General features: G+C 41.4%; 4 protein-coding genes and 1 long non-coding RNA gene across 6 annotated transcripts in view; 3 read left to right on the top strand and 2 right to left on the bottom strand.

Moving 5' to 3' along the window:
- Positions 1–5,291, top strand: part of LOC139369646 (F-box only protein 48-like) — a 5,485-nt gene extending 194 nt beyond the window's left edge. The window contains exons 2-3 of the mRNA XM_071108913.1: positions 3,292–3,630; positions 3,846–5,291. Of these exons, the coding sequence (XP_070965014.1) occupies positions 3,334–3,630; positions 3,846–4,007 (459 nt within the window). The 5' untranslated portion in view covers positions 3,292–3,333 and the 3' untranslated portion in view covers positions 4,008–5,291. The remainder of the gene's footprint in view (positions 1–3,291; positions 3,631–3,845) is intronic.
- A 1,572-nt stretch (positions 5,292–6,863) lies between these two features.
- Positions 6,864–9,466, top strand: LOC139369645 (CB1 cannabinoid receptor-interacting protein 1-like). Its single transcript, XM_071108912.1, has 3 exons — positions 6,864–7,456; positions 8,064–8,208; positions 8,531–9,466. Exons 1-3 carry the CDS (start codon positions 7,080–7,082, stop codon positions 8,693–8,695), a joined length of 687 nt encoding a protein of 228 aa, XP_070965013.1. The 5' UTR covers positions 6,864–7,079; the 3' UTR covers positions 8,696–9,466.
- A 556-nt stretch (positions 9,467–10,022) lies between these two features.
- Positions 10,023–30,403, top strand: LOC139370520 (calcineurin subunit B type 1). Of its 2 annotated transcripts, XM_071110052.1 has the most exons (6): positions 10,023–10,260; positions 16,774–16,813; positions 26,857–27,033; positions 27,399–27,458; positions 27,709–27,893; positions 28,185–30,403. In XM_071110052.1, the coding sequence occupies exons 1-6, from the start codon at positions 10,258–10,260 to the stop codon at positions 28,230–28,232; spliced, it is 513 nt and encodes a 170-aa protein (XP_070966153.1). In that variant the 5' UTR covers positions 10,023–10,257; the 3' UTR covers positions 28,233–30,403. The 2 variants fall into 2 exon arrangements, with proteins under 2 accessions (XP_070966153.1, XP_070966151.1); XM_071110050.1 differs by lacking the exons at positions 10,023–10,260; positions 16,774–16,813 and adding an exon at positions 26,538–26,677.
- Positions 30,404–35,398: 4,995 nt separating this feature from the next.
- On the bottom strand, positions 35,399–39,703 carry LOC139369644 (ETAA1 activator of ATR kinase a). The gene is made up of 6 exons (XM_071108911.1): positions 39,431–39,703; positions 38,965–39,099; positions 38,772–38,851; positions 38,418–38,527; positions 36,619–38,333; positions 35,399–36,148 (listed from the first exon to the last, which is right to left on the bottom strand). Exons 1-6 carry the CDS (start codon positions 39,570–39,572, stop codon positions 36,024–36,026), a joined length of 2,307 nt encoding a protein of 768 aa, XP_070965012.1. The 5' UTR covers positions 39,573–39,703; the 3' UTR covers positions 35,399–36,023.
- A 4,128-nt stretch (positions 39,704–43,831) lies between these two features.
- On the bottom strand, positions 43,832–55,416 carry LOC139370213 (uncharacterized). Its single transcript, XR_011627122.1, has 3 exons — positions 55,358–55,416; positions 54,128–54,208; positions 43,832–43,982 (listed from the first exon to the last, which is right to left on the bottom strand). It is a non-coding gene; the product is annotated as an uncharacterized lncRNA (long non-coding RNA).
- Between the last annotated feature and the right edge of the window lie 5,799 nt (positions 55,417–61,215).

Below are 61,215 nucleotides of genomic sequence, written 5' to 3'. Positions count from 1 at the left end.
ACTAGTCAATGAGAACAATTACTCGTACATTTCCTCGAACTGTTAATTAAAGGAAAGTCACTACCTAGATTTGAGCCAATGTTTTATGTAGTTAAACATGTTAGTATTTCAACCTCGTGAAAGCGACAAACACGTTTTAATTTTCGTCAGTGACGTCTGAAAACCCGTCCACAAGGACTACATTTATTCAATAAACCGTTTTCTCATAACGTTATCGAGCGAATTAGGGAATGTCGACGTAATTTTTAACAACATAGACTAAGAAGCTACATTTGTGTTTCCATCAAAATAATTATTATTGCGAGTTTAAAAATGTCACAAGAGAAAATATAAATTAAACTCCAGATCATTTTCCATCAATGGGTTTCAATTTAACTTGTTTTGACTGCTATGATTAATCAATAAGGGCAGACCTAAGGGCTGTTCTTTGTGGTATATGCCCAATATACCACGGCTGAGGGCTATTCCTATGAACAGCCCTTAGCCGTGGTATATTGGCCATATACCACAAACCCCTGAGGTACCTTATTGCTATTATAAACTTGTTATCAACGTAATTAGAACATTTCAAATTAAGTTTGTGTCATTCCCGTGGTATAAGTCTAATATACCATGGCTTTAAACCAATCAGCATTCAAGGCTCAAACCACCTAGTTTATAATTGTAAATAATTCCCGTTTGCGCATGTGCATGACTATTGATACATCCGACAGGAGAGTTTGAGTGATGAAAGTTGGACAAAGGATCTCGCAATCTCTATATGAGAAACATTTGGACTAACTTTAAAAAACGAATGTTGGGCTATTTTCTGGCAATTGTTCCGTCATATGCCAGATGTGATAACTTCAAACCGTTATAAATGGCCTAATTGTGAGATTTACTTATTTCAATAGGCATAGGCTACTGACTAAAATCTGGGTTAATAATTGCAATTCAACTTCTCCATGGTTTTCTGAGCTAGATACAGGTAGCCTATAGGCCCTGATAGGCCAACATCTCATTCCAGGGAAAAGTTCACAATGAAACTGACACTAAATGTGGAGGATGATACATTTGCTATAAAGCTGTGACCATGATCACAATTGATAACTTCCAATTTAATTAACTAAACATGGGCATTAATAATTGCATAATAACACATGGTTACAACAACAGAGTTATAGGCTATTTATTAAATCTGTTTGCCAGCTCCAAGTGGCACAATTTGACTCCAGTGATATTGCCATTTCAATATATTGTATTATATCAATTGGTAGGCTACAGTAGCCTGCAAAGGCATCGAAATGAATAGCCTACTTGATGGCCAACAGATGCACATTTGAATGTAATTTTCATTGTGGACTTTTTCCCCATAGAACTGAGCATGAGTAAAACCCTTCGCTTGATACTGCTATACAAAAGAAAAGACTATTAGAATGCAGTTTACTTTAAACCATCTCTAAGCAAATTTATCTAAAGAGCTCTAGTGCGCCTAAAGTCATTTTCCATTGCTTTATTGCCGTTATATCAGTTCTAGCACGTTAAAATGTTTTATGAAAAAAGGGTGGATCCATTATGACCAATCTAAATAGCCTACCTGCAACTGGTAAGAAGTTGTCACGGCGTGTGTGTGTTTCTCTGTCTCCAGGACATGTTGACTACACCACTTGCGTTACGTGTGTGAGCCTTGCAAAATAAAATGCATGTTATTCAATAATTTAATCTAAACTGCTCGCGTGCATCAACGAGCATATACACGCGTGGCTGATTGAAAGATGAACCGAGGTCCCCAGTCCAGTTGGTGGTGGTAATGCAACTTAAAGTTGGTTGCCAGCCGCCATATAAAGTCTGAAGAGGAAAATAAGAAGACTGAAGGAGGAGAGATTACTAGAAAGTAGCTAGGTTTACCCTTTTATCTGTGGATTAATTGTCAGAGTAGAGGACCTTGTGCATTTCAGGTAAAATAACAACTCAATGTTTATATCTCAGGACAAATTAGCTAGCAACAGCAAGCTAGCTAGCTAAATTGTAATGAATGTTTCATGTGTTTCAACCTGTCCCCAAATGAATATAGTTGGTTCAGAGTTTGTTTTGATATTTCAACCTGTGTCCTGATCACGTCCGGTATGGATGGACAAAATCAACATGTGTGCGATGGCGCACGCGCGTGCCCGGTCTCGACAGCATGTGACTCAGCTGCCTCTGATGCAGCACTCTCTCAACTAGTGCTCTCAATGCACACAACCCCCAGCAGCAGTAGCAGGTCACAGTGAATTATATATACTTTTTCAGAGAAATACTATGGCCGTCATGGTGCAATTTAGAAGGAGCCCAAAAATCCGCGACGAATACATTTTCGCCCGCGACATCGTTTTCAAAGTAGCCCAATTTGGTGGAAAACCTGTGAACATGGCAGCACTGCTTTGAGTTGACAGCCTGCACGTGCGCATTTCTGCGCGAGACGACCGTTAGCCCCGATTACATATTTCTGTACATTCCCTTAGCTAGCCAACGTCGCCATGACATCGCCTACAATTGTGAACAAGATTTCTATAGAAGCAGTTTCTGCCTCCAATCTTCATTCTGTACGGTCTTTGACTGAGCTATAATAAGATCTAAACCAATCAGGTGGTTGTTCGACGAAACAAACGTCATTGATCACGTACTTCTGATAAAGCGATTGAGGCATCCGCAAATTGCTTTGAAGTACACTGCTTGGCGATTTTGTTGCATGCCTCGGAGCTCCGGGATCAAACGTAACATATGGGAATACAAGGTTCATATCTTGTCTAACCAAGCTTTACAATGTATTTGACACAACGAAATTAACAAAATAGCATGCAAACGTTACACCACGCCGAGTTCAATCGAATCGGGCCTGGCTAGCTATCTCAAATATAAGTAGCTAGCTGTGCTCGTTTCACCCACCCGATGTGGTATTAGCTGGCAGCATGCATAATGCAAATGTTGGTGTTAATTTAATTTACACAAATTGTTAATGTTGCTAGATAGCTTACTTGCTACATTGCATTCTAACCAAGAATAAGAGTGGCAAGTACTTCTAGTTGTAAGCCATGAAGTCGACGTGTCCTAGCTAGATAATGTTAAATGGCTAACAAAACCATGGCTAGCAAGCCCCAGAGCTAGTCCATTGCACTGACCCAGACCCATATATGGCCCTGTACAGTGACAACCCCGAGCACTAAGCACTTAGACTTGAATTAATTGTACAGGTAGCTAGGTATAGGTATTAAGCCTTTATAATCATTGTTTTTGCACCTTGCCCTTGCTCATTATCAAACTTTTTCACAGGGCCACTGTTAAATCAAAGTGTGGGACACTGAACTATGCAGCATGTATGTCTCCAAAAGGATCTCCAATGCCTGTTTTGTCTGTGAAAGAAGGCCCACTTTGACCTCTGCCACAGAGACATGCCCACACAACTTTGCCGAAATGCTGCCCACGGAAATGAGCTTGAAGATTTTTAGTGAACTGGACATTGACAGCTTATGTAGTGCATTGTTGACCTGCAAACTGTGGCACCACATCATTGAAGACAGCGACCACCTCTGGAGGAATCATTGCCTGACTGTGCGAGCTTTCTGTCAACAGGAGATTGATGGGGACAGACAGTATGGACTGTCATGGAAGGTGGGTCTGTTGGTTTTTAAACAGCTTCACCTCAGTTATGCTAGACTACTGGAATACCCGCCTATAACATCATTGCCAGATCGCAAATACCATAGACGTATCATAGACATCACACTCCCCCCCTTACAAAACGTTAATACAATAAATGGCACTCATCCAAAGAGCATTATCTCAATAACAAATGCCTTTGTCATTCTTTAATTATTTCTTATTAGGTCACCCTGGTGCGGAACTACAGGAGAGGTTTTCTGAAGAGCGAATGGTTAAGGGGACGATACAGCAACATTCATTCTGCCGATGAACTACTGGACAGGAACATGTGCTCATTGGATGTCGAGACTTGGGGCGAGATTCTGGAAGCAGAGCTGGAGAGATAGATGCAAATCCCATAAAGAGCTATGAATGAACCTTTTAGATTTTCTTTTATAATTATGTCTTAAGCACTTATTGATTTGTTTTATACCTTTTATACAGTTTTTATGTGATTATGGTTAATAATCACAAACTTGTATATCTTTTTTTGTTATACATTAATATATGGTAGGCTATATTCCAGGAAAATAACGATACCCTTTAATGAATTCCTAAATCAGTGATACAATTGGGCCTTCACCACACTGAATAAAGTGGGCTATTAAGATGTTAATTTGCATTTACAGTATAGCACTAAAGTGTAGCACTTTTACTACTTGGCAGTATTTATTAGCTATTTAAACTCCTTTGGTTGACAGTGTGTATATGAATTATACTGTATACAATAATACTCATAATGCACTGTATCAGATATATGGGGCTGGAGCACTATATTTTCTATTTTAATTAATTTTGACATGACTGTTCATGTGTTCACTTCATGTACAGCCATGCATATTCATGTGTTACTCACTGTAGGCTATATCACCATGGATCACCATACATTCATTGAAAGACATCATGTCAGCATTTTGATGCACAAACACATTTGGTGTGGTGCATAATATCTTCAATAGTCTAATTCAATTATTGCAGATAGTTTAAATATGGCAATTTACTTTGTCTTTATATTTATGGTACTATCTGCCACTGTATCAAAAGCCACACCCACAAATTAAACGGCAATGAAACTTTGGGTTCTTTAACAAAGGTCCACTCTTTCAGCAGCATGGACAGGGCCAATTCAAATCAATTGACGGACTTTCTACGGTTTCTAACAAGATCCAATGTCAGCACTTCAGACAGGGATAGCTAACAATATTCAAATGAATGGATTCAGACATTGAACATTAGGATAGTTCACCCTAGAGTGTTAATTGTTGATTTATAGTTTAATACAGTGTGTGGGCCTACATCCTGCCAGTATGTCCGTGCAAGCATATAGCAACCTAAAAACAAAATATACTGAGTGTACAAAGCTTTCCATGACATAAGTCTATCCAGATCTTTTGATGTCACCTGTTAAAAACACTTCAGTCAGTGTGGATGAAGGTGAGGAGACAGGTTGGATAATTATTTTTAAGCCTTGAGACAATTGAGACATGGATTGTGTATATATGCCATTTAGTAGGTACTTGGGCAAGACAAAGATTTACAGTGCTGTCAGAAATTATTCATACCCCTTGACTTGATCCACATTTTGTTGTGTTACAGCCTGAATAAAAAATGGATTCAAATTTTTTTTCTTACCCATCTACACACAATATCCCAAAATAAAAAATGTTTTTATAAATGTATTAGTATTTTTTTTATATGTTTTATTTGCATACAGAAATATCTAATTTACATAAATATTCACACCCCAATAAATATTATAATCACCTTTGGCAGCGATTACAGCTGTGAGTTTTACTGGGTAAGTCATAAGAGCTTTGCACACATGGATTGTACAATATTTGCATCTAATATTTTTTATTTATTCATCAAGCTCTGTCAAGTTGGTGGTTGATCATTTCTAGATAGCCAATTTCAAGTCTTGCCATAGACATAGATTTTAAAGGAGATTTAAGTCAAGACTGTAACTAGACCACTCAGGAACATTCAATGTCATCTTTGTAACACCAGGGTATATTTGTCTCCGAGTGTTTGTTGGAAAGCAGACTAAAGCAGGTTTTCCTTTATGATTTTGCCTGTGCTGGCTCTATTCAGTTTATTTTCATCCTAAAAAACTCCTTACTCTTTGCCGATGACAAGCCTACCCATAACATGATGCAGCCACCACCATTCTTGGAAATATGAAGAGTGGTACTCAGTGATGTGTTGTATTGGATTTGCCCCAAACATAACTCTTTGTATTCAGGACATAAAGTTAATTTCTCTGCCACATGTTTTGCAGTTTTACTTTAGTGCCTTATTGCAAACACAATGCATGTTTTGGAATATGTTTATTGTGTACAGGTTCCCTTTTCACTCTTTCATTTGCAGTGCATTTGAAAAGTATTCAGACCCCTTGACTTTTTCCACATTTTGTTACATTAGATTTGTACCTTGTCAGCTCAGGGGTTTGAACTTGCAACCTTCCGGTTACTAGTCCAACACTCTAACCACTAGGCTACCCTGCCATCCCCTGGTTGAATCTGTGTTTGAAATTCACTGCTTGACTGATGGACCTTACAGATAATAGAATGTATGGAGTACAGAGATGAGGTAGTTATAAAAAAAATCATGGTAAACAATATTATTGCACACAGTGAGTCCATGCAATGTATTTATTTTTACTCCTGAACTTATTTAGGCTTGCCATAACGGGGTTGAATACTTATTGGCTCAAAGACATTTCAGCTTTTCATTTCGAATGAATTTGTAAAAATGTGTGAAAACATCATTCCACTTTGACATTATGGGGTATTGTGTGTAGCCCAATGACGAAGCGTTGGACTAGTAACCGCAAGGTTGCAAGATCGAATCCCCGAGTTGACGAGGTAAAACATCTCTCGTTCTGCCCCTGAACAAGGCAGAGTTATTAACCCACTGTTCCTAGGCCGTTATTGAAAATAAGAATGTGTTAACTGACTTGCCTAGTTAAATAAAGGTTAAATAAAAATTACGGCTGTAACAAAACACTTTTTTTTTATTCAAGGGGTGTGAATACTTTTTGAAGGCATGGTAAGTGCCTTTGAGCGGAGTATGGGCGTAGGCGCCATGCGCACGGGTTTGAGTGAGTCAATAACTATAACGCTCAACATTATTAGTATATCAATAATGGTCCACCACCCAAATGACATCCAGCCAATTTGACACAACTGTGGGACGCATTGGAGTCACAACTGGCCAGCATCGCTGTAGAACGCTGTCGACGCCTTGTAGTCCATGACCAGACGAATTGAGGCTGTTCTGAGGGCAAAAGAGGGTGCAACTCAATATTAGGAAGGTGTTCCTAATGGTTTGTACACTCCGTGTATAATTACGTGCATTCAGATCAGATCTTTATTTGTAGGACTATATATGGCAGAAGGCTATGGATAATTGTAATCCGTATGGTGATTATCCTCAGTGAGGAACTGTGTGGGAGGGATGCAGCCATCATTGTTAGTGATTTTACCCTTTTCGCCAGCTGTACACGTCACAGCATCCTCTCTGGTGCGTTTGGAAATGCACCATCGCTGCATCATTCCGCTTTCTCTATAATTATTATAGGGGGCCCCGAGACCATAAAAGGCTACGTTTCAATCATGGTCGACGATGTTCCACCGATTATAAATATTGCCATCGCTCTAAAAATTCAACCGAATGATGGACCGGTGTTTTTCAAGGTGGATGGGACCAGATTCGGCCAGAGCAGGACAATAAAATTGCTTACAGGATCGAAGTATAAGGTTGAGGTGGTTATGAAGCCGGCCAATGCTGATGCCACGTAAGTACAAAACACTCTATATCAAGAAAACCACTGGAAATGTGCGTTAGTAATATTTAATTCGTTTACAATACACACATTAAATTCACCAGTCAGCCTTATTATAGCTTATTACATTGCGTCTGTGGATGCAGCATGATGCATGCGCTATATCCTGCCTTCCCTGAGTGTTTGATCAAATGTTGTTTTTCTGACATACAGGCCAATGTGTCTGCATGGTACTGTACCACCAAATGGGTTGACTGCAAAAGCATGTCTGCATACCCCCTATATCTTACAGGCTATTTTACAATGCATAGGCTACAGCCTGGATGCAATAGCACTGGCTACAGTAGCCACCTGGGGGCCTACGGATATTCTGCGTTAATAAATAATGTGTTGTCACAGTGTGTGAATGCATTTTTAATCAAACCAAGGAGGGTGATGACAGAAAGTGTCCTTTGCTTGTTGATTCACATCTCAACAATTCACTGCCGATAGGAAATAAAACTAGAATAACGTTAAAAATGGGTCTACCATTAGCCTATAATCAGGTAAACTACAGGCCCATTGGGTGGGGTTGGGAATGATGCCCACTAACTAAAGGGTCTGTTTCATATATTCCCAGCACCATGAACATCGGAGGTATCACCATCCCTCTAGAGCAGCAGTCCAAAGATGAGGAGTCAGTGGTGTACCATGGACAGTATGACACAGAGGGAGTGCCTCACACCAAGAGTGGGGACAGGCAACCTGTCCAAGTCAGCATAGAGGTAATCCAGTAGAATACGTCATCCTAATTGTTTAACTAAGCTGTAACTAACTGAATTATTGATAATTAACTGGTGTCTTCTGGCAATATAAATGTACATTTTCTCATATTTAGACCTAACTCAAAATAGTGATATTATCAGGACTAATAACTCATCAATTCTCTTATCAAAACTCTTTTCAGACATTTCAAAATGCATTTGTTGTAAGAAATGTGCTATAGACAGTAAATACAGTTTGATTGATTTAAAGTCATCTGCAACATCATCTGATTGAGGCCCCTTCAATGAATGTCTTTCTTTTCTCTGTGTGTTTTTGTGTCAGTTTGGAAAGGCGGGCCAATTCGAGACAATATGGCAGGTAAAGTACTATAACTACTACAAGCGAGACCAATGCCAGTTTGGGAACAAATTCACCAACATCGAGTATGAATGCAAGCCCAATGAGACGCGCAGCCTGATGTGGATTAACAAAGAGGTGTTCAATTGAGGAGCACCAATCAACTCCTCCTTCAAACAAGCAGAGGAGATGAGTTTCACACAATAACTATTTTACCATCAACTTAAGAGGAAAAGGCCTTACTGTAGGCATGCGTTTCAAGTCACTGAGCACCACAATTGTCTGTTTTAGAGAGAGGGAGGCAGTTATCTACCAGGCTGATCTCGGGGGTTGTTCGTAATTGGTTGTAATCAATAAACATAGTCAGGTTATTATCAGCAATATCATTGGGAATCACAGCTATACAACATCCGCTGTGTTGACTCTCAGCTCTGGCCACACGAGCTGAAGCTGTGGCCCTCCTGGACCAGGATTGAAGACAGTTGCGGGTGGAAATGTATCTAACCTGACTTATTACCTGTGAGGTGTGTGTGATGTGAGTTGTATGAATAAATTGACATTATATTTGTGTTATCCTATGTGTTAGTTCTAGTGTTTAAGCCTTTGAACATCTGTTTACTTCTGAACAGCACAATTGTGATTAGCCTATAAAGGGGTGAGACAGTTTTTTTGTTAAAACTTCTCTATTATTTTATGGAGATATTCGTATTCTATAGTCTATTAAGTACTCTTGTTATGTTGTGGGTCACTATCATTGTTTTGTCTCAGTTTTGTCTGTAAATGCATGGCTGAATAATCCTATGCCTAAAGGTTTTGTTCTTCAGATGCAGACTGATATCAGATTGCCTAAACGGTTCAGTTCTGTTATAAATGTAATTGAAAAGTGTGAAAGTAAATAAACACATACCAGTTACTAGCGTACTTGATTAACATAATTGTGCATTAATTGGAATAAGTAGTTTGTTGTTGCTGTTGTTTAAATTGATCCAAGTGTTTACGATCCATTTCTCATTTCAGAAGCCTGCTTATAGACTACAGTTGTGCCATTGCTTCCTTGTCCTCATTAGCAGTGTAAGCTCCCTTATTCACATGCCCACTTGCACATCCTATTCCAATCAGTTAGAATAATTAGGCCTCATCTTTTAAATCTAGTACAGTATGGCTATTCATGCCTGTGAAAGAGAGAGCTGCAATAGTCAATCTTACAACCGAACATCTTTATGGGCAAGTCCGTAGGTGAGGCATTCATATTCATTGGTCGATTTTTCCACATATTTAAACATTACTGTATAGGTCTACGTTTAGAAACTGGAGGAGGACATAGGCCTACGTCGAAAATCATTAAACTCATCGCTTAAAAGTTGTATTGATGGATAGGCTACAATTGTATATGAATGTCACAATACATGGTTGGCATACATACATTAAAAGAAAAAGACAGAGTACCCGGATGTGCTGTATAGTCGCACCTCCCCCTATTCGCCTTTCAACCTCGCTCGCTCTCTACACCAACACAACCTCCTCTGCGGTTCCACCGTAGCTACTGCAGTGAATCCGTCATCCGTAAAGAGAAAAGGCGAGAGCAAGTCAAGCTGGTCTATATTTATTACAACTAGAAATATTTCCCTGAAACATAGTCTTAATTGATTGTGCAACGTCGTCCTTTCAAATTGTTTCCCTTGCTCACCAGGTGAAGACACCCAACCGACAGAATGGTAAGGAAAACTATAGCTTGCTATTCTCGTGTTGAACCAAATGTGTACAAAATCTTACACCATACGCATGCATAGCTCTCAAGCCTATCCTACATCTCGCATGCACTACGTACTATTCTTCCGACCAAATGAGCTTGAAAGCGTTTTGTCGCGTTACATTTTTGCACGCACAATTTCATGTTTACAGATTTGACAATGTGGTCAACGTTGTGTTTTGGTGATTTATCGCATTCTGGTGTGTTCTGAAAAGCTATATTGAGACTTCTCAAATGTGTGACAAGTAGCTCAACCAACCACCTAGCCAGTTAGCTAAGCTATAGGCACATGAATAATGGCGCGAGCTCGAGGGGGAAACGTGAAACATCGTATCGTTTCTTCCGAACCCGCGAGCAGGCAACACTAACAATATCGATAGGCTGTCACGCCTTCCATTTGCGCATACATTAGATGCGCTTGTCACTTTGTATCGGCAATATTCCGCTTTATAACGCAGGTCCAACTAGGCTGGACGAGCACTAGTTACAACATAGACACAGCAAATGGGCACTTTTCCAGGTTGTCACTTAAGAGAGCTGCAACCGTATGTCAAGGTGGTCCCCAATCAATACAGCTAACTAACTCTAAATGTGTTAAAGAACAGGACCGTTATAGTTAGTAAGTCACTTTATAAATGTTAAACTACGTTTCCAGGAAGAAGCAATTGTTTCCCAAAGATCCACATTATCTTACATTTTCTATATATTACCTCTCGTTACAATATTTTAATTTTATTTTTACCAGTCCTGGTACAGGGATCTGAAGAAATGGCTTTAAAATTACATGCATGGCAGAAGACCAGATACAGTTTCAGTACTACCTCAGTCATATCAATTTGCATCGAGTTCCAATAAAAAATATTGAGATCTTGTAGTTCACTGACCTATTACCATTTCCTGTTCCTCCCAATTTCCAACAGTCATAGGCCTACATTAATTTGCACTTGCATAGCCCATGTATGGGGGGTTTGTAGGCCACTGATTGTTAAGCATGCATACCGGCCTTTTTGAAGCACCTGTGTTTAGCTCAGACCAAGTATGCATAGCGGTTTCAGGAGAAACACAAATGCATCAACCACAAATACCCTATAGGATCTGAATAATTGCTTCTAACAAATGTAAAGCAACATGTAAAGTGTTGGTCCCGTGTTTCATGAGCTGAAATAAAATACCCCCCAAATTGACCAAAAATCTTATTTCTCTCAAATGTTGTGCGCAAAATGTGTTTACATCCCTGTTAGTGAGCATTTCTACTTTGGGAAGATAATTCATCCACCTGACAGGTGTGGCATATCATGAAGCTGATTAAACAGCATAATCTTTACACAGGTGCACCTTGTGTTGGGGACAATAAAAGGCCACTCTAAAATGTTCAGTTTTGTCACACAGCACGATGCGGCAGATGTCTTAAGTTTTGTGGGAGCGTGCAATTGGCATGCTGACTGCGGGAATGGCCACCATAGCTGTTGCCAGATAATTTAATGTTCATTTCTCTACTATAAGCCACCTCCAACGTCGTTTTAGAGAAATTGACAGTACGTCCAACTGACCTCACAACCATCTGTAACCACGCCAGCCTAGGACCTCCATGTCCAGATTCTTCACCTGCGGGATCGTCTGAGACTGGCCACCGGACAGTTGATAAAACTGTGGGTTTGCACAACCGAAGAATCTCTGCACAAACTGTCAGAAACCGTCTCAGGGAAACTCATCTGCTTGCTCGTTGTCCTCACCAGGGTCTTGACCTGACTGCAGTTCGGTGTCGTAACCAACGTCAGTGGGCAAATGCTCAACTTCAAATGGCACTGGCACGCTGGAGAAGTGTGCTCTTCACGGATGAATCCCGGTTTCAACTGTACCGGGCAAATGGCAGACAGCGTGTATAGTGTTGTGTGGGTGAGCGGTTTGCTGATGTCAACGTTGTGAACAGAGTGCCCTATGTCAGCGGTGGGGGTTTGGACAGGCATAAGCTACGGACTACAAACACAATTGCATTTTATCGATTGCAATTTGAATGCACAGAGATATCGTGACGAGATCCTGAGGCCCATTGTCGTGCCATTCATCCGCCGCCATCACCTCATGTTTCATCATGATAATGCACAGCCCCATGTCGCAAGGATCTGTACACAAATCCTGGAAGCTGAAAAAATGTCCCAGTTTTTCCATGGCCTGCATACTCACCAGATATGTCACCCATTCAACATGTTTGGAATGCTCTGGATTGACACGTACGACAGTGTTCTAGTTCTCGCCAATATCCAGCAACTTGGCACAGCCATTAAAGAGGAGTGGGACGACATTCCACAGGCCACAATCAACATCCTGATCAACTCTATGTGAAGTAGATGTGTCACGCTCCATGAGGCAAATGACGGTCAAATCAGATACTGACTGGTTTTCAGTATCTGGAAACCACACCCCTACTTTTTTTATTTTTTATGGTATCTGTGACCAACAGATGCATATCTGTATTCCCAGTTATGTGAAATCCATAGATTAGTAACTAATGCATTTATTTCAATTGACTGATTTTGTTACTATGAACTGTCACTCAGTAAAATCGTTGAAATTGTTGCATATTTTTGTTCAGTGTACTGTATACTCATAGGCTGTCGCTGTAGGCAGCCAGGACTCGGGATGACGCTGATTTGGTTTTAATGGATTCTATTGGTAGATGGATTGTACACTCAAGCTATCTCTTTGAAACCACATTCCTATTGTAAGCAGGATCTCGGTGAAAAGTGCTGAAGTCAAGTGTATTAGGCTATCGCTGCAATATATTTTCATAAAATGAATGAAGTTCTTTGCGCTTGACAGATAATGCTGTCATGTTGCTCACAAGCAAAATGTGTAGCCTACTACCAGCCTTGGCATATACTCTAACAGTTTTTCAATACAATGCATATCAGGAGACTGGCTTGCCTTTTCTTAACCCTTAATACAGATGTTTTAGATAAAACAAAGGGGATGGTTTTGGAAGAAAATACTCCTCACTTTCCAAACCCAGTTGTAGTAATGTGAGTAGTAATGTGAGTACAAACTGGTAACAATGTTGAATAGGCCTAGACAATTTTTATTTAGAATGATTGTTGACATATGAGTTGCCCGAAGGGAAGGATGTTGAAAAGAAAGTAACAAGATCATTGTTCTTTTTATGTTTGTGGTACAAATTACACAGTTGAGTTAGGCCTAAATCCCACCCATCTGCCCTCCCACCATTTTGCAATGTTATAACTACAAAACTAGCTTTACTTCTACAACTCCCACCACACAGACATGACCTTACACCAAGTAAATGGTGTAATCCAAAACCCCTCAATCCAGTTTAATTTAATGCTCTGTGTGACCTGAAGTCAGAGGCACAGTACTATTGCAGCATCAACACTACTGTGCCAGTGATTTGAAAACACTGAGTATGGGCTTCTTGGAGTTGAGGTTAGACGATATAAAATTAAGAAAATGTGAAATTCCATGTTGCTATTCGCCAAACCAAAAGTAACGTACACCAGTCGTAGTGACCAGTCGTAGTGACCAGTCGTAGTGACTAGTCGTAGTGACCAGTCGTAGTGACTAGTCGTAGTGACTAGTCACGTGCACTGGACGTTCGAGCCTAATAAGAAAATCCTGGTCTTGAAACAAATTGAACGATGCTTTTCTTGATATTTCCTTTTATGACTTAAAAATGATGGGATATGGAGCCTATATGCATGCCATATTTTTGTTTGTATTGTATCCCAAGCTTAGCTAGATGGAAAGACTCATGGCCACGTCTTTCTGGTTGTCAATGATCAGTCTTGTTATGTCGGGCTTTGTGGTCGGCAGCAAGTCGAAACAGGTATCCTACTTTTTGCTGTTTTTGTATTCATCACAGAGAATACATTTCAGCTTGAAATCCTGATTCACATTTGCCAAAGAGTCATCATCAGAACATTCTGGTTGATGTGTGGATTTAGACAATGTAGCCTCGCTAGCCAGTATAACATTTGGCAGACACTTCTATCCAAAGCAACTTACTGTACATAGATTTTTTAGTATACAGTGCATTCGGACATTTTTCAGACTCCTTGGCTTTTTTCACATTTTGTTACATTAGAGCCTTGTTCTAAAATTGATTCAATTGTTTGTTTTTTCCTCATCAATCTACACACAACACCCCATAATGACAAAGCAAAAACAGGTTTGTAGAAATGTTTGCAAATGTATTAAATAAACTGATATCACATTTACATAAGTGTTCAGACCCTTTACTCAGTACTTTGTTGAAGCATCTTTGGCAGCGATTACAGCCTCGTCTTCTTAGGTATGATGCTACTAGCTTGGCACACCTGTATTTGGAGTTTCTCCCATTTCTTCTCTGCAGATCCTCTCAAGCTCTGTCAGGTTGGATGGGTAGCGTCGCTGCACAGCTATTTTCAGGTCTCTCCAGAGATGTTCGATCGGGTTCAAGTCCGGGATCTAGCCGGGTCACTCATTGACATTCAGAGACTTGTCCCGAAGCCACTTCTGCATTGTCTTGGCTGTGTGCTTAGGGTCGTTGTCCTATTGGAAGGTGAACCTTCGACCCAAGTCTGAGAACCTGCTCCAGAGCGCTCAGGACTTCAAGGATCTCTCTCTACATTACACCATTTATCTTTCCCTTGGTCCTGACTAGTCTCCCAGTCCCTGCTGCTGAAAAACATCCCTACAGCATGATGCTGCCATCACCACAGGGATCGTGGCAGGTTTCCTCCAGACGTGACGCTTGGCATTCAGGCCAAATAGTTCAATCATCAGACCAGGGAATCATGTTTCTCATGGTCCGCAAGTTCTTTAGGTGCTTTTGGCAAACTCCAAGCGGGCTGTCATGTGCCTTTTACTGAGGAGTCTGTCCACTCTACCATAAATGCCTGATTGGTGGAGTGCTGCAGAGATGGTTGTCCTTCTTTTTAAACTATGCCACTTTGTTTACATACCCTACATTACTCATCTCATATGTATACACTGTACTCTATACCATCTTGCCTATGCCGTTCTGTACCATCCCTCATTCATATATCTTTATGTACATATTTTTTATCCCTTTAGACTTGTGTGTATAAGGTAGTAGTTTTGGAATTGTTAGGTTAGATTACTCGTTGGTTATTACTGCATTGTCGGAAATAGAAGCACAAGCATTTCGCTACACACGCATTAACATCTGCTAACCATGTTTATGTGACAAATAAGTTTGATTTGATTTCTGGAAGGTTCTCCAATCTCCACAGAGGAACTCTAGAGCTCTGTCAGATTGACCATCAGGTTCTTGGTCGCCTCCCTGACCAAGTCCCTTTTCTCCCGATTGCTCAGTTTGACCGAGCAGCCAGCTCTGGGAAGGCTCTTGGTTGTTTCAAACTTCTTCCATTTAAGAATGATGGAGGCCAGAGTGTTTTTTTTTTACCTTCAATGCTGCGGACATGTTTTGGTACCCTTCCCCAGATCAGTGCCTCAACACAATCCTGTCTCTGAGCACTACGGACAATTCCTTCAACCTCATGGCTTGGTTTTCGCTCTGACATGCACTGTCAGTTGTGGGACCTTATATACGTAGACAGGTGTGAGTGGACATGATTTGGATAGAAACAATCAATTGAATTTACCATAAGTGGACTCCAAGTTGTAGAAACATCTAAAGGATGATCAATGGAAAGAGGATGCACCTGAGCTCAATTTCGAGTCTCATAGCAAAGGGTCTGAATACTTATGTAAATAAGGTACATTTGCAAATATGTCTAAACCTGTTTTTGCTTTGTCATTATGGGGTATTGTGTGTAGATTGAATTTCAGAATATTTTCCACAAAATGTGGAAAGGGTCAAGGGTTCTGAATACTTCCCCAATGCACTGTATATGTGACCCGAGCAGGAACTGAACCCATGACCCTTGCGTTGCTAATGCTTCTTACCAACTGAGCCACAGCAGTGCGCTAAGATATTCAGGAGATGATGCGCTAAAATGTTTTAACTTGGATTTAAATGGATAGTTATTTCGAGGCATTTAGTATAGTCCATGCCCCCTTTTGGCTAGATGTTCAGTCAAGGCCCAAGTCTTTATCTAATGAGGAAGTCAAAGCCTTCCTCTCAGCCTTTTTCAATTCCTTTCTGTCCTACAGAGATGCGGTAAGGCAAAGGCAATAGATTGCCCTAATTTTCAGCTCTGGCGGAATCCAGTTCATTCTGTTGTTCTCATGCATAATGGAGAATGCCACTTCTTAGGGATAAACCAAATGCCTAGAGTGGGCTGGACCGAGAACGGGTTTCAAATCTACCTGCCGTTTTAGGGGCCAGTCTGTTCATTTGTACCAGTCTGTTCATTTTGTTTCCCTATTAACGTACCAAGCTCACATCAACATATTAGCACGTCATCACTTTCATGTGTCAATGTTGAGATGGTAATATACAATCGTGTCTTTACATGAGATTGTCACCACTCAACAACAATTTTTCCTCTTTTCTTTCTAGGGAAACGAAGCAAGTTATCCTTTGGAGATGTGTACACACTGTAAGTTTTTGAGATTATCGCTGGCAACGATATCAGCTGTGGTCTGCCCTGTTTGTAATGTTCATAAATGACTGGAGTTTAATCTTCATTTCTGCATGTAAATACATAAAAATGAATGTAAATACATTGACCGTTAACAATTTTGATGTCAAAAAGTTTAGGCTATGGGATTGCATTGTCTCTGGGTTTGAAGAGTGACCGCCCAGTCAACTCAAAGGCCAGAATCTACCATAGGCGTTGCAGTTCACATAAGTCTGGGACACTGGTCCGGCTGGGGGAATCAATATGACAGCCAACATTGAGCAGACCAATATATACATCACCACCCGCTATACTGCATTCTTCAGGCCTCAGCCCTTCACCGTGTGACCCAGTCTCAGACGCTGCTGGGAGGCGTGAACACTTTGCTGCCACGGCTAAAAATGCCCCCCCCTCCCTCCCCTCATAAAGGTCAGTTTCAGGGCTGGTGGGAGAGCCTTATTTATTTTTAGTCTGAGTAATATTCCATTTTTAATTGGTTTGTCGCTCTGCTGCGCCATCCCTCCACCCTCATCAATCCACCCCCACCCCTCAAGAGAAAAGGGGGCTAATTAGAGTTTCAGGACTGAACTTTCAGGGTCTTTTTCAGGAACTCCCTCCTGTGGAGGATTGTGGCGTGCAGAGCCGGAGCTCGGACGTCAATGTTGGCCGGTGTCGAGTGTGTTCTGGGGGGGGGGACCGGCGCAGGGGGGCCACCTCTGCACCTTCCTAACGAGCTGTTACGCTAGGTGATTTACGACGGCACTTTTTACTTTACTTGCCTTGAAACCCAAAACAATATCCCTCTCTCTGTTTCTCCCTGCCCAGTCTTTTACAGAATGTCTTTGACTGGAAAAGCAAATGCCAAATGCTCGGTTTTCAGTCATTTTGAGAGACCTGACTGTAACGTAGAGTGCAAGTAGACAAACTTTCTGGAGTTGATTTAGGGGTCCCACTTCATAAAGACTTGCCACTTTAATGCTGGCCTCAGTTGGACATTTTCTCAAACAGCTTGGGCTTATGGACCAGCTGACACAACCTCCATCATCAAAACGCACCTGTGTTTACAGAGTCACGTCTGGGTTGCGCACCTGCAGGACAATCAAAAGCAAGAGACTTCGACAGGTGTCTCAAACCTCAGCCAGCCGATGGACTTCCCCACAGTGGGGTATTTTGGGGAGTCTCTTCCTCCCTCCTGGGAGCAGGGCGTGGGGCAGCTGTTCACCGTGTCAAGAAGGCGCACAGCCTTAAATCAGCTGTGCGCTCCGAACTGGCAGGGTCTGAACACTGGTAGCTCACCCAGATCCCTAGTCAGGGCGTTCATTAGTGGACCCCTAGAATGCTGGTCAGTTCAGTCTTTTATCCCGAATGGTGAAGGTTGGATATGGGGAAGCTTCTACTCTGAGGGTTAGGTGACTCCCTGTGCAAGGCTGAAGCTGTGGCTTAGCAGACAAAACTCCACTGGCCCTGCATAGTCGTTTTTTTTTGCTTCAAGAAAACAACACAGTGACTCCCTGCTTAACACCTTCAATTGAGATGCAGACTTCTGTTTTTCTGTAGTAGTACCCACTGTTCAACAACTGACCTGCTCAGGTCATTCAGCACCTCAATCAGACCTTTGAGGTAAATTGTATTGTATCAAAACGATTTGAGATGCATCGAGAGTAAAAAAGACTCGTCAGTGTTTATTCACCTCCCCTCCCGGAGAGCTTTGGTCATAAGGAGCACCAGTCAAGCATGGTGGTGCAGCATGGGTGTACACACACACACACACACACACACACACACACACACACACACAAATATGCATGCATATACACAGACGGCCACCCTTTTCTTTGGAGCAATTCATGATCTGTTCTTCATCAAACTGAGTGTCTGCATCTATATAGTAGACAGGTTGTATTTACTTGTTTTTTGTACACATATTCACACGGGCACATTCCAATCACAAAAACATGATGTATATAAAACTAGATAATAAACCATCTAAATTGAGGTTACAAATCAGCACATCAAGACTAACTTCTCATATATTGTAGAGCAGTGGTTCTCAAACTTTTTATAGTCCCGTACCCGTGCTTCAAACATTCAACCTCCAGCTGCACACCCCCACTAGCACCAGGGTCAGCTGTACCCCCACTAGCACCAGGGTCAGCTGTACCCCCTCTAGCACCAGGGTCAGCTGTACCCCCTCTAGCACCAGGGTCAGCTGTACCCCCTCTAGCACCAGGGTCAGCTGTACCCCCTCTAGCACCAGGGTCAGCTGTACCCCCTCTAGCACCAGGGTCAGCTGTACCCCCTCTAGCACCAGGGTCAGCTGTACCCCCTCTAGCACCAGGGTCAGCTGTACCCCTTCTAGCACCAGGGTCAGCTGTACCCCTTCTAGCACCAGGGTCAGCTGTACCCCTTCTAGCACCAGGGTCAGCTGTACCCCTTCTAGCACCAGGGTCAGCTGTACCCCCTCTAGCACCAGGGTCAGCTGTACCCCCACTAGCACCAGGGTCAGCTGTACCCCCTCTAGCACCAGGGTCAGCTGTACCCCCTCTAGCACCAGGGTCAGCTGTACCCCCTCTAGCACCAGGGTCAGCTGTACCCCCTCTAGCACCAGGGTCAGCTGTACCCCCACTAGCACCAGGGTCAGTACACTCTCAAAATAAAATTGCCATCATTGTAAGCCTGCCACACACACACTACATTTATATGTACACTACATTTATATGATACATTTATTAAACATAAGAATGAGTGTGAGTTTTTGTCACAACCCGTCTCGTGGGAAGTGACAAAGAGCTCTTATATGACCAGGGCACAAATAATAATAATACATTTGGCTCTTTATTTAGCCATCTTACATATAAAACCTTATTTGTTTTAATCAAAAATTGTGAATGAGAAGGGTGTGCTTGAAACGATGCACATAACTCTGGAATGTTGGGTTGTATTGGAGAGTCTGTCTTAAATAATTTTCCACACAGTCTGTGGCCTGTATTTAGTTTTCATGCTAGTGAGGGCTGAGAATCCACTCTCATAGAGGTACGTGGTTGCAAATGGCATCAGTGTCTTAACAGCTCGATTTGCCAATGCAGGATACTCTGAGCGCAACCCTATCCAGAAATCTGGCAGTGGCTTCTGATTTAAATGACATTTTCACAGAACCGCTTGTTGCAATTTTGATGAGGCTCTCTTGTTCAGATATCGGTAAGTGGACTGGAGGCAGGGCATGAAAGGGATAACAAATCCAGTTGTTTGTGTCGTCCGTTTCGGGAAAGTACCTGCGTAATTGCGCACCCAGCTCACTCATGTGCTTCACTGTATCACATTTGACATTGTCTGTAAGCTTGAGTTAATTTGCACACAAAAAAATCATACAATGATGGAAAGACCTCACAGCCTCAATTTTGTCCCGCACATTGAATATAGTTGCGGAGAGTCCCTGTAATCCTAGATTCAGATCATTCAGGTGAGAAAAAACATCCCTCAGGCCAGTCGTGTGAGAAACTCGTCATCATGCAAGCGGTCAGACAAGTGAAAATGATGGTCAGTAAAAACTAAGCTCATCTCTCAATTTAAAAAACGTGTCAATACTTTGCCCTTGATAACCAGTGCACTTCTGTATGCTGTAAAAACATTACTTGGTCGCTGCCCATATCATTGCATAGTGCAGAAAATACTAGAGTTCAGGGGCCTTGCTTTAACAAAGTTAACCATTTTCACTAGACTGTAGTGTACAAAACGTCTTGCTGCAGTGTACCCAGGTGGCGTCGGGAGCAACTGCTTGCACGCTCCACTCCACTAGGTCTCCATGTCATGGCTTTTGCGCCATCAGTACAGATACCAACACATCTTGGTCACAAAAGTCCATTTGATGTCACAAAGCTGTCCAGTGCTTTAAAAATATCCTCTCATGCTGTTCTGGTTCCCAGTGGTTTGCAGAAGAGGATGTCTTCCTTAATTGACCCCCCCATAAACGTAAGGGAGATATACCAGGAGCTGTGCCACGCCTGTTGTCTCATCCAGCTGTAACGCATAGAATTCACTGACTTGTATGCGAAGCAGTAATTGTTACAAAGCATCTTCTGCCGTGTCACTGGTGTGTCGTGAAACAGTGTTGTTTGATGAAGGCATTGTCTAGTTTTTTTTGGCCTTTTCCCCCAACATTGTCCCAGCCATATCTGCGGGAGCAGGAAGAATTAAGTCCTCCACAATAGTATGGGGCTTGCCTGTCCTAGCCACTCAGTTGCTCACCATATAACACGCTTCTAGCTCCTTCTTAATGGTATCTTTTATACATGTCTTACTACTCGAAAGTCGTCTTAATTCTCGCTCCAAAAAACTCCCGTGGCTTATTTTTCAAACTGGCATGTTTCGTTTCTAAATATCTACCCAAAAGTGACGGTTTCATCGAGTTGTGAGATAGTACTTTTGCACATATAACACACCGTGGCTGAGGAAAGGCACTACTCCCAATATAAATGAACCCCAAATCAATGTAGTTCTCATCATATTTGCCCCTCTTCGATGGTCCAACGTCCCTGTCTGTTGTTGGGTGTTTTCCTGGGTAAGGGGTCTGTAGCTCTTCGGCTGCATCAGATTCACAACTGTCAGTGTCCATGCTAGCTGGGCTAGCAACAAATGTAGAATTACTGATGCTAACATTGGATGTGCTCGTGGAAGCAGAACAACTTGTCGTCGACAGGTGCAGGTGTAGTACTGCTGGTAGTAGCAGTACTACCAGTAGAGCTGGTATGTGTCTCTATGGACGCGGGCCTTACTTATTTAACCATCAATAAACATCCATTTTCGAGCAAACGGAATGAGCTGCAGCTATGTTTGGCTACATAATGACCGTTAGTGGAATTCCCGTGAGAGAGTAACGGTTAATGTGATTGGATGTTAATTATTTGACTAGGCTACCTGTATTTGACACTGTGTTGTTATTTCGCTGAACACTAGATGTTTCACTGCCAAAAATACATTTTAACCGAGGCTACTCTGGCAAGAAAAAAAATCTCACCCAAATGTTTAGCCCCGTTGGAAAATCTAAATGGACTGTTTGTTTGAAAATGTGAATCACATTTTTATTTGGCGTACCCCCAACGGCATTGCACGTACCTCCGTTTGGGAATAGCCATTGTAGAGAGAGGGCTGAGAGTATTTATTTGGCTGTTTGGGAGAGCTGCAGTGCTTTGATGCGCCCCAGTGGGTGCTGCTTTTTCAGTAAGATCAGCGGCGTGACTGGCCCACATGTAGGAGGGGTTGTGTTTCTGCGGCAGCGAATTAAGAGAGATGGCAGCCCATTGAAATGGCACTCATCGTAGCCCCTTCACATAAATGGCAACGTAGTCACCACTACTGGCTCATTATCTGCCTCTTTTCAGACGCGTGTTTGGTTCATAGGTGTGACGTTGACTAGCTCGTTGGCTAGCTTGCATAGCCGTTATATCTCTCTAAGGGGGGACATTATTTGTTTACAGGTCTCTAGAGCAAGCCGGTTTCTAGAATTACTATTTAGACTCTTATGGGGCCAAATCTTGACACCTGCCTGAATGCTAGTAACACTAACATAACAAATTATTGATAAACCCATTTGTAGAGGTAACCCTGTTCCTAAAATATCATAACCTGGCCTTGATTCATGAGGACTCGAAGACGCACACTCAAGCGCACACTTGACTGCACTGGCTTCCGCATTCGCTTCCTTGCTGTTGTGTAGGTGTGGTCATTGGTTGTGAGGGAGATGAGGCCCAGTGAGCCGAATTATGAAACCTATGTGAATGTAGCACATCGTCTCCTTCTGCAGCTCAGTTTGTGTTGAAAGCCTCTCCAGCTGTCTGTCTGACTGCAGCCCTCAAAGTACCCTCCCCCTTCTGTATGTTGGCTAGCTGGGTTTCCTTGTTGCTAGGGGTTTCCCGAGGGGAGGGCAGCACCAGCCGTTTAGCTGTGTGTGTGGAGTGAGGGGTGTTTCTTCTCTCTGCTATAAATACTTTTTTCCCTCTTATCTATTTGAGCTACACTCGTGGATTGTATACACGGACAGAATGGTACCCGGCGCTGTCTGGTATATGCTGTTGTGCCCGTGTAATTGAATTCATGCAGTGCTGTTGGGGCCTGTACCTCTGCAGCTGCATTTTTTGTGTACCCGCTAAAGAGGTTATGTCAGGGGAGGGGCTATTGAGGTATTTAAAATCTTTTCTCAGTTCGTCTAGCAACTTGAATACAAGAGTTAGTCCATCATTAACACTGAAATGATTTAAGTTATAAGTCAAATCAGTTTAACTAAAAATGGGCTGGCTATATCCAAATTATTTTCAATGGCATCCTTCTTTGTCTCCATGTTGGACTACTACAGAAGGGATTTTGGGGGCTGGAAAAGAGTGCATAAGGATCACTTTCTGGCTTATATTGATTTGTCTTCAATTAATTTTCCATATAGTGAATAAGGTTCTTGGTGTAGAGATATGAAATTACCAATGCTTAAGCACCTGTTGCCTGGTAGTCTCACATAGCCATCCAAAACGCCTAGAATGGGCTGCTTAATTAAGCGGCTACATTTTGATTGGATGTTAGATTTCAAGAACCCTCCCCCATATGCCTGTAGAAAGGCGCTGCGTGTTTTATGTTTTCCAATTTGGTAGGACACATTTTGCAGAGAGTTGTTCCGTATGCAAGTTTGCAACATTGCATAAAATGGAAGAAACCCTAGAGAAAAAAACGGAATTATGTTTTGCCAGAAGTGTGCTCTATACACACAATCGAGCCGATGAAGCCATTACAACTTCTCTGCATGAACAATCTACAAAAAAAAGGAGAATTTATAAGTGGGCATCTTTTTTTGAGCTCCGCCCAAGCAAGGCATTTGATTGGTTTGACAAGTGAGACGTCACTGTTTCCAACAATTTGTTTGCTGCTTTCTACCATTTGACTTCACCAGGCTTTCCGTCTAGGGAAGCCTAGTACTCCACGAAGCTATTTGCCCGAAAACAAGTGTGGTATAAATTGGACAGGTTCTAGCGTTTGTAAAAGAAAAATGCTTATGTATCCATCTAGCTGGAAGCAAGCATGAATATTAACCAAGAACCAAGCAAAATTGACAATAGTTTTAAAATAGATGTTCTACTTCTCTTTAGCCGGAGTTGAATTGAAGCATTTTGTTTGAATCTGTGTCATTTTAGAATTAATGCTGACCTTGAAATCAGCATTTGAAACTGAAGCACCCCCTGGCACTGAGGAATCTCCTATGTCTTTATTGAGCAATGCCCTGCCCACGTCGTAAGGTGCTGCTAACATTGTTGTCTCACCCTACAACAGGAATTCGGGGTGACTGGGAAATATCTAATGGCCGCAAACTAAGCTGTCTATGTCATAAAAGCCAGTTCATTCATAAAGGCCGGCCACTTAGCCATGCTATGCTCAAGGGAAATCTCATATATAAATGTAGAAGGGCATCAGTTTTCAGTGTAGTGCTGTATTGGCAGCGCACACACAGCCACCATAGTATTACTGGAGTTCTTGTGACACCCCACTCACTTGTTGTGGTACATCTAGTGGTGGGTCTCGGTTATGGCAGCAGTTTGTTCCTACTTGTTAAGGCTGTCATCATGGTACAACGCTGCTGACTAAGACACAACTGGCATGTTGAGGTGCCCAGAGGAGCGGCTCAGCAAACCCAACCCGTATCGGATCAGAGAGAAACTTGAGATTGTCTAACTGTCAAATAAAGCTGACCTAAAAGACTGTGTCTGTAGATATGAATTGTGCCACTAAGACTGATAGAAATAGCTTGCTATTTACAATGAGACTCAGCAGGTGATTTAATACTAGTGCGAGGCTGATCATGTTTACAAACTACTGGAACATTTATCATATACACTACCGTTCAAAAGTTTGGGGTCACTTAGAAATGTCCTTGTTTTCCATGAAAACATACATTAAATGAGTTGCAAAATGAATAGGAAATATAGTCAGGATGTTGACAAGGTTATAAATAATGATTTTTTTAATTGAAATAATAAGTGTCCTTCAAACTTTGCTTTCTTCAAAGAATCTTCCATTTGCAGCAATTATGGTCTTGCAGACCTTTGGCACTCTAGTTGTCAATTTGTTGAGGATATCTGAAGAGATTTCACCCCATGCTTCCTGAAGCACCTCCCACAAGTTGGATTGGCTTGATGGGCACTTCCTATGTACCATACGGTCAAGCTGCTCCCACAAGAGCTCAATAGGGTTGAGATCCGGTGACTGGCCACTCCATTATAGACAGCATACCAGCAGACTGCTTCTTCCCTAAATAGTTTGTGCATAGTTTGGAGCTGTGCTTTGGGTCATTGTCCTGTTGTAGGAGGAAATTGGCTCCAATTAAGCGCCGTCCACAGTGTATAGCATTGCAAAATGGAGTGATAGTCTTCCTACTTCAAGATCCCTTCTACCCTGTACAAATCTCCCACTTTACCATCACCAAAGCACCCCCAGACCATCACATTGCTTCCACCATGCTTGACAGATGGCGCCAAGCCTCTTTTCATTTTTTAGGATCAGAATACCTCAAAATTAGATCTGTCTGTCCATAACACTTTTTCCCCAATATTCCTTTGTCCAGTGTCTGTTCTTTTGCCCATCTTAATATTTTATTTGTATTGGCCAGTCTGAGATATGCCTTTTTCTTTGCAACTCTGCCTGGAAGTCCAGCATCCCGGAGTCGCCTCTTCACTGTTGACATTGAGACAGGTGTTTTGCTGGTACTATTTAATGAAGCTGCCAGTTAAGGACTTGTGAGTTGTGTGTTTCTCAGACTAGACACTCTAATGTACTTGTCCTCTTGCTCAGTTGTGCACCGGGGCCTCCCACTCCTCTTTCTATTCTGGTTAGAGCCAGTTTGCGCTGTTCTGTGAGTAGTACACCGTAGGGAGTAGTACACCGCGTTGTACGAGATCTTCAGTTTCTTGGCAATTTCTCGCATGGAATAGCCTTCATTTCACAGAAAAATAATAGACTGACGTTTTTGAAGAAAGTGCTTTGTTCCTGGCCATTTGAGCCTTTAATCGAACCCACAAATGCTGATACTTAACTAGTTTAAAGAAGGCCAGTTGTATTGCTTCTTTAATCAGTACAACAGTTTTCAGCTGTGCTAACATAATTGCAAAAGGGTTTTCTAATGATCAATTAGCCTTTTAAAATGATCAACTTGGATTAGCTAACACAACGTGCCATTGGGACATAGGAGTGAGGATTGCTGATAATGGGCCTCTGTACGCCTGTGTAGATATTTCATTAAAAATCATCCATTTCCAGCTACAATAATCATTTACAACATTAACAATGTCTACACTGTTTTTCTGATAAATGTTATGTTTATAGACAAAAAATGTGCTTTTCTTTCAAAAACAAGGACATTTCTAAGTGACCCCGAACTATTGAAACGGTAGTGTATATAGAATTAAACATGAAAAAATGATATGGTGTTTAAACGCTAAACAGAGAACAGGATCAAGCATTGTGCACAGAGCAGCACCGGGGGAAAGGTTAATTCTGTGAAGTCCCGCCCTCATTACAGCTCACACTTAAGTCCACCTCATGCTGTTGTGTCCACGTTACGATTAATGGATATCAGTCCAGTGATTAGTGTGTTAACGAGGTGTCACATGACACAATGAAAGAGCTTAGAGTGGGGATCCGAGAGGTATGCTGCTACTGTAGCTCAAGGTTGGCCACCAGTATCAAACTACACTAGGTGGGCGGTAGCTTGGGACGGCTATGCTATGGCCAGCACTCGAAAGAAATCGGGTAAGAATCAACCGGGGACAGGTGAATCGATTCTAAAGGCAGCAAAGGACCATAACAGCAGCTGTAAGTGGCCGAGTCAGCCCGTTGAGTTCTTTTCCCCATGTGCTGAAAGTGTTCTTCCGAAACCCAGTGGTGGTAGCTACCCTAGAAAATTGAGTCTGCTGTGGAAGTTTTGTTCCCTTATATGTGAATAGGACTGTTTTTTAATTCTGCCCTTCTTGCTCTCTCCTTTTCTATTTCAGTTGATGCTGATGAGATTAAGAGGCTAGGAAAGAGATTTAAGAAACTCGACCTAGATAACTCTGGCTCCTTGAGCGTGGAAGAGTTTATGTCCTTACCGGAACTCCAACAGAATCCCCTTGTACAGCGAGTAATCGATATATTTGACACAGATGGCAATGGGGAAGTCGACTTCAAAGGTAAGACTGATATGGGGTTATTCACCTTTTTAAATTACAACTTCAAAAGAGCTTTTGTTGTCTGGTGTCTTTGTGTAGGCTATCCTTGTGGATAACGGTAGGTGCTGTTTCACCTTGAAATTAAATCATCAACCAAATGCTTAAATGTATGTTTTTTTCTAGTAAGTGTTAGCCTGCAATATGATTTTATGCTGACCTACTTAAATCAGAAGTTGTGAAAGAGTTTGTCGTGCATTTTCCTCAAACACCCTCTAGCTCTTATACAACTGAGTGAATGGAATAATGACCCGCTGTGTATTCATGTCCTTGTTACGGTCCTTTTTAATTGTTGGTTGACTCAAAATGGCTTCACATGGTTTTGACAGAATTCATTGAGGGCGTCTCCCAGTTCAGTGTCAAAGGTGATAAAGAGATGAAATTGCGCTGTAAGTATAATGCCAACAAATCTCAACTGCTTTCATTGTGAAGTTTCCTCCATTTAAAAAAAATGATTACCCACCTTTGATACACCAATGCAGAGCTCATAAAGCAAATGTTTGTGATTTGATTGCCTGTATGAACATGTATCCACCTTTTCTCAGAAGTTCTTCCTTCAAAAACCTTTGAAATGTGCATATTTTGAAAACCTTTTCAAATAGGTCTGACCCAATCTTCCATCTTTCCCTTGTCGTATAGTTGCCTTCAGGATCTACGACATGGACAAGGACGGCTACATATCCAACGGCGAACTCTTCCAGGTCCTCAAGATGATGGTGGGGAACAACTTAAAGGACACCCAGCTCCAGCAGATTGTTGACAAAACCATCATCAACGCAGACAAAGACGGCGACGGGAGAATATCTTTCGAGGAGTTTTGTGCGGTGAGTCGAAGAAACAAAGTTTTACTCCTGTGGTAGGGTTGCGAATTTCCTGAAACTTTCCATAAAAATGTTCACAAGTTTTTGAGAAATCCCATTTGGAGGATTTCTGGAACCAGTAGGGGGATTAATCAGGGAGGGAATCCTCCAACAAGTATTTCTGCAACAACAACAAAAAACTTTTTCTTCTGAAATGTTGCAATCATATTCCCATGATCGCAGTATATCACTTCTGTTCAAATTCAAAGGTGTCTGTGGCGTCTGACAGTTTCTTGCCCCTCTGTCTTCCATTAGGTGGTGGGAGGATTAGACATACACAAAAAGATGGTTGTGGACGTGTGACTGACCTCACGGGCCCCCTCAAAACACCTTTTCGCTTTCTTCTCCATTTCTGAGGATCTGCTCAAGGTGTCATTCAGCAACGCTCTCTGTGTATTTTCCTCTGTGAAGCCACCTTTTTTTTCCCCAACCCGAGCCTTCTGAAGCCAACCATTTGTAAGTGTTATTGAACATGAGTTCTCTCAATAACCCGGTGTAGCACTTTAAAAGCCTGAAGGACAGATTTTTATCGTTGAGTGAGTGTTTCAGTTTGGTGGAGGAAGGTTAGTGTGTTTCTTTTTCTTTCATTTTGAGGCAGTTGGGATTTTGTCATATTTATTTTGGTCTTGGCTTTTTGGGGGGGATGCGTGTAGTTAACTGTGATGTACTTGATTTCAACACAACACAAAAATAGAGCATGAAGTGCCAATCAGAACATATTATAAACCGGTTGAATATAATGGTATATATCGTCTATCGAAATTCGGTAGAATTGCTTATTTCAATGTGCCCAATGCACGATTCAAACAATCCGATTTACATTTTCAAGGCTAATGCTTTTCCTTCTACTTTCACTCAATATTTTGAACAGCTAGATTTAAGACAGCTTTTTTAATAAGGGGGGGGGATTGTGCACTATACATGTTTATATTGTCAGGGACATCGATCATCTTGCTTTTGAAGATGCAGTGGGTTAGAGGAAATAATATTTACATTTATGCACATACAAGCTTACGGTCTACTTCAAGGACAAGTCTTTTTTGAGTCACTGGTTGGTTATGCGAATAATAATCACCTTAGTCTCTTATTCCAACAAAAAGCACGTCTTCATTCTGGATGGTATGACATCACAGGCCGTTAGAATAATGTGTTTTGTATTTATTGCTTTAACGTTGGCCATGTTAAGTTACAGATGTGGATTGGTTACAGACTGTCATATAGAAGTAGAGATGAGTGCTTTTGGTTTAAATGTTTGTGATATGGTAAATGTTTCATTTAACTACAGGCAGAGCTGAGGTAACTTACAGTAAGTAGGCTATAGTTGGGACATTGAGGGATGTTAAGTTGGTTAGGCTTATGAGAGGCGTTGATTTCAACGTACACATTTTGCCTTCTCGACAATGTCATTTGCTTATTTCATGAACATCTTTAATTCGGTTTCTCAAACATTGTATGGACTCTTGCTGTGAGTTTTCGTAATAGTGCAAGGTCACAGGTGTGCTGTCCCTCTTCCTCCCTACCTCTGACCATTCTTTTGTTTTGTTTTCTTGAGTTTTGTTGAAGATGCAACCAACAAGGGCATTTTATTACAAAGCTACCAATGTTTTTTTTTTACACAGAGATAAGGGACACGACAGAACAGGTTTTTATTTGTATCTATACATTTTATGAAATTAAACGTATTTCAGTTTGAGGCTCTGCTTTTTTTGCTCAACTGAATGCACCAACGGGCGGGTGATCAAGTGCGTGATCCTGTGCCGCACGCGCCCGCCAACCTCGTGCCGCTGTTTTCTTCGACGGCGTGCCGCACGACGATGGTTCTTATCAGATCCTAAAAGGCCCCGAAGTCTTGTGATGTGCTCGCATGACACGGAGGGCTCTCTCTCTTGTTCATGTAGATCCATTTTTTTGAAAAGCTCTGTTTACATATGAATCTTAATGTTAATATATTATAACATGAATGAAAATGACATATATATGGATGTTGCCAAAAAAAAAAGATTGGTAAATGTTGAATTAATATGGAAATGACTAAAAGTAACTCCACTACATGTACCTGTTATTCTAAACAACTGTAATCTTTTGGATATTTCTGTCACTTCTATTCCAGCAAAGCTTCACTTATGCCCCAGAGTAGACTACCAGCTCCGTTTCAGGTGGAAACCATTCAAGATGTTAGGTTTTTTTTTTCCTGTAATTTGTAGTTTTTTTTTTTTACAGATATTTGTTATACAAACGGTAGTATTAGTGCTCCCTCCTTTGTTTATTTTTAGGTTTGTGCTAAATATGTCCACTATTGGATGAAAGGGATCTCTGTGTGTGTGTGTTTTATTATGGGATGGTATAGGGTGGAGGCAAAAACAGTTTCAGTCTTAGGTTTTACTTTTCTTCTTATCCATCTCTGCATGCTGCATCTGCTGTGGGAACCATTGAAACTTCATATATGAAGAAGAGAAATAAAAGATTTGAAAGTTGTTAGAGGCTGTGAATTGTGTGACAATACATGTACTGTGTGCATTATGACCGTTGCAAGATGGGGCTTCGGTTAGAACGTATGCAGTTGCAGTCCTATGAAAGTAGGAGGGGAAATGTGTTTTATTGATGATTAGTATCCCCAAATGTACAGCACTGTTTTTCATAATAGGACAACCTAATTCTATTGTACTGAAAAATGCACTCAACCAAGCAGGAGCAGAATCCACAGATGGTCATGGGTGTTATTGTTATACTCTAAAATGACCACTAGATGGCAGCATAAGACCTAAAACGTTGCTATTGAGTGTGGGTGAATCTCAAAAATAGTTTCCTTGTGTCCTCTCTCCTCGTCTCCTCACAATGGTTCCTTCTCTCGTGCCTTGTTTTTAGGTGGCGAAAAGACGTGTCTTCAGTGTAGTGTTTATTATTAGTTACTGAACGGCTATCACGAGCTTGCCCCGCACTTAATATCTTGACACAAGATCCGAAATTCCTTAATTAGACTTACTAATGAAAGATTAAAGCGGCATCATCTTGAGTGCTGCATCTTCCATTCACATTGTCTTATGTTGCATGCAAGTACTGCACCCTACTGTTTGGTATATAAAAAAAAAATGAGAAAAATGTCTCGGAAGCTGGGTTTGATTTCAGGCCACTGGAAAACCATCAATTTGTAATAAGATACCCTTTATTTTACACAACAAAAAATTCCCATGGATGTGTGCATTCACACACATTTCACCAGTGAAATAGATTCCCCTTCCCTCATACGTCACTGTTTTCTGGACAGTCCAAATTGAGCTCATGCAGAATGTGGCCGGTTGTGCCCGTCGCTGCCAATTAAAAGTCCCATTTGTATTCCTCAGCCGAGCCACACATGGACCTCCGAAAGACCGCCATTCTCATGGAACCTGCTCATCTGTTTGTGATTTTGAACTTTCAGCGAGTCTCCAGATTTATTTATACACAGCCCAACATGAAAGACGCAATTTTGGCCCCTCCAAATAATCTTGCCAAATGGCTGAACCCTACACAAATACAATTACGACCAATGTGTAATTTCATACACTTTTTTGTGTGGGGGGTAAATTCCCCTTGATTTCAACGGGTCTCGAGTGTTTTTTTGGGACAAATGTGAAGTCGATTCCATTGCATGGTTCTTTTAGATGAAGGATACAAGGAAAATGTACCTGAGACTATGAATAATGCATAGAAAAGGTACCATAAATGCAGTTCAATTTGTTGGAACATTTTGCATCTAAAAGCTTTCATTGAACATTTGACAAAGACCGTAGTTGTTAGTAAATCCCAGCAGTACTGATATGGCCATGGATAGAACCTGTGGAAGAAGCGCCAACTGTTGCACCTTTATTCTCATGAAAGGAACCCGTACTCGATTTGAACCTCTGGTCGATCTAGAGGACCTTTTATACTGTAAGGAAAACCTCTGGGAGTAGTAGCTCAGGTTACTGAAAAGGGACAGCACAAGTTGGAATGAACTCCAGACATCCTACAGTTCCACTAACACCGGGGGAAAATCTGCCTCATTTGTACAGATGTCATAATCAATTTCTCTGAGGTGTGAATGACTAAACCAGAACTTCTAGACCAGAACCTATAGCTCAACCTGAAGCAGACTGTTGAGCAATAGAGAAAGTAAGTGTAGGTTGGCTTTGGAGAATATAGAAAGTTTGGTGAGAGTTGCTTGACAGGGTTGGGGTGGTCAATTATCATTTAAAGGTGAAGTACAAATTGTTGGTCGTAATGGAACTACACATCTCTTAGCCTTTGAGAAAAGTAGCTTGTCATTCTTGAATCGTGTGATGGAATTCCCTCCCAAAAGAGAATGTCTAGCTTTCCAAAAACCCAACTCCCTTGGTGATAGATTCCCTGTTAATGAAAACCACTCTCTGACCGATCTCCCAGCGGAGCTTCATGTGGTTCTGATTACTCTGGGCTACTTAGTTCCACAAAATTTCATGCAGCCCACTAGTGTTTTTTTCATGATTGTCGGTTTTCCAGCTCTTAATGAGGTTCGCTCGTAGGTAGCCTGTACCCTATGGGTGTTCAAAAGCCATTCATCAAATCACCTGTATATTTGTTTGCTGTACAATAAAATGTTGGGTAATAAGAATTACTGATTGAGCCTTCAAGATTATTCACCTCGCATGGGAACCATGGTCGTTAATATCCCAAATGCTTATTTTGGATTAGCTTACTAAATTCAACTCCATGGTGCAGGGTTTCTGATGAACTCCAGCGCCGTTGTTGAGCAGAGACCAGGTTTTGTGGAATTCAGCTCAGACTATATCGATTTGCCCAAGATCAATACTTTTAAAAAGAAGTCAATTATTTAACGCTTCCCTTGTACCTATGTTTGTCCTTTGTAGTTGCGTGCCTTTTTGTTTGCTTAAATCCATACTTTTTAAATGAATGTTAATCAAATACAACCACCGACTGTTTCTATTTCTCTAAGATGGCAACAGTGTGAATGTGCATGTGCCAGTTGAATCTCCGATGTCTCCAAATACTCATAAAATCACAATCTACAGATGGTGTAAAGTTGCCATCTTCGAGAAACAGAAACGAGCAAAGTGATTACCTTTTAATAAAAAAGTATGGATTTCAAAACATAGAAGGTAAGCGTTTCATAATTTACATTTTTTTTTAAAGTATTGACCTTGGGCGAATCAATATATTCTGAGCTGAATTCCAAAGTCTGGTCTCTGCTCAACTCCGGTGGTGGAGTTCATCAGAAACCCTGCACCATGGAGTTGAGCTTAGTCAGCACATGTTGTACCAAAAGTCTGTAGTTCCTTGACTATGCTGCGTTAAAGAAACCAAATACATTAATTACCATCTATCAAGACTAAACTTGGTCTCGGCATCCATTCTAATATTCATCCAGTGAGATAACACCGTGTATCAACATCCCATGTCAATAAGATTCGATTTGATGAAGGAAGCCACAAAGTATCAGTGTCCTGACATTGGGATGAGACTAATTAATGGAACACTGAGTTGGGGGAAAGAAGGGGTCATTGGGAGTTCAATGCAATTCTCAGATAACGTCATTTCACCTGAAGCGATTGTCAGGTGGCTGCAACAGGGAAACATTATCGGCAGTGAAGACTTTCGTCCATCTTGTTCTAAGTGTCAGGTGGGCCATAAAACCACAAACTGTTCCCCTTTGGTGTGTTGTATAGGTGAAATCATTACAAAACATTTGCAATAGTGAACTGGGAAATATTGTTATTTACATTTGGCAAGAGGGTTTAGTCAAATCCCTTTACAGATATTTAAAAAAACGATAGCATTGTAAGTCCAGTAGGTAGGAGATTGGCATCTTGGTGCCACTGATTTGCAGCAACAATGCTGTGCACCCAGACTACCGGTACAGTTACACACCGGTCTGATGATAATGCGACTCTCCTTACATGCGCCCCAGCCGGGGTGGGGAGCAAGCCTCTCCATCAGACAGCTGCCAGCCTACTAATGATTGGACCTGACGAGTCCGTCCGGATGGGTTGACTGCATAGGGCTGGGCTGCCGAGCAAGGTGCCTCGGAGCACTCCTCGAATGAAACTGAAATGCACAGTGGTGTGTGTGCTGGGTTGAATGGTTTGTCAAGCTTCGTAGAATTAAAGATGCAGTCCCGGATCTTAAGCACTTACAAATTCACAAAATATATTTTAAAAAATGTTTAGCTCATAAGCACTACCTCCAAAACTACTATGTGGAATTATACAAAATCCCTGGAGCATCACTTTAACAGTAAGATTCCCTCAAGGTTTTGAGTGGTGTGTGTCTATCTGCGCTGGATTGAAGGGTTTACTATAGACATTACATTAATATTCCTTTGTCTCTAATGTCTATGGTTTGTCCCATCAACATGGTGAGCAGAGCTTGCAGGCAGACCAATACAGCTCCTCGAATGACCGAGTGTAAAGGATCTATGTAATAAAGTGATACATGGTGTGGATGTGATTGAAGTGGGGCCAAATCCAAATGAGCGGACTGTTCAGTCAGGGCCAGATCCTGAGGCTCCCACAGTGCAAACTGAAATTCGACTATGGCTGAAGGATTCATAAGATCCCAAGTTACAGGACGCTGAAAGGGTTCAGGTCTCTACTCACACGCTCTACCAAACTGCATGTATGGTGTAGTCAAAGGCTAACCACTTTCAAACCTTCCTAAAGCCCTGTTTATACCAGGCATAATTTGTTATTTTCTTGTCCACATTCTGATTTGTCCACATTTTTAAACAGGTGTAGACAATTAAACGACACATTGTTATCTAATTGTGATCAGATCTTCCTGACCAACTCCGGAGGTAGTCGGGGAACCATTGTAGCTGGATATCAATCAAGTGTAAACAGATCTGGATGATCAAGCCATTGAAATCATCATTATACAGGTCTATAAATGAATTGTCTTAAAATTAATAGATTAACATATTTTGAAAGAATATCCGTCAATTTTTTTACATACAGGGTACATGTACATACCGGGATATCTGGTCACCATGTTGACAGACGAGACATTTTACTTGCATGTGTAGATGCAACAGCTATGTGGGCACAATCAAAATGTGGATAAGATCAAGAAAGGATAGATGTTAGCACATGGTATAAACAAGCCTTAAACCATGTGTGCATCTTAAAACGGCACACCACTCCCTATTTAGTTCCCTATGGGCCCTGGTCAAAAGTAGTGCACTACAGGGAATAGGGTGCCATTTGGGGACGTAGGCCATCTCTGTTGAAAGCACTACTCATTACTGTGTGTGCCGGTCCTAAAGGAGCTCATTGTACTGTGTTGACTGTTGCATCATACTGGTTATTTTGTGCGTAGTGACAGTAGTTTTGTTACACTCAATTGTTGTATTCCACAAGAAGAAATGATGGTATGCTAAAGGAAGCGTGACCTTCCATGACACAGAAACAAAAGGACACTAGATGTCACTGCTGTACACAACACAGTATTGTCTGGTAAAGGGGGGGATCCTTTTGCAACTTTAATATCTGTGTGCCATCTTTTGAGGCAGTTTCATTATTGTGCAGATGACAAACATATAAACAATGTAAAAAAAACAAGATAAAATATATAAAACATGATAGTTTTTCTGACTGAGCACAAGGCGACTCGTGTTTTATGTCAGAAAACTGCTCATTTTGTGATGCTATGTAATTTACACAACTGATATACAATATAATGAAAATGCTTAGCCTACTCTGCAAACACAACTGATAACATACTCCCTGAAAAGAGGTTAGTTTATTTTAAAAAAAAGTTGATTTATTAACAGTTGTGTTAATACATTCATGTAAATAACATTTATATTACTACTACTAAAATCTTATTCAGGAATGGATTGAGTGATGTAATTATGAGACAAAGGCACAGCAGCTCTAGCCTCGTACAACCATCCTGGACTAGCGAGCTTACATTCTGTTTTGCTAAGAGATCATGATGGTAGTACGAGGCTACAACAACTCTATAGTAGGTTTACTTTCAAGAGCTCTGTATGGTCAGTCTAGCACAAGTCAGCTTTTAGAGTAAGCCAACACTGTCCAACTATAATTCGGAATCTTCTTGTATATGTGCACTGTACCAGAATCAGGTTGGAGCCCTTAGGTTGTGGGCCGTCTGCATCCGTTGCCGTCTCCTCTCCATGGCCTGCTGTTTCTTCAGTTCAATCTCCACCACAGAACATTTCCCAGCTGCTTGGGTTGAAGCGAAAGCTGAAAAAAATGATAAGCAGATGAGTCAAGAGGAGGGTTACACCATCATTGACTCTCAGTGAAGTACAAGTCTAATGAATATTACTATTTTATCACAGCAATAGAAGGGCTCAGTATTCTGGGGCGAAATGAATGTGAGTAAATGCTTAAATTTGAACCTTTATTTAACTAGGCAAGTCAGTTAAGAACAAATTCTTACTTACAATGACAGCCTAGGAACAGTGGGTTACCTGTCTTGTTTAGGGGCAGAACGACAGATTTTAGCCCTGGGATTCGATCTAGCAACCTTTCGGTTACTGGCCCAATGCTCTAACCACTAGGCTACCTGCTGCCCCAAATATCAAATAGCCCCAAATAGCATTAACCTCATTGACGGCAATGCGCTTACACATTTCAAGTTGAGATTCGTGCCTTCTTCACAGCTGCATAACACATTTATTTGCCGTCTCGGACAACTCACGGTAGCTTACCTTTGTTGGTCACAGGGATGGACGTGCAGCCAGGCGGTCTCTTAAAGGTGAACCGAGTGGGGGTTTCAGTCACATAGACAGGTGACGGTAATGACGACAGCCGCGCTCCACTCCCAGTGACTTGTTGATTAGATGTGCTCCCAGCTACACAAATGCTTTTGACCCGAGTACTTTGGTATGGCCCTTCTCCTGCTCCAGGGTTCTGTAGCCTATACGTGGAGTTAGCGGTAACATTTCCAGCTGAGGAATTGTAACTCGGTCTTTTACAACCAGAGACCACAGTAACAGGTACTTTGTTGTTATTGAAAGAGTGGGTGAAAGTGCTACCGTTCCCGGGGGCCGATTGTGAATAAACTGAAATGTTGGGATATTTGGATTGTGTGGTCTCGGTCGTTTGATTTACATTGGATCTGCTGCTATTCAAAGATGCAGAGACAGGGACAAACATCTGTCTTTCCATCTGATTACTGGGCAGGGATTGGGTGCGTGTGATAACAGGGTCCTCCATGCTCTGTACCTGGCTTTCCAGGTTATCACATGCTTGACACAATAGGTCATCGTCATCCCAGATGGAGTCAGAAGCAAAGAGAGAGTCCAAGTCGTCCTCTGGAATAACGATGTGGCTAGCTGGGGCCTTGATGACACCTGTTCCCTTCATATTGTTGTTCTCTGTGGGCTTGTGGTAAGAGCTATTATCAACCTGAAGGGGCCACGTTGAATAAGAGTTGGAAGTTTTTGTGCTTGAGCTGGTTGAGCTCGATGTACTTTGAAAAAGAGGCACCTGCGGCCAAGCCTTTATTCCATTAGACTGGTGTTGCGTTTGCTGGCTTAGTTGGTTACTGGACTCCATAGACTGAGCTTTGTTGGTTGGAACGAGACTTGGTTGGTTTTGCTGTACGTTCCAATGTGGTGCTGGTTTGACAGTGTCGGGGACATTCCCTGCTTTTGGTAATGCCTCTGAGAGGATACTTTTCGCTTGTACATTAGGATTTGCTTCAAGCATGAAGGATTTTTTGTTTTTCACAGTTTCATTCTGTCCTTTAGACATAGCTGGTTTTATGTCTCTACTTCCTTGAAGAGCATTTTTGGAAATGGCTGAGGGGTTGTTGTTTTCATGTTTTGTTTCATTCGACCCTTTTTGGGTTGAACAATGATTAGGAGCGGCAAAGAGGTCTGGGTTTTGGGTCATCTCAAAAACCAGCGAGTCATCCAGCAAATCATCATTTTCCCAGTCATCGTCAAAGTTATTATTTGCTGAGCTTCTTTTGACAGGATGCGATGAGGAGACGGTCGAAGTGTGGCCATGTATGGAATCTGGATATTTTCCAGGAATGACTTTGGAGGACACAGTGGGAGCAGTCTTCACCTCCAACGACCGAGGCAATGAATTCTGACTTAAGTTACCACTTATGTGTTGAGTTGGTCCATCAAATAAAAAATCCATATCATCTTCCATCTCATGGTCAGGGGGTATCTGGTCTTTGGAGTTTCCCGTGCTGTTTGTTTTAAGGGCGGACTGTGCGCTTTCAGGTGTGACATTACTCAGTAAGGGCAGAGGCTGGTTCTCGTTGCCATCTAAATTCAATATGTCCTCCGAGTCTGACAGAAGCTCCAAACTCTGCTCGTGCATATCATTGACTTGTTCTTCGTCTTGCCTTAACATGTTGAAATCAAACTGTTTCGCCAACTTTAAAAGGTCATCCACTCCATTTGGCCTGTAGGGGGGAAAAAATAAAAATGTAGATATTTGCAAGTGACAAGCTCTGTTCTAATAACTGTTATGTTGTCTTGGGGAATACCTTGGAGATTTCTTCTTGGCCCTGGGCTGCTGCATCTCTGGGGTGCAGGGAATAGCACTGTCTCCAATCCACTGGAGCAAGGATGACTCTGGAACTACAGGTCTCCCATGCTTAAATAAGATCAATTATACCAAATATTACTACAGTAAATATTTCAGAGCAACATAACATAGTATCTGTGAGTATTGAACAGCACTATACTAAGAAAGAGCCCAATGAAGAAGATTGGCTATATGATGAAGTATGAGAAAAATCACATCACTGGGTCTAGTAATGAACATTGTTCTAGTTTGAACATTTTTAAAAATGTATTTGATGGCACACTTGTGGCTAGCTAGCCAGAGTGTTACCAACCTTGGGAGCTATCCTGTTGACGATTTCGGAAATGTCCACAATTCCAACATTTGCAGAGTACTTCTTGCCTCTTTTGCTAACTAAGAAGGAACATGAAAAAAGTTAAGACAGATAAGCTGAGGTAAACTTAAAAAATGTAACACTGCTTAGCCCGGCTACATGTATAGTTATATTGACATGTAAATATAATTACCTGTCCTAAGGGGTGAAGGGGAAGTGGCATCCCAAATGATATCCTGTTGAAGTTCTGATTCATTCATTGGTGACTCTCCTTTGTTGAATACATTGCTGTATCTTGATCTTGTCACACGAGTTGGCGTCTTGAAATCTGATGTTAGATATGTGAATGATTATGTAATTGTAATTGGCACACGTGGTTACAGTTAGCTAACTAACTAGCTAAACTAAAAAAGTAGCTAGCTACATGCCATTAACTCCTAGCTAGCTAGCAAACTAAACTTCATTCAACATGGAGTGGCGTTTACTCAGCTACTAGCTAGCTAGCTTTGGGCACCATCTAGCTAGAACATAGCTAATGTTATATACGCTAACTAGCTAGCACAAGTAACATTAGTAGATCAACACCGTACATTAGCTAGGTTTTCATAGCTTACGGGCTACAGGAATAGCTGGTCATTTCAACACATCAAGCTACTGACCTTGACAGGTTTTTGGAAAATCAATGAGAGATGGAGTTGCTTGCGTTTGTTTGGGGCTTCTTCTCAGTCTGTTTGTTTTCGGTTTCCCTCCACCTTGCTTGCTCTCGTCTGTCATATTGTTCGCAGGGACAGTAACTGGCATTTATAGTGAAACTTTATATAAAGATATGTAGGTACCAGAATGTATTTAAATACATCGTGTAATAGCGAAATGTAGACAAGTTGTTTTGGAACAACGTCAGAGATTCAAACATTCCGCCATGTTGTTCCCATGATTCATTTCGACTTCCGTTTCAGAACGTTTTCTTTTTCCGAGGGAATCCAATTTGCGTTGTTGCTGCGCATCAAATACAAGCATGCATAGAGATACAACGACAACATACAACTAAAATAGCTACTGTTCCGAATTGGAAATGTTAGATTTGTTATGAATTATTTTGTTACATTTGGTTAAATAAAGGATACATTACATTAGTATTATTATTATTATTTATGTATATATTCAATAGCATAGTCCATGTGTATTATGTGGTCTAGATCTTTATGGCACAGCTTTCTCTGAAGCCATGGTGTCCGTTTATCATCAAGCCCATCTTCCCACCCGCCCCCTTTACTTACTACAGTTGGCCTATTATTCTTTTTTTTTTCATGTAACTTTAATGTAAATGGATAAAGTATATTTTTTTACATTTCAAACAAGCAATGGACATTTCACTTTTTTCCTTTTTTGTTCTTGAAAAAAAAATAACTTATTATTATTATTATTTCCATTTTTGTTGGTGGCTCCTATAATATATTTCATATGGGCCTCATCAGGCTCTTTCTCAGAAAAGACTGCAGGCAATGTCTGCTGCTACAGCATGGTGAAAAGTCACAGTAACACCTTCTGTCACACCAAATGTGAACATTCCACCCAAATGATAGTGAGATGAAAGAGCAGGGGCCATAGGCCCGTCACTTCCAATTTAGGTATGAAGCGTCAAACCCACAGCCAGGAGATGCCTTGGTGGCCTCTTTTGTTGGAAAATTCAAAACCAAAATGTCATTTGCCTTGGAGGGAATACCATGACTGTACAGAGCCCCAAACCTCAACACATTGACCGTACTTCATTTGTTAATCTAGCCATAGGTGATTATATGGCACCTAATGGCGAAGCACTAATTGGTGAGTTTATTAGGGGAATGTCATTGGTGTGAATGGAGCATATTGCAGATCACAGTAACAGCTGTGGTAGTTTGGTGGAATTTCTGAGCGAACTCCAGCACTGTCTGCTCCTCTTGTGCCTGAGTGCTTTCCACTGGCAGTGTGGGGGTTCATCAGAAACCAGTGGGCATAAATTTGAACGGCAAGATATAAGCATACAGATAAATGTAAGTCCTTGCAGGCTACAATGGGTGATAATCTGGACATATAGAATACGCCAAATATTTGCTGGCTCCTCTAGGCTACTTCTGTGTGTTTACACACTGTTGAGCTCCCAACGAGGGTGGAGTTAGTTATGTATCCCTTGGTGATTCCGGACTGTGACGAAACCCCTAGCATTCATCAACATCCCTTCACTTTGAAATGCCATACCACTGCAACTGGCTCCTATCCAAGGACAGATATGCACGATATTTCATGGAGGGTGCCTCGGAATAGAATACCCTGCTGTGCTAAAGAAAACGTTGTGTTTCTATGCACTGAAAAACAATCCATCGCCGTGCTGTCAGGGGGAAAAAGGTACATACCTGTTTTTTGCATTAGAGTGGGTAGCTTCTATTGGGGCTAAATAACGTTTTCCCCCAAAATATTTCAAATGTGAGCCGTGACAATGGCCCAGGCTCTAATTTAAGAGCACAGACCTTTCAGGTTAGCAGATCTCTTTAGAGCCGCCTCAGAGGATGTTTTGTAATCTCTACTCAATCATTGTCTACTTAGGCCTACACCCTTAGGAATAAAGGGTTCCAAAAGGGTTCTTTGCGGAGAGATAGGGTTCTACCGAGAACAGTTTTGATCAGAAGAACCTTTTTTGGAAGACAAGGGTTCTTTGTAAGGCAAAGGGTTCTACCTAGAACCTTTATCATCCTAAGAACTGTTTTTGCCGATGAGGGGTTCTTTGATGATTCTTTGGAAGGTAAGAATGGTTCTACATAGAACCATATATAATATTTCCCAGCATGCTCTATTGCAGGGAGATTTGCCTAATTGTTTGTTTTACTGTAGTATCTGTGTTTTTGCATGTATATTGATTGGTTGATATGTTTTATGCTACACAAATAAATAAACTATAAATAACATAGTTTTCTAAACAAATCCAATCAGTTGGATTTATTGCACACGTTACTGACATGGTTGTTCCAGTTTAGATGATTGAGGTAGTCTGTATTTAATCTTCCCTAACCTGGCAGTCATTCTGAATGCAGGTTGCGGGTAATTAACAATTCCACTTGTTGGATATCCTAACTCTGGCTGGATTCCAATAGGAATTACACATCACTTTGCAAGCCATCATAATGTGACTTGCAGGCCTAGTGTGGCCTGTAAACCAGGAGATTCCTAACACCACTGTGTTAGTGTTTAACTAGGCCCCTCAAAGAAAGGACTTATGATATATGTAATGTATTGACATAAATAATCACATTTTAAAGGATAATAAGGCTTGTGGGAAACCGTTCATAGAGGGTTCTAGGAAGAACCCTCCAACGATTAAAGGGTTCTTGGTAGAACCCTTCATAGACGCTTTTAGGAATAACCTTTAGATGATAAAACGGTTATTTGTAGAACCCTTCATAGAGTGTTCTAGGCTGAACCCTTCATATAGGGTTCTAGGTAGTACCTTATGAATTATTTGATTAACCCTGCATAGAGGGCAAAGCCCCCCTCTGAGCAAGGCCCCAACCACCCTATTGTTTAAAAAAAAAAAAATTTTTTTTACAGACCATGAGTCTGTTGCACTACATGTAATGAGTACATGAATAAGTGTTGCCATACAACTCTCCTTCCGGGCCCTCCAACTGCTCTTAAACGCTAGTAAAACCAAATTCATGCTTTTCAACCGTTCGCTGTCCGCACCCGCCCGCCCGACTAGCATCACCACCCTGGACGTTCCGACCTAGAATATGTGGACAACTATAAATACCTAGGTGTCTGGCTAGACTGTAAACTCTCCTTCCAGACTCATATTAAACATATCCAATCCAAAATCAAATCTAGAATCGGCTTTCTATTTCGCAACAAAGCCTCCTCCACTCACGCCGCCAAACTTACCCTAGTAAAACTGACTATCCTACCGATCCTCGACTTCGGCGATGTCATCTACAAAATAGCTTCCAATACTCTACTCAGCAAACTGATAGCAGTCTATCACAGTGCCATCCGTTTTGTTACCAAATCACCTTATACCACCCACCACTGCGACCTGTATGCTCTAGTCGGCTGGCCCTTGCTAGATATTAGTCGCCAGACCCACTGGCTCCAGGTCATCTATAAGTATATGCTAGGTAAAGCTCCGCCTTATCTCAATTCACTAGTCACGATAACAACAGCTACCCTTGGCACACGTTCCAGCAGGTATATCTCACTGATCATCCCCAAAGCCAACACCTCATTTGGCCGCCTTTCCTTCCAGTTCTCTGCTGCCAGTGACTGGAAGGAATTGCAAAAATCGCTGAAGTTGGAGACTTTTATTTCCCTCACCAACTTTAAACATCAACTATCCGAGCAGCTAACCGATTGCTGCAGCTGTACATAGTCCATCTGTATAGACCCACCCAATCTACCTACCTCATCCCCATACTGTTTTTATTTTATTTACTTTTCTGTTATTTTGCACACCAGTATCTCTACTTGCACATCATCATCTAAATTGTAATTATTTGCTCCTATGGCCTATTTATTGCCTACCTCCTCATGCTTTTTGCACACACTGTATATATACTTTATTTTTTCTACTGTGTCATGGACTTGTTTATTGTGTTATTGGCTTGTTTATTGTTTACTCCATGTGTAACTCTGTGTTGTTGTCTGTGTGACACTGCTTTGCTTGATCTTGGCCAGGTCGCAGTTGCAAAGGAGAACTTGTTCTCAACTAGCCTACCTGGTTAAATAAAGGTGAAATAAATAAAACAATAAGGGGTCCTTGTGGTATAGCTGGCCCTGCTCATTCCTTATTTTATACTGAAGAAAAATATAAATGCAACATGCAACAATTTCAATGATTTTACTGAGTTACAGTTTATAAAGGAAATCAGTCAATTGAAATAAATTCATTAGGCCCTAATCTATGGATTTCACATGACTGGGCAGGGGCGCAGCCATGGGTGGGCCTTGGAGGTCATAGGCTGGGAGTCAAGCCCAGTCAATCAGAATTAGTTTTTCCCTCCAAAAGGGCTTTATTACAGACAGAAATATTCCTCAGTTTCATCAGCTGTCCAAATGGCTGGTCTCAGACGATCCCGCAGGTGAAGAAGCCGGATGTGGAGGTCCTCGGCTGGCGTGGTTACACATGGACTGCAGTTGTGAGGCTGGTTGAACGTTCTGCCAAATTCTCTAAAACAGAGTTGGAGGAGGCTTATGGTAGAGAAATTAATATTATGTTCTCTGGCAACAGCTCAGGTGGACATTCCTGCAGTCAGCATGCCAATTGCACGCTCCCTCAAAACTCCAGACATCTGTGGCATTGTGTTGTATGACAAACATGTACATTTTAGTGGCCTTTTATTGTCCCCAGCACAAGGTGCACCTGTGTAATGATCACGCTGTTTAATCAACTTCTTGATATGCCACACCTGTCAAGTGGATGGATTAATCTTGGTAAAGTAGAAATGTTCATTAACAGTGATGTAAACAAATTTGTGCACAGAATTTGAGAGAAATAAGCTTTTAGTGTGGGATATTTCTGGGATATTTTATTTCAGCTCATGAAACATGGGACCAACACTACATTTACATGTTGCGTTTATATTTTTTTTCAGTGTAATTTAGGATTTTAGACAAATCTGACGGAGTTAACCAAATTTCCGGATACATCTTTTAGGAATCCAAGTTTTGAGAGAAATATTCTTTAGAGTCACAGAGTGTCACGCCCTGACCTTAGAGATCCTTTTTTTTCTCTATGTTTGGTTAGGTCAGGGTGTGACTCGGGTGGGAAAGTCTATGTTTTCTATTTCTTTGTTTTTGGCCGTGTGTGTGTGTGTGTGTGTGTGTGTGTGTGTGTGTGTGGTTCCCAATCAGAGGCAGCTGTCTATCGTTGTCTCTGATTGGGGATCACATATAAGTTGTCATTTTACTTTTGGGTTTTGTGGGATCTTGTTTTCTGTTTAGTATCTGAGCCTGACAGAACTGCGCACTTTCATTTTTTGTCTTTGTTATTTTGTTTGGTGTCATCAATAAAAATATGATGTACGCCTACAACGCTGCACCTAGGTCTCCTACAAACGAGAGCCGTTACACGAAAACTATATAAGATAATTTGTCAGTTCAAATCCATTATCAAATCTAATTTTCTTGGTCGCATACACATGGTTAGCAGATGTTAATGCGAGTGTAGCGAAATGATTGTGCTTCTAGTTCTGGCCGTGCAGTAATATCAAAAGTAATCTAACAATTTCACAATAACTACCTTATACACACAAGTATGAAAGAATGAATAAGAATATGTACAGTGGGGCAAAAAAGTATTTAGTCAGCCACCAATTGTGCAAGTTCTCCCACTTAAAAAGATGAGAGAGGCCTGTAATGTTCATCATAGGTACACTTCAACTATGACAGACAAAATGAGAAAAAAAATCCAGAAAATCACATTGTAGGATTTTAATGAATTTCTTTGCAAATTATGGTGGAAAATAAGCATTTGGTTACCTACAAACAAACAAATTTTCTGGCTCTCACAGACCTGTAACTTCTTCTTTAAGAGGCTCCTCTGTCCTCCACTCGTTACCTGTATTAATGGCACCTGTTTGAACTTGTTATCAGTATAAAAGACACCTGTGCACAACCTCAAACAGTCACACTCCAAACTCCACTATGGCCAAGACCAAAGAGCTGTCAAAGGACACCAGAAACAAAATTGTAGACCTGCACCAGGCTGGGATGACTGAATCCGCAATAGGTAAGCAGCTTGGTTTGAAGAAATCAACTGTGGGAGCAATTATTAGGAAAAGGAAGACATACAAGACCACTGATAATCTCCCTCGATCTGCGGATCCACGCAAGATCTCACCCTGTGGGGTCAAAATGATCACAAGAACGGTGAGCAAAAATCCCAGAACCACACGGGGGGACCTAGTGAATGACCTGCAGAGAGCTGGGACCAAAGTAACAAAGCCTACCATCAGTAACACACTACGCCGCCAGGGACTCAAATCCTGCAGTGCCAGACGTGTCCCCCTGCTTAAGCCAGTACGTGTCCAGGCCCGTCTGAAGTTTGCTAGAGAGCATTTGGATGATCCAGAAGAAGATTGGGAGAATGTCATATGGTCAGATGAAACCAAAATATAACTTTTTGATAAAAACTCAACTCGTCGTGTTTGGAGGACAAAGAATGCTGAGTTGCATCCAAAGAACACCATACCTACTGTGAAGCATGGGGGTGGAAACATCATGCTTTGGGGCAGTTTTTCTGCAAAGGGACCAGGACGACTGATCCGTGTAAAGGAAAGAATGAATGGGGCCATGTATCGTGAGATTTTGAGTGAAAACCTCCTTCCATCAGCAAGGGCATTGAAGATGAAACGTTGCTGGGTCTTTCAGCATGACAATGATCCCAAACACACCGCCCGGGCAATGAAGGAGTGGCTTCGTAAGAAGCATTTCAAGGTCCTGGAGTGGCCTAGCCAGTCTCCAGATCTCAACCCCATAGAAAATCTTTGGAGGGAGTTGAAAATCCGTGTTGCCCAGCAACAGCCCCAAAACATCACTGCTCTAGAGGAGATCTGCATGGAGGAATGGGCTAAAATATCAACAACAGTGTGTGAAAACCTTGTGAAGACTTACAGAAAACGTTTGACCTCTGTCATTGCCAACAAAGGGTATATAACAAAGTATTGAGATAAACTTTTGTTATTGACCAAATACTTATTTTCCACCATAATTTGCAAATAAATTCATTAAAAATCCTACAATGTGATTTTCTGGATTTTTTTTCTCTCATTTTGTCTTTCATAGTTGAAGTGTACCTATGATGAAAATAACAGGCATCTCTCATCTTTTTAAGTGGGAGAACTTGCATAATTGGTGGCTGACTAAATACTTTTTTGCCCCACTGTAGGTATACCTCTTGTCCAGATGGGTTAGGGCATTGTGCAGTGTGATTGTGATTGTGTTGTCTGTGGACCTAAGCAAATTGGAGTAGGTCTTGGGTGTCAAGTAGGGTGGAGGTGATATGATCCTCGACTAGTCTCTCAAAGCACTTCATGACGGAAGTGAGTGCTGATAGCCGTTTAACTCAGTTACCTTAGCTTTTTTGGGAACAGGAACAATGGTGGCCCTTTTGAAGCATATGGGAACAGCAGACTGGGATAGGGATTGATTGAATATGTCCGTAAACACACCAGCCAGCTGGTCTGCGCATGCTCTGAGGACACGGCTAGGGATGCCGTCTGAGCCGGCAGCTTTGCCAGTTTTTAGAATTTTAAACACTTTTTTGGAGAGTTTTTAACAGGGATCCTTTGGCCGGATAAGGGCATTTACAGGTGTAACATTATAGCTTCCGTCCCCTCGCCCCGGGCTCGAACCAGGGTTCCTCTGCACACATCAACAACTGACATCCACGAAGCATCGTTACCCATCGCGCCACAAAAGCCGCGGCCCTTGCAGAGCAAGGGGAACAACTACTTCAAGGCCTCAGAGCGAGTGATGTCACCGATTGAAACGCTATTAGCGCGCACCACCGCTAACTAGCTAGCCATTTCACATCGGTTACACAGGCATAGAGCCGACATGGAAGTGAATAATATTGAAAGTATTTAGAAAATTCTCAAACAAATCTTTTCCATTATAAAATTATCCCAAATGTAAATATGAATCTTAAATTATGCAATTAAATCACATTTGCTCAACTGTAAAATGAAAGTTTCCCTACCAAACAAAGATTGTCCCAACTTTCAAGAATCTCTGAGCTAATTTCCTGCGATTCTACATATTTTGCCATGAGCCTTAAAGTGAATTTCCTCTAATTCTAAACATTTCTTTCTTGGCTTATGACATGTCCATATGCTATCTGGGGGGCCTGACCTCTGTGGGAACTCCAACCCCTTTCCCCCAAAAAAATATATTTTTATTGTGGGTTGGGTGCCCCCAAAGCTTGTGGAGACGTAACTATTGTCTAATAAAGTATATCAACGTAACGGTCTCTGTGGATGATAATTATTCCGGAAAGCTGCAAGGGGTTTATTTTGAGATTTTCCTGGTATTTTTAACCAAGCTGCCAAGAAACTGTCAATGTGTTTCGGCCACATTTATTTGAAGAATAAAATGAAAGAAATTAGGCAATTTAACAGTCATGAAAAATAGGGTGCTTTGTTGAGAGACAAAAAAAGACAGTTTAGCAAAGGCCGCTTTTGCGATTTGCTGCCTTTAAGAATCTCAGAGTTTCCCCAAAACTGGAAAATGTCTGCTTCCGTGGAAACATTTGTCCCGAAATTGTGTCATCCAGAACGAAAGAAAAAATCATTTCAAAGTGATCAGGAAAAAATATTTCCTAATTCAAAACAGTGGAGTCATTGCTTAACTGCTGAAAAACAAGGATATTTCTGGAAAGAATGTCACTTGAGAAAAGCATGAAGCACTTTTTCACAGAAAAACACTTAACTTAATGAAACATGGGGGTTGGCACTTGATTCAGAGAAGAAGCCAGATGAAGCTATAAAAAAAAACTACCGAGCAGACACGATGTCACAACCGCATTGAATGTCTTCCTTTGACTATCGGAATCACTTTTCATAGTGGGAGATGTGCAGCTAAACCCTTGGCCACGCTTGAAACGGAACATCATCGGTAAACACATTTGTTAAGTCTCCCCGAGCGTCGGCGTACCGTTTACCCACGCTGCACTTGAAATATAATGTTTCGAGAGCCCCCTTTAGATTTCCACTTCAACACACACTTTAATGTGTGCAAATGACTCTCGACTACAGTTTCATTACCGGACCATAAATTACATAATAAGTGGTTCAGTCAGATCCAACTGAAAGCCCTCCAAAAAAGTTACCCCTGAAAGTGCCCACTTATTCGCTTCATTGTCAAATATGCGTGTGTTTAGGTTGAGTTTAATACAGCATTTACTGCCACTGACTGGTCTGAGCTATTGTAATGTAATGCAATGCATGTCATATGGCTTTGAGTTCCTAGTATTGTGGGAAGTATGACTGGGAGACACGGAACACGGCTCAATAAAGTTGTGTGTCCTGAGGGAAAAGGGCAGCATTTGTCAGTCATGTCAAGAGGTGCCAGTGAGATCTCCAGCCATCCTTAAACGATGCTTAAAGCAACGAACACTGCATGCAGAGTGATTGCCTTATTGTGTTTGAGTTTGGCTAAAGCAGTACTCCTCCACTGAAAGCAGGAAGTGTCCAAACTTGACTCTTAGCAGAGCACATAGGTCCTACATGGGATGGATGATTGAGAACGTGGTTCGTTCAGGCTTTGTTTCATTTCCTAACATGGAAATCCTAGGATACGTTCAAGTACAGCAGCAGAACCCATTTCAATCAAATTAGCTTGTTAGGGCGTTCTTAAAAACAACACTGTAATAGCAAGGGTCTGCAATAAAGCATGTTCAGGAAGCACCGTTATTATTCAACCTCCAGGCCACCTGTCGTGCCATGATCTTACCTACCTGCATCCATAAAGCGTTTCAGAAAAGGAGTGCTAATCTAGCACCAGTTTTGTCTTTTAGATCACAATGTATGACACTACAGGGGAGACCTGAGTGTAGAACAGCACTCCTACTCTGAGTTGCTTTATGAATACAGTCTCAGGTCTACTCTGAGTTGCTTTATGAATACAGTCTCAGGTCTACTCTGAGTTGCTTTATGAATACAGTCTCAGGTCTACTCTGAGTTGCTTTATGAATACAGTCTCAGGTCTACTCTGAGTTGCTTTATGAATACAGTCTCAGGTCTACTCTGAGTTGCTTTATGAATACAGTCTCAAGTCTACTCTGAGTTGCTTTATGAATACAGTCTCAAGTCTACTCTGAGTTGCTTTATGAATACAGTCTCAGGTCTACTCTGAGTTGCTTTATGAATACAGTCTCAGGTCTACTCTGAGTTACTTTATGAATACAGTCTCAGGTCTACTCTGAGTTGCTTTATGAATACAGTCTCAGGTCTACTCTGAGTTGCTTTATGAATACAGTCTCAGGTCTACTCTGAGTTGCTTTATGAATACAGTCTCAGGTCTACTCTGAGTTGCTTTATGAATACAGTCTCAGGTCTACTCTGAGTTGCTTTATGAATACAGTCTCAGGTCTACTCTGAGTTGCTTTATGAATACAGTCTCAGGTCTACTCTGAGTTGCTTTATGAATACAGTCTCAGGTCTACTCTGAGTTGCTTTATGAATACAGTCTCAGGTCTACTCTGAGTTGCTTTATGAATACAGTCTCAGGTCTACTCTGAGTTGCTTTATGAATACAGTCTCAGGTCTACTCTGAGTTTCTTTATGAATACAGTCTCGGGTCTACTCTGAGAGGTTCCACTGAGCACTGTGGTCTGTACAACAGCATAACTTGTTTCCCAGACTCATTTCATATCTGGTTCCCGGGACAGTTCCTTCGGAGGCAGAGTGAAGCCTGCTTGGCTGTTCCAGGCCAAGGGCTGTTTCAATTTATGGAGAATCTTTACTGGACTATCGGGAACCGGCCTGCAATCACCGCACCGCAATGAAAAGCTGAGATGATCCCGTCTTTGGCAATAGTTGCTTTTATTTTGACTGCACAGATTTGAGATATTACATTTCCCACTACTGTCATATTGGTCTTCATAAGACTGTTTCATCCATCTGTGCAACTTTTATGGACACTATTTCTCCACTTGCTTGCGCCCCTGAGAGATGAACGTAAAGTGCTCTACCATCAGAGAGATGTAAAAAGTTAATGGAGTTGAAGAGGACTTTCAGAACAGGGGTGTTGTCCTGCTATAGCCTACAAACATCTTGCAGCATAATGCTATTGCAACAGGTTTAGGTATCTAATAGTACATGTTGTGCCGACTCATCCACCAGCCGGATCTTTATCTGGAATAGCAATTAGCTTGGGGACAAGGTTACATGTGATCCCATATCCATACATTAGTAAAAAAAACAACAACAAAAACCAGGCTAAAAATAAATGACAAGCAATATGATAAACTTAACATGGATAGTGCATCAAAAGCTGCTAAGATCTACCTTGAGATGCATAGAACGTTTGCTCAAACCATACACACTACATGCCTTTCCCCCGTTTGATACAGTCAAAGGCTCCGCAAGCTTTCCTTCTTTCAATATCACCTCTATATCGCAATCAGAGATTGCAGAACCCACCACGGTGACTCTATTTCCTGCAGGGGGTGCGGTGGCGGCTGGCAGTGACCAACTCCGACAGGGGTCATTATGACTGTTTATGTCTCTTCCATCCCGGGGCCGGCCCGGCTCCTGTGTCGCCATGCTTCGCCTGCGCCCCACTCCCATGATGGATGACAAAGTGAGGCAGTCTTATTGGAAAAAGGCTTGATTTACAGCAAGGCTGTCTGCCACCGGGCTAATGGCTTAATTTCTCTCTCTACTCCGCTCGGCCTGCACGTGATGTCATCAGCCCCAAGGTCGTTTGTTCGTTGAGCCCCGATATAGCTCTTTGTTGTGGTGTCCAGAGGAGTAAGGGGGGAGGGGATAATGTGCCTTTGATCAGTGGTACATGCGAGACCATGTGTGTGCGTGTGCACTCTACGAGCTTTTAGCTTAATTACCTTGATTCTGGTGATTATTTATATATGCAGCGTTTTATTATATACACTCTGTATTGCACTTGTGTTACAGTCACCCCCCACCATTGCCCCCTTCTATTTGCCTCCCCTCATTCACCCTTGTTGAGTGGCTATTTGAACTCACTGGCGGCATGTCGGCCTTCTACTCCCAGTCCCACCTACTTTAAATTAGTACCATCAAACAAGTGTAGTATATTCCCCGCATGTATGATATCAAACCTCTCTAAACTCACATTACACTGCAGACGACAAAAGATTAATACTCTTTTGGGATATTTGGTTTCTATTGACAAAGCGACTTGCTTTTGAGCTAACTACCTTACCTAATTGAGCCATCTCTAAAGGTAAATGGACTAGCGTTGGGCCACGGCACTCAGTGTCATTAGTAAGATTAATTTGAGTTTCTCCGCATGCCAGTTTTCCTCTTAGCTATTGATTACTTGTCATTTGGTGTCATTAGGTGTATTGGTAAACAGGAAAAATGAATGGAGTCTAGACAGACTGGGAGTGCAAACAAAGGAGGAATCATTAACTGGAAGGGATGGTGATTTAGAAGTGCCAATGAATAGCGGCCATTCTGAACTGCACATTTCTTGTGAGCTCTTTAAACTTGTAATGCTTTTTTCCATAGGCATAAACACGGAAACTTAGGTTACAGTAACACACACTAGATAAGCTTAACATCAACATCGTGTGCCATGACACTCTTCAACAAGTATAATGGTAGCTTGTGAATGGTTTCTGAAACTATTATATATTACATGTGTGAGGACTTGACAAATTCTTCATATAGACGGATTGGCTGACAATGTCAGGCAAATTGTGTGCGCCTATCAATGGGGCCGGAAGCTGTGTGGTGTTACGATTCTGAATAGTCAGATAGCTAGCAACAATGACAAGAAGCTGCCAATGACAAAAGCTGCCACTAGCTCAAACGAGGTGACTCGTATCAGATAGTTTTATCTTGTTCTTGATACCATGTCTTGTTTTGACATGTCATGTCTATGCTAATATGGCTAAAATTGTAATGATGTATTTGAGAGACAACAAGTGCTGATTGTGCAAATGTATTTGTGTTTTCAATGAACATCTGGAGACTAAATCTAGTTTACATGTTGTCAACAATCTAATCCAACCCTGTCTGTTTTGCCCCGTAGTTGCACAGGTGTTGGTTTTGTTGCTAAACAACCAACTTGTCTATAAGCTTCATAACGTCTTCTTAATTTCAAACCACACTCTGCCACTGCAAGGACCCTGTACCGCTGCCCTCTGTATGCCCTACAGCAGGGCTACGCCAAATAAAAACGTGATTCACATTTTGTGTTTTTTAATTCTTCACATTTTCAAACAGTACATTTATATTTTCCAAAGGGGCTACACATTTGGGTGAGTATTTTTTATCTCGCAAATACAGGTAGCCAAGTCAAATAATTAACATCCAATCACATTAACCGTTACTCTCTCACAGGAAACCTTCACTCTTTCGCAGACTTTTAGAAACGAAACATGACAATTTTAAAAAAATAAGCCATTTAGGATATTTTTAAAGTAAGCGACAGCTTTGTGACATCAAATGGACTTTGCTGGCCAAGATGTGTTGGTATCTGTACTGATGGCGCAAAAGCCATGACATGGAGACATAGTGGAGTGGAGCGTGCAAGCAGTTGCTCCCGATGCTACTTGGGTACACTGCAGCATCCATCGAGAGGCTCTTGCTGCCAAGGGAATGCCTGACAGCTTGAAAGGCGTTTTGGACACTACAGTGAAAATGGTTAACTTTGTTAAAGCAAGGCCCCTGAACTATTCTGCATTATGCAATGATATGGGCAGTGAACATTTAACGCTTTTACAACATACAGAAGTGCACTGGTTATCAATGGGCAAAGTATTGACACATTTTTTAAAATTGAGAAACAAGCTTGAAGTTTCCTTTCTGACCATAATTGTCTGACCGCTTGCATGATGACAAGTTTCTTGCACGACTGGCCTATCTAGGTGATGTTTTTTCTCACCTGAATGATCTGAATCTAGGATTACAGGAACTCTCCACAACTATATTCAATGTGCAGGACAAAATTGAAGCCATGATTAAGAAGTTGGAGCTCTTTTCTGTCCGCATTAACAAGGACAACACACAGGTCTTCCCATCATTGTATGATTTTTTTGTGTGCAAATTAACTCAAGCTTACAGACAATGTCAAATGTGATATAGCGAAGCACATGAGTGAGCTGGGTGCGCAATTACGACACAAACAACTGGATTTGTTATCCCTTTCATGCCCTGCCTCCAGTCCACTTACCGATATCTGAACAAGAGAGCCTCATCAAAATTGCAGCAAGTGGTTCTGTGAAAATTGAATTTAACCAGATGCCACTGCCAGATTTCTGGATAGGGCTGTGCTCAGAGTTTCTTGCCTTGGGAAATCGCTCTGTTAAGACACTGATGCCCTTTGCAACCACGTACCTATGTGAGAGTGGTTTCTCGGCCCTCACACACAGGCACAGACTGTGTGGAAAATTATTTAAGACTGAGACTCCAATACAACCCAACATTGCAGAGTTATGTGCATCCTTTCAAGCACACCCTTCTCATTACCCTGTGGTGAGTTATTCACCATTTTTGTCACTTCCCACGAGCCGGGTTGTGACAAAAACTCACACTCATTCTTATGTTTAATAAATGTATTGTATAGTGTGTGTGTGTGGCAGGCTTACAACGATGGCAAAAAACAACATTTGAGAGTATGCTTACCCTGGTGCTAGAAGGGGTACGCAGCTGGAGGTTGAATGTTTGAAGGGGTACGGGACTATAAAAAGTTTGGGAACCACTTCCCTACAGGAAAAAATCAAATCAAACCAAATCAAATTGTATTAGTCACATGCACCGTATACAACAGGTAGACCTTACAGTGAAATGCTTACTTACTAGCCCCTAACCAACAATGCAGTTAAAAAAAATATGGATAAGAATAAGAAATATAAGTAACAAGTAACTAAAGAGCAGCAGTAAAATAACAATAGCGAGACTATATACAGGGGGGTACCGGTACAGAGTCAATGTTCGGGGGCACCGGTTAGTTGAGGTAATATGTATATGCAGGTAGGAATGTCAGCCATTTTTATATGTTTGCCTTTGGTGGGTAAATCATGGTAATTGTTCCTTTAAATGTAGCGACTTCCTGCTCACTGGGTCAATGTCTCCCGTTGGGGTAACCCGACCTCCCGCCTTCCTCTCCCGGGGGTAACCATGATCCATGCATCCCTGGATTCCTTGATCCTCTGTCCGTCACCCTATACCTTCCCCCCTCCACTGGCACAAGGAGGTACAACATTTAATCCCATCTTAAATTAAGATTGTAATTAAGAGTAATAAATTGTCCCAAAATGTTTTGAATGCACTTGGATTCTACAGGCGGCCGGGAAACGTCCTAGACTTTCGGAGAAACGAAGATGTTGGACGCTTTTCAAGAGTGGGAATGAGCTCATGGCGAGTGTTACTCTAAAGCAGACTATTGATGGGCTGGGTCACGCACCCAGACCAAGACCTGGAGGAGTGGAAGGGGAAAACCTTGCTCTTTAGATTGATGCCTTGCTGGAATTTGGGTATGTTCAGACTAATGTTGGTTATGGGAGTCCAAATTAGGAGCTGCTTTGTTTATATAAACCCCTTACCTCTCTCTGGGCTCTTCGCCTATAGCCTTAGAGGGGTCATCCCATGGGCACTCACTACTCCCATCATTCCGAAGGCATATGTATCTCCGTCTGTATCTCTCGCATTCTTTCCTATTGAGCGAACGCACAATGCGGGGAGAAGGGCCTCAGAGCGTTCAAATCAAAAGTTCACCACACACACACACACGCACACACATGCATGTACTGTACGCACACACACTGACATGTGCACATGTGAACACACGTGCACATACACACATACACACCTCTCTCCCTCCCGCCACCCCAAAGCCTATTGAGTATGACGTACCTGTCAGACCAGAGGCCGCTGGGGGACTTGTGGAGGGAAAGTGCCTTATGGAGAGAAGTCTGGAATGCACTTGCCTTTAGCGTAACCGGAAAAGCCACCAAAAAAAAAAACACGGCAAACCTATTAATTATCCGTCCCGTGACACTTTTTTCCAACACCGAGACTAGTAAAATATCTCCATACCTCCTGGGCCAGTGGTTACGTGTGCATTACCGATTGCACTTTTGCGAAAGGGTGACAAAATCCCAGCATACACCCCATCAACTCTCAGTGACTAATTATCTGTAGGAGAGGACTATAGGTTTGTAATGTACACACTGTGGTCTGTGTGCCAAATGGCACCCTATTCCCTATACAGTGCACTACATTTGACCAGAGCCCATAGGGAAAAGGGTGCCATTTGGGAGGCACACTGCATGATGTTTTGACTGCCTGTATCGACACGCCTCCATACCACGGCATTAGCAGAGGATTAGAAAAGCAACTGGAAAAGTATGCTGAAGTAAGTGTAGCATGAGTATGGCTCATCCAAGTCAGTGGAAGACATGACGTTACATTGAAGCTATTCCATGGACACTATTCTAGAGTCACTAAGGTGTGTCTGGAATGGTAGTGCACTACTTTTCATCCGAGCCCTATGGGCCCTAGTCAAATGTAGGGCACTACACAGGGCTCTGATCAAAAGAAGTAGAAAAAAGGGGCTGAATAGCACCATACTTGTATTAGTATTTGTATTTATTATGGATCCCCATTAGCTGCTTCCTGGGGTCTTGCAAAATTAAGGCAGTTAATACAATTTAAAAAACATTACAATACATTCACAGATTTCACAACACACTGTGTGCCCTCAGGTCCCTACTCCGCCACTACCACATATCTACAGTACTAATTCCATGTGTACGTGTGTGTATGGTGCATATGTTATTGCGGGTGTGTGTGTGTGTGTGTGTGTGTGTGTGTGTGTGTGTGTGTGTGTGTGTGTGTGTGTGTGTGTGTGTGTGTATGCATATGTCTGTGCCTATGTTTGTGTTGCTTCAAAGTATTTGTATCTGTTTTTTTATTTAATTTTACTGCTTGCATCAGTTACTTGATGTGGAATAGAGTTCCATGTAGTCATGGCTCTATGTTGTACTGTGCTCCTCCCATGGTCTGTTCTGGACTTGGGGACGGTGAAGAGACCTCTTGTGGCATGTCTTGTGGGGTATGCATGGGTGTCCAAGCTGTGCACCAGTAGTTCAAACAGACGACTCAGCGCATTCAACATGTCAATACCTCTCATAAATACAAGTAGTGATGAAGTCATTCTTTCCTCCACTTTGAGTCAGGAGAGATTGACATGCATATTGGCTTGTTATTGTTGATAGACAACAATCATTTGTTCACCTCTTCCACACTCACTTTAGGGAATTCAAAATTACAATGCTTTTCTTTCATAATTTGGTCAGATATACTTGGATGTGTAGTGTCAACGTTTGTTGCTGGCATGTCAAGCCTAAGTTTGCTGATCTTGCCTATGAAAAAAATCATTCAAGTAGTTGGCAATATCAGTTGGCTTTGTGATGAATGAGCCATCTGATTCAATGAATGATGGAGCTGAGTTTGCCTTTTTTCCCAAAATGTCATTTAAGGTGTTCCAAAGCTTCTACTATCATTCTTTATGTCATGTATCTTTGTTTCATAGTGTAGTTTCTTATTTTTTATTCAGTTTCTTATTTTTATTCTCAATTTGCGACACGTTTTCCAATCGGTTGTGCAGCCACACTTATTTGCCATTCCTTTTGCCTCATCGCTCTCAGCCATACAATCCAAGGGGATTCAACAGTTTTTACAGTCATTTTCTTAATAGGTGCATACTTATTAGTAATTGGATTAAGCAATTTCATAAATATGTCAAGTGCAGTGTCTGTTTGCTCCTCATTACACACCACGGACCAACAGATATTATTTACATGAACAACATAGGAATCACTACAAAACTTATTGTATGACCTCTTATACACTATATATGGCCCAGCCTTTGGAACTTTGGTTTTCCTGTATATGGGTACTATATTGTGATCACTACATCCGATGTATCTAGATACTGCTTTCAATCTAATTTCTGCTGCGTTACTAAAGATGTGATCAATACATGTTGATGATTTCATTCCTGTGCTGTTTGTAACTACCTTGGTAGGTTGACTGATAACCTGATCCAGGTTGCAGGCATTGGTTACAGTTTGACGTTTTTTCTTGAGTGGGCAGCTTGATGGAAGCCAGTCAATATTTAAATCACCCAGAAAATATACCTCTCTGTTGATATCACATACATTATCAAGCATTTCACACGTTATCCAGATACTGACTGTTAGCACTTGGTTGTATATAGCAGCTTCCCACCAGAATGGGCTTTAGGGTGAAGCAGATGAACCTGTAGCCATATTACTTCAACAGTATTTAACATGAGATCCTCTCTAATCTTTACAGGAATGTGGTTCTGAATATTAACAGCAACACCTCCACCATTGGCATTTCAACCTTTTCTGTAAATGTTATAACCTTGTATTGCTACCACTGTATCATCAAAGGTATTATCTAAGTGAGTTTCAGAGTCAGAATATGAATGTCATCTGTTACTAGCAAATTACTGATTTCATGAACCTATATATGTTAACGTGGGCTATTTTGAGCACTTTTCTTCTGTGATGCTTACTTGTTTTTATTGCTTTATTGGGAAGCTTAGCAGAAGTAGATATGCTCATGTTATTTATGTTAGTGCAGGGTGAGCTGAACACAGTGGACTTCCTCCTACGGCACACCAGCTCAGTGCTAACAGTATAAATCCATATAGGAAGTAGCAGACAAGAGAGACAGAAAAGGCTATGTGTTCACTTATTGGTCATTATCAATTAGGTAGGTTGAGGGGCCCGGGCACATAGCATCCACTGTGTAAATACACTGGCAAAGTTCAGCCAGCAGAACCCTTGACAAATAAATGGCCCTGTCACTAACAGCCTTTCATTAATCTCAACTTGTCATCCTTGTTTATTCAGGTTGGGGGGTTGGACATCCAAGTGTATTCAATCTTGAATCTGTAAGCATATACATGTTAGTCCGGAATCTTAAGCACAACAAATTCGTAACGTATTGCACAAATTGGATTCGAATTGAATTTCTAAATAAATTTCAAAATTAATATGATATCATACGAATTGCAACATTTCTAAAAAGGTGCGCTATGCAGAAATCACTCTGCTATTTCCTGGTTGCAAAAATAGTTTGCCTTAATTTCAGTTTATGTGACAAAGCAAGCAGTCATTGTGTAGAGAATCATTGTACCATCTAAATCGCTGTGACATATCTTTTCCATAACCACAAATATTGTATTTTCAGCTGTTTGAAACTGGTGTACAAAACCGAAAGTAAAATATGCAAAAACTGAATTTAAGAACGGGAAGCATAGAAATAGCACACATAGAACAGATCTACTGCTTCTTAGAATTACTTTTAATGAGAATGACAGACCTAGATCTCAAATTTTTTCTGTGAGTTTTGTCGGGTTGCCCAAAAAGTTACATATTGTAGCTTTAACACATCACACAAAATGAATGATGTAGTAAACAATTGGATGGCGTAGTACACACAAAAGAAATGGGGTCCGTTTTGGCTCGTGAGCACCACATTCAAAACTACTGTCTGAAATTATACAAACATTTGAGAGTCCATCATCAAGGAAAATTGTTTATTTAATACCTTGTATTTGTTGTGTAAATATATAACAGTGATCTGACTGTAAAGGACCTTTTTCGCAGTAGCACTACATTCAACATAACTACCTTTTCTGACATTTTGCATTTTTCTTTTAGCTTTCCTTACATTTCATTTGAAAAACAGGCCCTGTACACGAAACACAGACAAGAGTGATAGAGTGCTTTTGTGCATGTTTGAAATAGCGACCTAATTATTTTCTTGAGGGTATCAAGGTAGTAGTTGCCTTGGGTGGCCAACCAGCACAGATATTAACCACTCTATCTGTCCTCACAGAGATAACATTGTCAGTCTAACTCACTCTATCACTCGGAACCCGATAACAACTTTAACCTAACCATCTCTCATTGTTCTGGAAGTTTCTGCTGCTTGTACCAGCATGCCATAGTTGCGTGTCAGTCTGCAAGGAATTTTTATGTCAAAATCTTCTATACTTTTAACCCAATGTTCACTTCTGAACTTCGCAACATTGGTAATGAGATATTGACCTTACTAGTCAAGACTTGTGAAACACTATGTGGAGAATTCAGAAGGAAAAACTAGTCATGTAGCTTTCAGTGGTTTGCTGTTGCTCTGAACTTGTGATATGTATTTGAATGGAATCTAATGGTATTTCATTGAATTGAAATTGAAATTAACAGAAATTAATTTAATACAATTTATCTGATCTGATAAATCTGATAAATCTGATAAATTCTGATCATGAAATATTTCCCAGATAAAGTATTTCCATGGTCAGTGGAAATCTTCCTCTTCCTCCTCTTCCTCTCTGGTAGGTCCAGGCTGAGGCGAGGTGGTGGCCATGCCTTGGCCCCTGCAGCACCCTGACACATAGAGAGCAGTGACCCACCTCAGGAGACCAAGTCATCTGTCACTGCATGTCGGGCCCCCAGGGCCCCAGGGGTCGTGGCCTGCTGATTCCATCCATTGTTTCAGGGTGATTGCTTCTCCTAGTTGCGTCAAATACAAAGGCTATTTACACACTGGCTCTGAGATGTCTCAAGTCCTCATCTTGGTTACCATTAGCATTACTTGTGTGCATCTGATTTATTCTGTTTAATTCTGGGTTTCTTTGTTTTACGTTTTGTGACAAATTACTTTGTTAAAAGCTCTAAATGAAAATGAAACTTGACATAATTAATTGTGATAGATTAGATGGACTAGATACAGTGCTTTCAAAAAGTATTTATACCCCTCGACTTATTCCACATTTTGTTGCGTTACAGCCTGAATTCAGAATGTATTACAAATATTTTAATAATAACAAAGTAAAAACACGTTTTTCGAAAATTTTGCAAATGTATTGAAAATTAAATACAGAAATTTCAAATTTACATAAGTATTCAATACATGTTAGAATGACCTTTGACAACAATTACAGGTAAGTCTCTAAGAGCTTTGCACACCTGGATTGTACAATATTTGCACATTATTCTTTTTCAAATTCTTCAAGCTCTGTCAAGTTGGTTGTTGATCATTTCTAGACAGTCCTTTTCAAGTCTTGCCATAGATTTTCAAGACAATTTAAGTCAAAATTGTAACTAGGCCACTCAAGAACATTCAATTTCATCTTGGTAAGCAACTCCAGTGTATATCTGACCTTGTGTTTTAGGTTATTGTCCTGCTGAAAGGTGAATTTGTCTCCCAGTGTGTGTTGGAAATCAGACTGAACCAGGTTTTCCTCTAGGAATTTGCTTGTGCTCAGCTCTATTCCGTTTCTTTTTATAAAAAAAACTCCCTAGTCCTTGCCAATGACAAGCATACCCATAACATGATGCAGCCACCTCCATGCTTGAAAATATGAAGAGTGGTACTCAGTGATGTGTTGTGTTGGATTTGCGTTGTATTTAGGACATGAAGTTAATTTCTTTGCCACATTTTTCAGTTTTACTTTAGTGCCTTATTACAAAAATAATAGTTTAATTCTCTACAGGCTTCCTTCTTTTCACTCTGTCAATTAGGTTAGTATTGTGGAGTAACTACAATGTTGTAGATACATCCTCAGTTTTTCCTGTCACAGCCATTAAATTCTGTAATTGTTTTAAAGTGACAATTGGCCTCATGGTGAAATCCCTGAGTGGTTTCCTTCATCTCCGGCAACTGAGTTAGGA

Source organism: Oncorhynchus clarkii, chromosome 17, assembly GCF_045791955.1.
Source record: "Oncorhynchus clarkii lewisi isolate Uvic-CL-2024 chromosome 17, UVic_Ocla_1.0, whole genome shotgun sequence".
NCBI classification, from domain to species: Eukaryota; Metazoa; Chordata; class Actinopteri; order Salmoniformes; family Salmonidae; genus Oncorhynchus; species Oncorhynchus clarkii.
This window is presented reverse-complemented; position numbering and strand designations above follow the sequence as displayed.

Excerpts from the sequence above, each read along its gene's own strand:
- LOC139369644 (XM_071108911.1), bottom strand. The coding sequence starts at position 39,572 with ATGCCAGTTACTGTCCCTGCGAACAATATGACAGACGAGAGCAAGCAA. Across the intron at positions 39,100-39,430 it reads TTTTCCAAAAACCTGTCAAG|ATTTCAAGACGCCAACTCGT; the intron begins GTCAGTAGCTTG and ends ATCTAACATCAG. Across the intron at positions 36,149-36,618 it reads CATCCCTGTGACCAACAAAG|CTTTCGCTTCAACCCAAGCA; the intron begins GTAAGCTACCGT and ends CATTTTTTTCAG.
- LOC139369645 (XM_071108912.1), top strand. The coding sequence starts at position 7,080 with ATGGTGATTATCCTCAGTGAGGAACTGTGTGGGAGGGATGCAGCCATC. Across the intron at positions 7,457-8,063 it reads CCGGCCAATGCTGATGCCAC|CACCATGAACATCGGAGGTA; the intron begins GTAAGTACAAAA and ends ATATATTCCCAG. Across the intron at positions 8,209-8,530 it reads CTGTCCAAGTCAGCATAGAG|TTTGGAAAGGCGGGCCAATT; the intron begins GTAATCCAGTAG and ends TTTTTGTGTCAG.
- LOC139370520 (XM_071110050.1), top strand. The coding sequence starts at position 26,590 with ATGGCCAGCACTCGAAAGAAATCGGGTAAGAATCAACCGGGGACAGGT. Across the intron at positions 27,034-27,398 it reads TGGGGAAGTCGACTTCAAAG|AATTCATTGAGGGCGTCTCC; the intron begins GTAAGACTGATA and ends TGGTTTTGACAG. Across the intron at positions 27,459-27,708 it reads TAAAGAGATGAAATTGCGCT|TTGCCTTCAGGATCTACGAC; the intron begins GTAAGTATAATG and ends CTTGTCGTATAG.